Genomic DNA, 72,089 nt, shown 5'->3' with positions numbered 1-72,089 from the left:
GTACAATGGTAACGCCCCCAAGAGGGAAGCCTTAGGTCAAGAAGCCTTAGGGTTTAGGGCATCGCCGCCATTGGTTCAATCACAACCACAGCTAGCCTTAGGTCGAGAAGACGATGGAGAAGTACAATTGGTTCCCTGGACGCTGAAAAATAGACAGGGAACATTGTTGCTACATCACCCACAGCGAGATAATTATTGGTTCGACGATGGTGATGCCGATTACGGGCATGCATGCATCATTCAAAAACGACGGACGGCGATGGCCAACCACTAATACTGCTGCAACAACACTAGTAGATGTCGACCGTGGATGGTGAACATGCATGCACCACTCGCTGCTGCTCATCATTCGTTCACTACATATTTAGCATCAGCTACGTTGGCGGCAAGGTGCGGTGGCGGTCTCTGTTGCCGTGTGGTTTAGGTTCAAGCGAGTGGCAGGCTTCGTCAACCGGTTCAAGGAGAGGGTATGGCTGCTCGGGGTGAAAGCCTTGCTCCAGCTCTGCTAGAGTCAACAATGGCGACGCCGATGGGTCTTGCTTACCTTCTTGGAGGTGTCGTGGTTCGCGGTCCTCTGCCCTCCTATCTCGAGCTCCGGGAGAATAGCTTCTCCCAGGTCTTCTTGGAATAAGCAATAACGACGCTTTCTGTGCCGCGACTTTTTTCAAACATTGTTTCACATTTTTCATATATACCTGAAACATTTTTCAACTACATGCTTAACATTTTAAAAAACTATATGTTTTGATGTCTACTTTTTTCATACGCATTGTACATTTTTGTATACATAGAAAACATTTTGTATACAAGTCTAGCATTTTTTAAATGCATGATTAACATTTTGCCAAATATATGTATTTGAATTTCTTCCGAATATTTATAAATATTTTATCAAATAAAGGTGGACATCTTTTTGAATGATATAAAGCTTTTTCTTAAACTATTTAAATATATTTTTACATTTCTGAAACACATGAGCATTTTTTAATGTCACATACATTTTTTTGAATGTCAGGAATTTTTTTAGAATTATGCAGACATTTCTTTTCATCGTATGAACACTTTTTCTAAATGTCACGTACATCTTTTGGAAACACTGGAACATTTTTAAATGTCAATTTCTTTAAAAAAATTATCGACATTTTCTAAAAGTTCCATGCACGTATGGTTAAAGCTGCGTTAACATTTATTTTGAACGTGCGATTAATTGTATTTTAAATTTATTTAATATTTTTTTCCACTTCAGAAATATAAGTAATTTTTTTAATAAATTTTAAAATGTGTCCGGTGAGATTCAGTCATTTCCTAGAATGGAGTTATATCAATTGAAGTGTGGTTGTGTGAAATAATATCTTAACCTTGTAGTTTTGTGATAGTTTGCACATCCTTTTTTTTAGTGAAAGAGAGGCCGCTCCCTCCGATTTCATACAGAGGAATCAACTGGACTTGTTTTACAAACTACACACTACTACAGGTAAAAACTCCATAGAAAAATAACCAGGTTTACATAATTGGGATATGGAGACCCACAACGCAAACCATATCATATAGATTGCACTTCCTATGAAATTTATTCCACATTTATTTATTTATTTATTTATTTATCTCGTGGTCAACGTTGGATTGGATGCAATCTGAAATGAAGCAACACAACTCTGCTCTCATCAATCTAAGGGGGCTGTCCATACTGGGCATCTTTGTATGCACGTCGTTCCTTCTTGAGACAGCCCCCTCCGTTGAAATATTGCAAATTCAGTTGAGTCGTGTCGTGTCTGTCTCATAATGATTTGCCATGTCGAGTATGGGGAAAGTATCTAGTGCTCCCAGCCTTGGGTACTCCCGGTGCTCCAAATGTTAAAAAGGTAATTTTTATTAACGTTTCAAAAAATTCCAAAAAAAATGTGAATGTTCATAATGAATAATGTGACTATATGCCCTAAAAATTTCAGGTCCAAACTCGAAACACACATTGAGAAACAAAAATATGAAATCTAGCATGAATAGTGTAAAGAAGAGATAAAAGCAACATTGATACTATTCAGATCTGGATTTCTCCTTTTTTTTCTCAATGTACATTTCGATTTTGGACCTGAAATATTTAGGAGGAGTAGTGACATTCCTTGTTAACATTCTCATTTTTTCTGGAAATTTTTGAAACATTTAAAAAAAATTGACATTGGAGCACCAGGAGTACCCCAAGGCCGGGAGCACTGGACACTTTCCCGTTGAGTATGTTTTGCCGTTTCGAAATATTACTGCCATTGAGTTAGTAAAAACCTATGCTACTCCATGCGATCCATATTACTTGTCGTTGCTTTAGTAAAACTTTAATATTTTACTAAAGCAGCGACAAGTAATATGTATCAGAGGGAGTTTTTTTGTTTCCATTCTCTACATTAAACAAGGGAAATGTTGCTGAACCCGAAAAGTAAAACTACGTGTCAATATCTATAAAATTAATGCTCATGCAAATCTAGGTATGGGACCATACATGCAACATCGACGGCCAGGACATGCTCAGTGGGACACAAACTTCTACGGCTCCAAGAACCGGCTACCGAGAGAGCTCCAAATCATTTGCTTTAGGCTGGTAAAGCAGCAACTGGCATTGATAAGGGTCGTGCTGGTGCGAGCATTCAACTTGCACAAATGAGTTCTGAGAGATGAGACGTGTGAGGAGTGCGACGCCCTAGGGTTGCTGCCTTGTTGCTCTCTGGGGGCGCGTTTTCCCAGAGAGCAAGGTTGAGAAGGAACTAGTTAGATGAGTTGTAGATGGCATGGTCTTCTCAGGGCAAGTTGTTCTGATGATTGTAAGAAGCTGTAGTAGGAATTGTTTTAGATCATTGTATGAAGGAGTTATCTTTAGGGAATGAAGAGGAAACCGATGTGTGTGCAATGCTGCTCAATGATATCTGGCCCATTTCAATCTCCCAGTCTAGGGACGAAGAGTGGTTTGTGTGTCAAAAATATAGGCCCTTACAAATCCTTTGGTCTAGCCTAAGGCGATGGCCGAAGGGAGGGGATACGTCCTGCCAGGGCTATTTATCGTCCATACGGATTCCTATTATAAATCGCCCCAAGTTAATGTCCATAGGTATAGGCCGGCGCATTACACATTTTACTTGTTGGGTTTGTTCGCTCACTCGGTTTTTTTCAACTTTTAAATTCTTTCTCGGTTGTCTTGGTATTCACAATGTTCCACTCTTTTGCATCGGGTTCTTTGTTATTTTTTTCTTTTCTTTCCTGCTTCTGTTCCTCGGTATTCTTCGTTTATTTTTGGTTGTCTTTGAGTTTTTTTCTTAATATTTTTTAACACATGTCTACTTTTTTCATACACATTTTACGTGTTTTATACATTATATATTTTTTAAATACATGATTAATATTTTTTCAAATATATGTTTTAGTGTCTACTTTTTTTCATACACATTTTATATTTTCCGTATACACATGAACGTTCTTTATGCATGTTAAACATTTTCCAAATACATGATTAACTCCTTTTAAAATATATGTTTTGGTATATAGTTTTTCATGCACGTTTATATTTTTCATATACACCTGAAACATTTTTATGCATGTTAAACACTCTTTAAATATATGATTAACATTTTTCTCAAACACATAGTTTTAAGCTTTTATTTGGATATGTTTACAGGGTTTTCAAATACACATTCATTTTTTTGAATGATATCAACAATTTTCTTAAACTATGCTAGCGAATGTTTTATGCTGTGTTAACATTTATAAATACGTGGTTAACACTTTTTCAAATATATTTTTTGAAGTCTAGTTTTCTTTATACACATTGTAATCCCTCCATCCTAGGATATAAGCTGTTATTACAACCAATATGTTAGTATATCTGTTGTAATAACATCTTATATATGTGACGGAGAGAGAGTACATTTTTTGTATACATCCAAAACATATTTTATGCACATTTAATTTTTTTTCACATCCATGATTAATTTTTTATTAGAAATTTTTATTTATTTGAATATGTGTTAAATATTTTTCAGATTCACGGTTCTTGAGGAATTTTATGCTTTAAAAATATGAACAAAAAGAAACAAACTAACCTGCACGCTTTTTTTTGTTGGGTAAAACATGCACGCTTCTGAAATCAGCACTCTACTGGTACCGAGTGGCAGCCCATCTGGCCCATGTACGAGGGGATGCTGGCTAGGACGTATTCAAAAACGTGTTCAAAAATGTATTTTCGAAAAGTGCTCGTCATGTATTTGAAAAATGTTCAATGCGCAGAAACAAATTTCCACGTTTATATAAGAATGTACAGTGAGTATTAAAAAATTATACATGTATTTGAAAATTTAGAAAAGTATAAGAACAAAGGAATAGAAACAAGAAGCAAATAAACAATTTCAGAAAACCTGATGAAAATGTAAATAAAATGACATAAAACCAATAAAAATATAAAAACAACACGAAATAAAATAACCAGAGCCTTACAGAAAGTTCCCAAAGCCGAGACCCTCTCCCAGTATTTGGGCCACGACCTGCTAAAGAAACACCAGAGGCGAGAACTACGTGCAACTCGCATTATGCGAGATACATATGTAGAAATGGCTTTTTTTAGTGGTATAGACGTAGCGATGGCTGAAAGCTGCCATCCTCTCCCTCTTCCTCGATCTCATGGAAGGTCGGTCATCGGTCGCCAAGGCGTATCGTATTCCCGCGTAACGTTTGCCTGCTATATGGGCCAGTCCAGAGTTTCCTTCCCACCGGTTTGAGCAGATACTAGATGCTTTCCTGAAACAGCTTTTTAAGGATGTTTTTTCTCTTTCGACTTTTTTCTGTGTCCTTATTTTTCTTATTTATTTAAGTTTTCACTTATTACATTGTGATTTTTTTAAATTTGCAACATTTTTTGAAATGAGAATATTTATCATATCTGTGAACATTTTTTGAATTTCAGGGAAAAAATTCAGGTTCGCGATTTTTTTGTTTCAATTTTTCTATTTTGTGAATGGTTTTAAAATCAGCATGTTTTTTATTTTGCAAACATTTTTTGAATTCAAGGGAATTTTTGAAATTTGTGACCATTCTTTGATTCACGAACATTTTTTGAATTTTTTGAATGTTTTCATAGTTCATGAAGATTTCTCCAAATTCACAAACAATCTTTTTATAGATATTGAATTTCAAACTGAAAGGATGAGCCATCCGTGGGAGATGGACTTCCACGGCTCCGAGAACCGAGTTCTGAGAGAGCTCCAGGTCATTTGTTTTAGGCCGCTAAAGCAGCAACTGGCGTTCATAAGGGCCATGCTGGGACGAGCACCTAAACTTGTAGAAAATAGTTTTGATAGACGAGTAGTGCAAAGAGTTTGACGCCTTCATTACAGGCTTGTTCCTCTGCGGGTTGTGTTTTCCAAAGAGCAAGGCTGAGCAGGAAGCGGTGGTCAGGCGGAGTTACAGATGGTGTTGTCTTCTTAGGTGAAGTGGTTTTTGATGATTGTAAGAAGCTGTAGTAGGTACCTAGTTGTTGCAGATGGCTTGTTCTGGTCAGAGGCAATTTTTTTTTTGAAAAGGGGTTTTACCCAGCCTCTGGTATTCTGTTTTTATGAGACTGTAGGAACAAGAAAACAATATCTTTGAATCAATTTTTGACGTGTTTATAGAGCAGTTAAAACTGAAATATGCAGTTGATCTATTGGCATAATTACCTGTCCACTCATTGAACGAATAAAGTAAAGAAGAAGCACCGTTGGGCATGATTTGGACAATATCCACAACAAAACCTCAAATAATATTTATGCCGCCGCCGAACTTGTGCAATGACGTTGATTCAATACGTATATGTCCATATGTCTGCGAAATATTTGTTCTTTAGCCAATCTTTGATTAGGGAAGAAGGAGATATTCGCAACTACTGACGATTTCATTATGGGGCAGCTCATGGTCTTCCTGTCGATCTATTATTCAGTTTTGTATATATTCTTTCATAGCTAAACATGTGGAAGATCCATCCAATCTGGTTATGTCATGGACTCAAAAAATATCTGAATTTGACATCTTTGACTTATATACCACAGTTTCTAAAGCGCGCCATACTTTCTTGTCTCGGGGTAAATACCAGTCCAAAGCAACCGATATTACTGATCCATCAATGAATCAAAGTACGGTGTGAGCACATCATAGCTAGTAGCAAGAATGATAAATTAATCATGGTCACCTCGAGCAAGACTATGAGATTCCACGAACTAACACTAAACATTTTTTAGGATACACTAATACTAAAAACAATACTGATATACTTGAACATGATGGCGCGCGTCGCCGCGCTCGTCCCTAAACAGTCAATAATGGGTGGTTTGCTAGTAGAACTATGTTAAAACAATAGGCTGGTAGAACATGGCATTTGCCATGCCATGTCAAATTTACTTTTTCTGGACTCTATGAAAGACGAACATATATCTGAGTATACATTTAGAAAATAAAAGCGAAAATAGTGTATGAAAGAAAAGTAGGAAAGCTAACCTATATAAGGAAACTGAGATGGCATCCAAAAGAATATGAATTGCAATTTCTTGCTAATTACCTCATGTTTATCTTGTATATGTCATTCCTTTCTCTTACCAAAGATAGTTTGTCCCAGGCCACTTGTTTGCATGAAGTATGAAACAAGAACTACATATTGTAGTTATGCACCACTTTGACTATCTATTACCACAATACATGTCTACAATATATATATTAAAAAACAACATATATTTTTCAAGTAAATTCATATATGAAGCTCAATACAAATATTAACAGGTACACAATTCATATATGAAGCTGCCTGATCTCCCACATTGATTCTTCGTAACTGAAGTAGCACCAATGGGCAAGTTTTTCGAAAATGACCTTTAATCAAGTGTATCCTCGAAGCAGCTAATTAACATTTAATTATTTTTTGTCTTTCCTGTAGATATGCCATGTGCATAGAACAAATGAAGTGTGTACAAACAACAGCAACGACATGTGATGCCTTGTATCTGACTTCACACAGAAGGCCACTTCACCGTGCATAAACAATTTTCTTAGACAAAAACTTGATTAGTAAACTGAATTTGAAGGAAAAGAACAGTGCTTTTTTGGAATCGACTAAGCAATCCGATACTATGAAACACCATGTAATCGGAAGAATGAGCTGGGTACTGAGTCAGACCATACGACCAAAAGTAGATATCTATGGTTCACTTTTTTTAACAGCAAAGGAGTTCTAAAATTACCAAATCTTCACAAATACATGTCACTTAATCGTGTAACTACAGATGTACTATTACTACATATCCACCATCACTGGGAGTAAATGATTGGGATTTGGTTAATCATCAACTGACCATGAAGTGTCCTTAAAAAACGAGAAGATAACTAGCAATACAAGACATCAGATGATTGTGCAGGTAATACAGTAATGTAACTAATAAGATCATCTACCAACTGAAATTTTGCTTACCACTAAGATGTATATATCTGAATATTTATACTCTGTCAGATTCAACCCATGGTAAAATACTTTACTCTCCTACAAATAGGGCTGGTGCGTGCCAGGGGATTGACAAACATCATGAAGCCCGAATCACACAAAAAGTGGAGACATGGTTCCAAATACTGCTTTCACATTCATGAGCCAGGGCAGGAAGAGTTTATAAAGGCATTGCAAGGGAGATCACCGGCTTCAGTTCTCGGGCACCAATGATGCGGCTCTATTCCGGCTGCGAGTTGGGATCTGGTAGCTTGCTAATCAATTTCTAGGTGTCCTCCGCACCGCCACGGTCCAAGAGAGAATTCCTTATTTAATACTGTCTTAAAACATTTTGCCCTATTTAACACTGTAAAAAAATTTCTTCCCTATCTAACAATGTGTCTAAATTTTATGCCATTTATGACACTTTTGTCCATTTTAAGCCTTAACTGTGTTAAATGACATCTGAAAAGACGTTTTTGCCCCTCATATGATATGTGATAAAAATTGATAAATGTTAATATTGTATGTATGTATGTATCCAACCGGCTCGGTTTGGTAGTTGTGTCAGCCAACTTTCAAGAAAAATCAATCAACCGCTTATGCTAGCTCTGGTGTACGTGCATCTACAAGTGCTCTGAGTTGCATGGTGTAACTTTGCTTGTATTAATCACATCTGTGAAGTGACATATACATACCGGTACAACGAGTGGGGCAGCTCGCTACCGAATCTAAATAGAAAGGCTGTCGAGTAGGCGGAGGCATGCGGAGCGCGGCGCCATTGCACTTGCACCCTGCATGCGCGCGTGTTGACCGAGTCCACGAGCTGGTCCTTGTGTATGGAGTGGAATCCGCTTAAGTCCATTTTGGTCAGGCGTGTCTTGCTGTCTGGCAAAGACGTGCGCGACGCCTTGCCCAGGTTGCCTCTTGCCAGGACGTGCGGCCGAGGAGCTCGACCACAGGGACGGGGCGTGTACTATAGTCGACAGCTCATCGACGTATTCCAGATGACCGGTTCATATTATACGAGGGGCAAAAGTGTCTTTTTACATGCAATTTAACAATGTTAGATGAAAAAATAGACAAAAGTGTCATGAAAGGCATAAAATTTAGACCCCGTGTTAAATAGGGAAGAAAAAGTTTTCCAGTGTCAAATAGGAAAACACATTTCAAAGTAGTGTCAAATAAGGAATTTTCTCACGGTCCAAAGGAGATGCACGCTAGCAGCCGCCATTGTGGGAGAGAAAGTCGAGCTCCGTCGCCATCCGTCGCCGCCTGTGCGTAGGTTTTTCTTTTTGAGACAAGCATGTGCGTAGGTTTTTTGAGAAGTTGGTCCAACGCAGGCCCAGCCTAGTAAATAAATGTCGGGCCCTTCGGGGACGGCCCATAGTGCCTGTTAGCCCAATTCACGTGAAGTCGTCAATCGGCGGAGCAGCAGCCCTATGAATTGATCTGGTCCGTCGGTGAGCGTAATCAGACGGTTAATTGTGCCAAAACGCTGAGAGAGGGCATAGGTAGCTTCATTTTACTGTTTTACAATAGCTCATGACACGCTTTGTGCAGATACATAGTACTACTACGTACATGCAAAGTAACGGGGCAACTACTAAGTTGCATCATTTCTACACGGATGCACGCATTCTGAATATGAAAGTATTAGTTCCTCAGCAAGACTTGTACATCTGGAATATGAAAGTCGATGTGGAGTAGGAGAGCAGGTGTCTTTCTTCACCTAAGTCAAACATCATCTCTACGGGTTGTCTTTTTTTTGAGAGTAAGATGATGAAGGTTTCTTGCGGGCAAAGGGCACGACTATGTTAAATAATTGGCATCATAGTTTCTTGTGGGCAAAGCGCAAGACTATGTCTCTGCAAGACATTGGTCGGGATGATCACGGCTTTGCTCATTAAGATGACACATTTGTTGGGATGATTAAGGCTTTGCTCACTAAGACAATGCGTTGACGAAGGATTACTCTATGTGGTTTATGTAATACAAAATCACAATTCTTATCCGTAGGTGACTTTGAAAACAAATCTACACGCTAGCACCTATTAGTCATTTTAACCCTCCCCCCACCCCCACCTTGTGAGAAATTGGTGCCTTGGTGACATCACACACAGTTAGAATAACAAGCTGTTTCGAGCATGTGTGATGTCAAAGAATCACACATAGTTGGAAATTAGTGACTGTGTGCTATGTCACGCACACGATTTATTCGGAGAAACCTTATAGGAGGAGGGGTTTCATCATATAAGATCGGACAAGAAGACTTCTGTTCAATTTCTTTGCCACAATTATTTAGACTGAAAACATAAGTGATGGTTTGTAAAACCTTGTGTGATGCACGATTTTCAACCATGCGCAATGACCTGATCTGTACTAGTGAGTGGTGATATACCAGCTCCATGCACTCATATATAAACCAGATAACACTTTTATTCTTCATTGACCGTACTATTTTATAGCACCACCGTATGATTTACCATATGACCAGCCTAAACATACTAGAAAACATGCATGCACGAGATTAAACGAACAAAAAATTGAACATGGTACACGTAGTTGCTAGTTTGTCATCCGAACACTGACATTGGTACGCCGGCGGCGCCACTCGTCGGAGAGCTGCTGAGCGAACTCAGTTAGCTGCTCCACATTGGTGCCCCTGTCAGGGACCTCACATTCCGACCGGACTCCAGGTCCATCCGGGACACCTTCTTCCCGAGAAGCTCATTCACAATGTCCACCAGCTTATCCAAGTTAGCTTTGGAGCAGTCGTCGATCGAGCTCCAGCTCTGCTTAATTGATCATCCTGCACTTCCATGTACAACAATCATTCATTAATTACCATAGCAAATAATATGGCTGTGTATTCTCCATATAATTTACCACAATAGGGCACTCATTGTTACATTTTTGTTTTTTCGGTAGGTACCTGGATGCGCAGGTATTGGTGGAAGGAGCCAAGGGTGGCCGAGAGGACGGAGAGGTGGATGTCGACCATGTCCCAACTAGCTGCATTGAACATGTCTAGTATGGTTAGCCCTTGAGGATCCAATTTAGAATGCCCCACTTGGCGGTGTCCTGGGCACTGTACTTGCCTTTAGGGTTCGAAGACATCCTGCAGCCGATGGAGATGACCATGTACGACTTCCCAAGCAAGCCGTGGTTCTCAGCCACGATGATGTCCTCCACAACTAGGCTCATCATGCATAGTGTCTATAGCAGTCATGCATGTGAGATATCAAGTTATGTTATACAAATTAGGGTTTGGAACAATGCTCGATACCCTTGGTGGGTACGGCTGTCATATATTTATAAGAGGGAACCGTACAAGTACAGGTTATGTTACAACACGTATATCTAATATATACTTAGTCTAACACCCTCCCTCAATCTTAACTATGTCCTGAAACACTCAGGAGGCTAAGATTGCGACGACATCCTTCAAAAGAAGGCAAGGGCAGGGGTTTAGTGAAAATATCAGCAAGCTGATCCTTAGAAGAAACAAATTTAATCTGAAGGAGCTTCTGAGCAACACGTTCCCTCACAAAATGATAGTCAACTTCGATGTGCTTCGTTCGGGCATGAAATACTGGATTGGTTGACAGATACGTAGCACCGATGTTATCACACCAAAGAACAGGTGGCTGAGTTGGTGAGACCTTCAGCTCTCGAAGCAATGACTGTACCCAAATGATCTCAACTGTGGCATTAGCAACGACTTTGTACTCAGCTTCGGTACTACTCCGAGACACCGTAGCCTGCTTGCGGGCTTGCCAGGCGATCAAGTTGGGTCCAAAGAACACAGCATGTCCCCCCGTGGATCACCGATCATCCGGACTACCAGCCCAATCGGCATCAGAAAATGCTGAGATCAGTCCAGAATGTGCAGGCTGAAGATGGAGTCCATAGGAACCGGTGTGACGAATATAGCGCAAGATATGCTTAACAGCTGACCAGTGAGAATCACGAGGTGCATGAAGGTACCGGCACACACGGTTAACGGCAAATGATATGTCTGGCCTAGTAATGAGCAAGTACTGCAGTCCACCCACAACGCTGCGATACTCAGTGGCATCCTCAGGAGAGAGCAAGTCACCAGCAAGAGCTGTCAGTTTGTCTGTGGCAGACATGGGAGTCATAGCAGTCTTGCACTGCAACATACCTGCACGACGCAGGAGATCCTGAGAGTACTTCTTCTGAGTAAGAGTCAAGCCACCATCAGAATGAAGAACCTCCAGGACCAGAAAATAATGCAGTCTCCCAAGATCCTTAACAGCAAACTCAGCGCCAAGAGAGGACACAAGCCGATCTGTAGCAGTGGCAGACGAACTGACAAGAATAATGTCATCAACATAGACCAGAACGTACATAGTCACCTCAGGTCGCTGAAGAATAAACAGAGACGTGTCCGTTGTAGAAGGAACGAATCCATGTGCACGAAGAGCAGCACCAAGACGGGCATGACAGGCACGCGGGGCCTGCTTCAGACCATAGAGAGCCTTGACAAGGCGACACAAATGATGTGGCTGAGCAGGATCAACAAAACCTAGCGGCTGACACATGTAAACCTCTTCTTCCAGAACTCCATGAAGGAAGGCATTCTGAACATCAAGCTGTCGAAGTGGCCATCCATGAGTAACAGCCAAGGAGAGGAGAACACGAATAGTAGTTGGTTTAATAACATGACTGAACGTGTCTTCATAATCAATGCCATACCGTTGCTTGAATCCCTTGGCAACCAAGCGCGCCTTGTACCTCTCAATGGAGCCATCAGCATGCTGCTTCACCTTGAATACCCATTTAGAGTCAATGATATTGACACCAGATGGAGGTGGAACGAGACGCCAAGTGTTGTTTTTCCGAAGAGCACAGATCTCCTGCTCCATCGCAGCACGCCAATGCGGAATGCCAAGTGCTGCTCGAAAATGTCGTGGTTCAGTTGTAGGATCAGCCTCAGCATGCGCCACACAAGCCGCAAGCCACGCGACGGTGCCATCGGTGCGCTTCTTCGGCTGAAAGATGCCACTCTTTCTGCGAGTATGGGGACGCAGGACGACAGGTGGCGGTGGCGATGGAGCTGCCACGACAGAGGGCACGGTCAGGGTCGGCGAAGACAGGCTGGGTGGCGTCGATGAGCCAGACGACGAGGATGTAGTGGTTGACGAGTCCGCCGGTCCAGGGGACACCGATGGCGAGTCCGCCGGCCCAGGGGAATCAGGTGCCCTGTCCATCAGCGCCGCGGGCTCAGTCAACCCAGGCGACAGCGGGGCCGCCAGCCCAGGCGAAGGAGAGGCCGCCCGAGACAAGCGCGAGGCCGCCAGCCCAGGCGATGGAGAGGCCGCCCCAGGCATGTGCGAGGCCGCCAGCCCAGGCGACTCGGGCACCCCGTCGGTTCCACATGCATGGGACATGCACGCATGATCGACGTCGGGGACAGTGGGCGTAGCTGCGGGGGCAGTCAACGGAGCAGCAGCCGGCGCAGTAGTGTCCACATCATCATCAAGCAGCTCAAGTCGAGCGCCTCGTCCAGTTCCTGCACCATGGTTAGGCAACAACAAAGGAGAATATGCAGCATCCACAAATTGATCAGGCAAAACTGGAAAAGAGTGCAACTCGGTGACGGGAGTAGCGGTGCGTGACGTGAGTGTGGAAAACGGGAAGACAGTCTCGTCAAACACAACATCGCGAGAAATGTAAACACGATTCATTGGAATGTGAAGACACTTATAACCTTTGTGGAGAGGACTGTATCCAAGAAACACACATTGTTTGGACCGATACTCAAGTTTATGCTTATTATACGGACGAAGATGTGGCCAACACGCACAACCGAACACTTTGAGTAGGGAGTAATCAGGAGTTTCATTGAGCAACACTTCCAGCGAAGACTTCATGTGAAGAAGTCGTGTGGGAATCCTGTTAATCAAAAAACAGGCAGTAACAAAGGCATCGCTCCAGAACCGAAATGGGACAGAGGCATGCGCAAGAAGTGTTAGACCAGTTTCAACTATGTGACAGTGCTTGCGCTCAGTAGCACCATTCTACTGATGTGTATGAGGACAAGACACATGGTGTGAGATGCCAAGCTTCTGAAAGAAGGTGTTAAGATTACGATACTCACCACCCCAGTCTGACTGGACATGGATGATTTTGTGCTTAAGCAGTCGCTCAACATGTGCTTGAAATTGCATAAAGACATGAAACACATCAGATTTGTGCTTAATAAGATAAATCCAAGTAAAGCGACTGAAAGCATCGATGAAACTGACATAATAGTTGTGACCACTGACAGAAGTTTGGGCATAGCCCCATACATCAGAAAACACAAGTTCAAGAGGAGCCGTGACAACACGACTCGATATAGAAAAAGGCCACTGATGACTTTTGCCTTGTTGACAGGCATCACACACTAGAAACTCCTTATTACCCGACTCAACAGGAAGACGATGACGATGAAGCACATGGCGCACAATGGGAGTGGCAGGGTGGCCAAGGCGAGAATGCCACTGCGACGATGGCACCCGAACACCACTGAAAACTTGAGAGGCTCGTGGCACATCAAGCGCGTATAAGCCATCACGAGCTCGACCACTAAGAAGAACGTCCCTCGTGTCCCGGTTGAAAGGATCGATATGGTTGACTAGAGGGGAGGTGAATAGGCAACTACCAATTTTTAACTTTTCTTTAACAAATTAAACTTTGCATCAAAGTAGGTTGTCTAGATGCGCAACTAGGTGAGCAACTTATATGATGCAATAACAACAAGCAAACAAGCAAGCAAGAGAAGTAACACTAAAGAGTTTGTACAAGTAAAGGTAAAAGATAACCAAGAGTGGATCCGGTGAAGACGAGGATGTGTTACCGAAGTTCCTTCCCTTTGAAGGGAAGTACGTCTCCGTTGGAGCGGTGTGGAGGCACGATGCTCCCCAAGAAGCCACTAGGGCCACCGTATTCTCCTCACGCCCTCACACAATGCGAGATGCCGTGATTCCACTATTGGTGCCCTTGAAGGCGGCGATCGAACCTTTACAAACAAGGTTGGGGCAATCTCCACAACTTAATCGGAGGCTCCCAACAAAACCACGAAGCTTCACCAAAATGGACTATGGCTCCGTGGTGACCTCAACCGTCTAGGGTGCTCAAACACCCAAGAGTAACAAGATCCGCTAGGGATGAGTGGGGGAATCGAAAATCCCTTGGTGGAAGTGTAGATCGGGGCCTTCTCAACCACTCCCGAGCAAATCAACAAGTTTGATTGGCGAGAGAGATAGATCGGGCGAAAATGGAGCTTGGAGCATTTAATGGAGCTTGAGCAATAAATGGAGCTTGGGGGAGGAAGAGGTAGGTCAAAGAGAAGAAGGGGACTTCCTTTTATAGTGGGGGCAATAATCCAACCGTTGCCCCTCACCAACCAGCCCCGCACAGGGCGGTACTACCACTGAGAGGGGGCGGTACTACCGCCAGGTCAGCGGTACTGCCGCGCCAGCCAGCGGCACTGCCGCGCAGAGGAGACTAGTAGGGAATAGGACCCAACGCGGTACTACCGCGGTGGTAGGGGCGGTACTACCGCTCCTGGAATGGTACTACTGCCTCTACAACCGCAACTAGTGCCGCAAAACCCGACACGAGAAAAAGACCCCTCGAGTCGAGGCGCTAGGAGCCACACAGCCCAGCGGTACTACGGCAGCGGGATCACGGGCGGTACTACCGCCGTGGAGCGGTACTGCCGCTTGTGACCCTTTGGCCGTACTACCGCTGGTAGTGCGGTACTACCGCTGGGGCACAGAAGAGAGAGAGAATCTCTCCAAAGAGGCTGAGGACGAGGCGGAGGTGCCAGGCACCCCAGCGGTACTACTGCTGTGGAGCCACGGGCGGTACTGCCGCTTGTGGCTCCTCAGAGGTACTACCGCTGGGTTGCGCGGTACTACCTCTTGGACCCAGACAGGACAAGGAAGAGAGGAGAGATCTCTACAATGGAATGGAAAATCTCGGAGGGTGAGAAGCTGATGTGTACGTGTTGATTCCACCCATGCAATACCCCAACGGACCCCCTCTTGATAGTACGGTACCCTCTACGCAACTAGTCCATCGAGAAAGAAACGAAAGAGCTACACCGTCTTGAAATATACTCCGAGGGGAAGAAAAAGTCTCGTGCCAGGGGAGAATCTGTGAATTATTCAAAGCACAAGATTAGTCCGCAAACATGTTGTCATCAATCACCAAAACTACCTTGAGAGAGATATGCCGTAACAATCTCCCCCTTTTTGGTGGATTGATGACAACTAGGGATTTGCGCAAGGAAAAGAAATAAAAGAAGAAAACTCTGAACTACAAAATATAGACGGGCTCCCACAGAATGTGTGCACCTAGATAGTGGAGCATTCGGAGCAAGACACACACATTCGGATCAACACTCCCCCTATATTTTATAGTCCAACAATACTAAGCTCAAGATATATGAGAGAAGAGAATAAAACAGGACAAGCATGCATCTCATAATAAACTACAGTACTGAATAGACATAAGTAATAAGGTAGCGATAGGGAGCATATGTCTCACACCATATGTCTAGAACTTAGGTCTCACAGGCACCAAACCAAACCAAATAAAGACACCGAGAGAACACACAAGAAACCACAAGACGACTCAAAGCACGGCAATAACACAAATCCCTACACTCTCTCCCCCTTTGGCAGCGAGATACCAAAAAGGGCAAAGAGTGACGCTACGACTCCAGGTGATGGGAAGATGGAGATCTCGAACATTACATCTCTGCATCTTCGTCGTGGGTCGAAAACTGCTCGGCATCGGAGTCGGTCCAAGGGCAATGCTGATGAATCCATTCCTCCTCTTCAGTGATCTGACCCTCAGACCCACTGGCAACTGTCGCTCCCATCTGACGCATGAGCTCCTTGTGGCGCGTCCTGGCATGCTTCTCCGCCACATGAGTCATGTACTGACCATGAGACTCCATGCAGAAAAGCTTCTTCAATCTTGCGTTTAAGCTTTTGTGCCCACGACGGTTCTGTACTAGAGGGCCCAAAGTCCTCCTCATGATCATCAGTAGCAGCCCCACCCTCGGTCCCCATGGCAGCAGCAGCAGCAGACGGATCCCTCATGGCAGCAGCAGCAGACGGACCCCCCTGTGTGAGGCACTGGGGTGGCCCAATTGTCCTTCTTCCTCAGACGCTTGATCTCATGAGAAACCAAGTCTCTAGTTTCTAGCAACACTCTGGGATAAGTCTGTGCCCAGTCCCTCTCAATGAGCCTCATGATGAATGGACCATATATAGGGCACTTGCGCTCAGACACGGCATAGAGAAGTTCAGACCACATGACATGAGAAATATCCAGGCTCTCTCCAGTGCTTGCTTCCTTCTCATGCTGGCAGAAAAGGAGCATGTCCACGAGGTAAGAGTGGACCATATCCAGATTGCCAATCCGAGGGAAGAGAGTCTCACGGAAGATGCGATGAAGAATGTCCAGATACGGAGACAGCTCATAGGTCTTCTTCTCAGTTACTGGGTGAACTTTCACAGTGCAGTAGGGCCAGGGCTTGCTTGTGGGTGGACGTAGCATTGCGGTGAGGGCGGAAACCGACATGAGTCTCAAGCCCGTGATCCACCACATCAAGTAACTCCATGAAAGCCTTCCACTTGACGGAAAGCAGCTTGCCATTGGTCATCCATGTCAGAGTCCTGTCGACATCCGTCCCAAGATGGACGGTGGCATAGAATTGAGCCACCAAATCCGCATCGAAATCCTTGTTGAATTGCATGATCCTGAGAATGTTCAGCTGAGTGCACATCTGAAGGGCTTCACCAAAGTACTCCAGGTCCTTCTCCATAGCATCAGTGTCAATGGAGCGAACGTCAACAAAGAGATTCTTCTTGGCCTTGATCACATCAAAGTAGATGGCAAATTGAAAACGGTTCCAGAATGGGCGGTTGACCAAAGTGGGTTCTTGGTCCACCGCATAGGGGTTGCGGCGACGCTTCTCCCAAAACTCCTTGTTGGTCATCTCAGTCACAGTCTTCCCTTTTGGCTTGTTGGCGGATCTCTTTGATTGCTGCGGAGGTGGAGGAACACTTGCAGAAGCGCTTGCTGGAGGCGGTTGGGTGCTCGAGGAACCACCGGCTGGCTCAGAGGTGCGGTAGCGTTTGGATGTTGCACGCCCGGGGTTGATACGGCGAGCTTGATGCTCAGAAGGGTCATCACCTGGAGCCAAACACAAGAACACGCAAAACAACCAGAAAGAACGAGCATGAGCCAACTAACACAGCAAAAATAATCAAGGTAAGGTAGGAATTTCATGGAATTTGGCATGCAGCGGTAGTACCGTGACATGCACGCGGTAGTACCGCCCCAAAGAGAGCGGTAGTACCTCTCGAGGTCAAGCGGTAGTACCGCTCCAATGAGAGCGGTAGTACTGCTCGAGGCGGAGAAACATCAGTTTCCTACAGCACGAGGCGGAGAAACAGCGGTTTCCTACTACCGTGGTCAGATCCGGCACTACCGGCCTGCCAAATTCAAAAAAATTCCTACCAAACTCTAATCGAGATAGTCTAGTTGCCTTCTCCAACCAACTCAAGCCTAGATTTAGCCAAAAATCTAGAGATGCAACCACCATTGCCCCTAAGAAACAAGATCTGAAAACGAGACAAAAGGAAAGAAGGAACGGGGGCAATACCGACATCCATGGCAAGAGAACGGGGTGGGGATCGACTCCACCAAAGGAAATGGAGAGGGACGCCCCGGAGACGGAGATCCGCCGGAGCCCTCCCGCGGCGAGTGGAGGCTGGAGAGAGGAAGAAGAAAGAGGGGGGCGAATGGGTATGGGGGAGAAGAAACCTCCCCCTGCCCCGATATAACCCCCTAGTCCCGTCCCTCAGCGGTAGTACCGTGCTGGGGACGGTAGTACCGCTTATGAGCGGTAGTACCACGCACCACCAGCGGTAGTACCGCCCAGCACGCCACGGCAACCAAACAAACAAGGCTTTTGCTCGAAGGAAAGACACTTACGGCAAGAAAAGAGAGCACACGAGCAAACGACCAAGACACACCTCTTCAAAAGAGGGCGGTGGCCGAGGCCACCTATGTTTGAGTCAAGAGGTATGGCGCCGCGAAGATTTTAACCTTGGGCCCATGACCAAAACTCATCTTAGAAACACAAGTACCATCAACAATGGCTAAAGTGAAAGACTTGATCAATTTATGCATAATGGGGGAGGGAGAGTTCATTGAGAGAATAACACTCCCCCTATGTCCATGCCTACACCTAAACTAGACAACAAATTGAGCGAGGTGGGGTTTGCAAGGGTTCAAGCCACATTGCTTGAATCAATGATATTTAGCTCATGCCTTAACTCGCGAAATCTTGCTTCATCCAAGGGCTTCGTGAAAATATCTGCAAGGTTGTCATGAGTGTTGACATAGTTGAGCTCGATCTCTCCTCGCCTAATGTGACCCCGGATGAAGTGATACCGAATCTCAATATGCTTCGTCTTGAAGTGTTGCACCGGGTTGAGAGAGATCTTGATGGAACTTTCATTGTCACACCAAAGAGGCACTTTGTCACAAGTGACACCGTAATCCTTTAAAGTTTGCCTCATCCATAGGAGTTGTGCACACCAACTACCGGCGGCAACATACTCCACCTCAGTGGACGAGAGAGACACACAACTTTGCTTTTTGGAAGACCAACTTACCAAAGAGAAACCAAGGAATTGGCACCCTCCGGAAGTGGACTTCCTATGCACTTTGTCTCCCGCCCAATCGGAATCCGAGTACCCTACAAGCTTGAAGTTTGATCCTCTTGGGTACCATAAGCCAAAGTTTGGGGTATGAGCCAAATATCGAAAGATTCATTTGACCGCCACATAGTGACTTTCCTTAAGTGCGGCTTGAAACCGTGAACAAATTCCCACACTCAACATGATGTCTGGTCTAGATGCACAAAGGTAAAGCAAGGATCCAATCATGGAACGATATAACTTTTGATCCACCACTTTACCATTGGGATCTAAGTCAAGTTGGCACTTGGTGGGCATTGGAGTGGAAGCCGGCTTGACGTCACTTAGCTTGAATCTCTTGAGCATGTCTTGAGTGTATTTGGATTAATTGATGAAGGTTCCTTCTCGTCTTTGCTTCACTTTGAACCCTAGAAAGAACTTCAACTCTCCCATGGAGGACATCTCGAACTTTGAGGTCATGAGAGCGGCAAATTCCTCATTGAAAGCTTTGTTAGGAGAACCAAAGATAATATCATCAACATATAATCGGCACACAAACAACTCCCCTTTGACCTTCTTAGTAAAAAGAGTGGGGTTGATTAGCCCAACTTCAAAACCACGGTCTTGTAACAACTCGGTAAGGTGGTCATACCACACACGTGGGGCTTGTTTAAGGCCATAGAGTGCCTTATCGAGTTGATACACATGATCGGGAAAGTAGGGATCCTCGAACCCGGGGGGTTGCTTGACGTAAACCAATTCATTAATAGGACCATTAAGAAAAGCACTCTTCACATCCATTTGTTGTAACTTAAAGTTATGATGAGAAGCATATGCAATCAACATGCGAATGGATTCAAGACGAGCAACGGGAGCAAAGGTTTCACCGTAGTCGATACCCTCGACTTGGGAGTAGCCTTGTGCTACCAAACGAGCCTTGTTGCGAATGATAATCCCATGGGCATCTTGCTTGTTCTTAAATATCCACTTGGTTCCTATGACACTGTGATTCCCGGTTGGTCTTGGCACCAATATCCACACTTTGTTGCGCTCGAAGTTGTTGAGTTCTTCATGCATGGCATTGAGCCAATCCGGATCTTCTAGCGCTTCATAGACCTTTTGGGGTTCCACACAAGAGACAAACGTGTGATGCTCACAATAATTTGCTAATTGTCTACGAGTGCTTACCCCCTTTCTTAAGCTTCCAAGCACATTCGTCATGAGATGATTCTTGGTGGAGAGCTTGGAAGCAACCTTGGCGGCACGACGCTCTAATTCCTCCTCGGGGGTGAGACGAGGAGTGGTCACTTGATCATCTTGAGTGTCGTCTTGGGCTTGTTTTTGTTCTTGAACTTGCTCGGAGGAGAGAACTTGACCTTGGGCATCACTTGATGTGTCAACACCATCTTGAGCGTGATCTTTCCCTTGGTCATGTTCTTGAAGATGAGGGCCTTCATGTTGTTCTTCGGAAGCGTGTGGGCCTTGGGTTGGTGATGGCTCCACTTGAGTGGAGCTTTGTCCTTCTCCTTCGGCCACAAGGGGTTCCTCAATGGGTAGGATAAAGCCAACACCCATTCTTCTTATGGCTTGGGGAGGAATTTCATCACCTACATCACAAGTGCCACTTTGCTCCACTTGGGAGCCGTTATTCTCATCAAACTCCACGTTACACGTCTCCTCAATAAGTCCCGTGGATTTATTGAGGACACGGTAAGCATGAGAGTTTGTAGCATAGCCAACAAATATGCCCTCATAAGCTCTAGCCTCAAATTTAGACAACCGAACACCTTTATTGAGAATGAAACACTTACACCCGAATACCCGGAAGTACTTGAGGTTGGGCTTGTTACCGGTGAGTATCTCGTATGGAGTCTTGTTCAAGCCCTTGCGGAGGTAGAGCCGATTGGATGCATGACACGCGGTGTTGATGGCTTCGGCCCAAAAGTTGTACGGAGACTTGAACTCCGCCATCATGGTCCGTGCCGCATCCATCAACGTCCGGTTCTTCCTCTCTGCAACACCGTTTTGTTGAGGGGTGTAGGGTGCGGAATATTGATGCTTGATTCCCTCATCACTAAGAAACTCATCCAAGGTGTAGTTCTTGAACTTGGTGCCGTTGTCACTTCTTATTGTCAAGATCTTTGCATTGTGTTGACGTTGTGCTTCATTTGCAAAGTCAATGACGGTTTGTTGGGTCTCGCTCTTCCTCTTGAAGAAATACACCCACGTGTACCTTGAGTAGTCATCCACAATCACCAAGCAATACTTCCTACCTCCAAGACTATCGAAGGATGGAGGCCCAAAGAGATCCATGTGAAGGAGCTCCAAAGGACTCTTTGAATAAATGATAGTCGTGGGAGAGTGAGCCTTCTCATGTAGCTTTCCTTCGATACAGGCACTGCAAGCACGATCTTTAGCCAAACTAACATTCATTAGTCCACGGACATGGTCCCCCTTGAGGAGACTTTGCAAAGATCTCATATTGACATGGGCTAAACGGCGATGCCAAAGCCATCCCACATCAACTTTAGCCATTAGGCATGTTGCGGTCTTAGTGGGTCGTTCCGAAAAGTTAATCACATATAGATCGTTCTCGACATGCCCAACAAAAGCTACTTTAAGAGTCTTGCTCCACAAGAGGGCCACGGTATCGATATCAAAGAAAGTGGCAAAGCCCATGATTGCAAGTTGACGAACAGAAAGTAAATTGTATGCAAGGGACTCAACAAGCATGACCTTATCGATCGTGAGATCATGAGAGATGGCCACATTACCAAGTCCCAATACCTTAGAAGATGAGGCGTCACCCCACTCGACATTGGTGGGCATAGATGGAACTTTGTGCACGTCCACCACCAAGTCCTTGCTTCCGGTCATATGATTTGTAGCTCCGCTATCGAGCAACCATGATCCCCCACCGGAAGCAAACACCTACAAGATATCAATGCTTGGTTTTAGGTACCCATTTTGTAATGGGTCCTTTGATGTTAGTAACAAGGGTTTTTGGAACCCAAATAGACCATTCAATGTATTCATGAGGAGAACCAACAAATTTGGCATAAACATGCCCATCACTAGCACGGCATAACACATAAGAAGGATTAAAATCGCCGGCTTTGTTGGGAGGGGTGACATTGCCCTTCTTGACATTGTTCTTCTTCTTCTCCTCGGAGGCACTCTCTCCCTCCTTCACAAAGGTTTGCATGAGAGGAGGAGGTCGTTTGGTCTTGTCATTCTTCTTCTTGTTCTTGGAGTCGGGCACGTACCCAACCCCTTCCTTGGCCACAACTCCCTTTTGGTTGATCAAGAGATCGTTGAGGTTCTTCTTGCCTTGTATGCAAGTCGCAAGACCTCTCTCAAGTTGCCCCTTTAGCTTAGCATTCTCCTCAACGAGATGCACATGCTCACAACACGGGTTAGTAGCATTTGCATTATCAATTAACATCATACGAGGGAAAGTGGCTTTTTCCTTGGTTAGCTTTACTTGAAGTTGATCATGACACTCTTTGAGGCTAGCATGAGCACCCTTCAAGACCTTGTGAGCCTTGTCAAGTAGATCAAACTCCTCTTTGAGTCTAGCAAGATCAACCTCAAGTTCGGTCTTCTCGGAGTTTAGCACATGAGAAACTATGAGGATATGATCATAATCTTTCTTTAACTTAGCATGATCAATGTTGTGTGACTCCTCAAGAGCCAAACGAAGACCACACTCTTCCTCAAGAGCATTGGAAAGATCCGAAATCTCATCGGCATAGTCACGACTATGCCCTTCCATCTTAGTGATGGTGTCTTCGTGAGCCTCGATCATGTCATTGGCTTCACCAAGTTGTTCCAAGAGAGCAACAAAGTGCTTCTTGGATTTTCCCTTGAGTTTGCCCATAAAGGCCTCAAACTCGTTAGCCTCCACATTAGCTCCCTCAAGTTCATTAATGCTATTCGTCGGAGAAGGATGATTAATGATGGTAGTTTTGATATTGGGGGTTACCTTGTTGGTGGCTTTAGCCATGAGGCACTTGGCGGTGATGCTCTCATTGGGTGAGTCGAAGAGAGACACCCGTGAAGTCGTCGCAATGGCAACGGAGGCCATGGCAACCGACTCATCATCTTCATCATCGTCATCATCCTCATTGTACTCTTCTTGTACAACCAATGCCTTGGGAGGAGTCTTCTTGGTGAAGTTGTTCTTGTTGGGGAACGACTTGGCCTTGTCCTTTCGGATGAGCTTGCCACCATTGTCTTCCCTCTTCTCATACGGGCATTCCGCAACAAAATGACTCATGTTGCCGCAATTGTAGCAAGTCCTTACAGGTTGCTTGCCCCTCGTGCCACTCGAGTTGTTTTTGCTAAAGTTTGGCCTCGAGTTTTTCTTGCTCCAAAATTGCCTTAAAGCAAGTGCCATGTGTTCATGATATGCATACTTCGTATCTTCGGGGTTGCTCTCCTCTTCTTCGTCTTCTTCTTCTTCAACGGTGAGCTTGGCCTTCAATGCAAGGTTAGGCTTCTTTGCCCGTTGAGAACGGAGCACCGCATTGTCGGCGGTCTTGTCCAAAATGTTCATGACCACAAACTCATCCAACACTTCGCTTGAGGTCAAAGTGTGGAAGTCCGGTCTTTGACGAATGACGGAGGACATGGCCTTGTGGTAGGGCATCATTGCCTTGAGGAATTTGCGCTTGATCCAATTGTCATCCGTGTCCTTGCTCCCGTGATCTCGTAGTGAGACCGCGAGTTTGGTTACTCTCCGATAAAGCTCACGAGGTTCTTCATCTTCTTTCATTGCAAACTCATCGGCCTCATCTTGTACCACTTCATAGTTGGGGCGTTGAATGCTTGCGCTTCCCCGGTAGAGAGAGACAACACAATGCCATGCATCTTTGGCCAAGGCGAAGGGACGAAGATGAGGTAGGTCTTCGGGTGGAATTGCATCTTGAATGATGAAGAGAGCATTCTCGTTGAATTGATTGTCCGCGGCTTCTCGAGGAGTGAAGTTGCTTGGATCATGTGGATAGAAACCTTCTTCAATGATTCTCCAAAGGTTAGTGTTCACATGATTTAAATGATGTTTAAAGCGGTAAACCCAAGAATCGAAGTCCTCATTTTTCACAATCTTAGGGGGAGGACCGGCATGATTCAAATGAGTGGAAGGAACCGGTCCACCATAAACAAGTGGTGGTTCCACATGGGCAAAGATGCCGGTGCCATTCTTACCACTAGAAGAAGGAGCATTTTCACTACTAGCTTCCCCCTTGTCGGGGATAGCATCCGTCACCTTGTTGGCGGGGTCACCCACTTTCAACGGTGCGGTGGATAGTTTAAGCCCCTCAAGAAATTTAGTAAACATGCTTTCAACTTCGGTCGTCATGGAGGTTTTCAATGTCTCCAAGGCCACATTGAACTCCTCCCGAGAGACTGAGGTTCCCCCATCGCCCGTAGATGAGATCGGATTCACACCGGAGTGTTCCTCCACACCATCTACGGTATCAACCATACTCTTTGGACGGTAAAGTCCTTAATAAAGAGACGCGGCTCTGATACCAATTGAAAGGATCGATATGGTTGACTAGAGGGGGGGGGGGTGAATAGGAAACTACCAATTTTTAACTTTTCTTTATCAAATTAAACTTTGCATCAAAGTAGGTTGTCTAGATGTGCAACTAGGTGAGCAACCTATATGATGCAATACCAACAAGCAAACAAGCAAACAAGAGAAGTAACACTAAAGAGCTTGCACAAGTAAAGGTAAGAGATAACCAAGAGTGGATCCGGTGAAGACGAGGATGTGTTACCGAAGTTCCTTCCCTTTGAAGGGAAGTACGTCTCCGTTGGAGCGGTGTGGAGGCACGATGCTCCCCAAGAAGCCACTAGGGCCACCGTATTCTCCTCACGCCCTCACACAATGCGAGATGCCGTGATTCCACTATTGGTGCCCTTGAAGGCGGCGACCGAACCTTTACAAACAAGGTTGGGGCAATCTCCACAACTTAATCGGAGGCTCCCAACAAAACCACGAAGCTTCACCACAATGGACTATGGCTCCGTGGTGACCTCAATTGTAACGCCCCGGACACAACCGCGGGTGGTCGTTACTCCTGGCGGGATCTAGACTGGCCTCACAGATCAATACTAGTCTTTTCTGCGCACTTTGTCCTCACTCATGCGCACCCGGGAGTAACTTCCCGGTCGGTCACCCATCCTGACACTACTCCAAGCTGAGCATGCTTAACTTTGGAGTTCTGTCCGAATGGGCTCCCAGAAAAGAAGGAATTCCTTATTGATATGAGTAGTCTATCATCCCTAATAAGCCAGGCCATCACATACACCCCCACTCAGAGGAACCGACGTCCTCATCGGGCCACAGGAACGTTCCCTCTTGGCACATACGTCTGTGCTTCTAGTCCAGTACATGTGCCATGCCGTGTGCCATGACGGGTCACAAACGTCATGAACAACATGACCACACACCTGTCCGCAACCATCCGTGTAACCGCGAGGGTCGGCTCTGATACCAACTTGTAACGCCCCGGACACACCCACCGGTGGTCGTTACTCCTGGCGGGATCTAGACTGGCCTCACAGATCAATACTAGTCTTTTCTGCGCACTTTGTCCTCACTCATGCGCACCCGGGAGTAACTTCCCGGTCGGTCACCCATCCTGACACTACTCCAAGCTGAGCATGCTTAACTTTGGAGTTCTGTCCGAATGGGCTCCCAGAAAAGAAGGAATTCCTTATTGATATGAGTAGTCTATCATCCCTAATAAGCCAGGCCATCACATACACCCCCACTCAGAGGAACCGACGTCCTCATCGGGCCACAGGAACGTTCCCTCTTGGCACATACGTCTGTGCTTCTAGTCCAGTACATGTGCCATGCCGTGTGCCATGACGGGTCACAAACGTCATGAACAACATGACCACACACCTGTCCGCAACCATCCGTGTAACCGCGAGGGTCGGCTCTGATACCAACTTGTAACGCCCCGGACACACCCACCGGTGGTCGTTACTCCTGGCGGGATCTAGACTGGCCTCACAGATCAATACTAGTCTTTTCTGCGCACTTTGTCCTCACTCATGCGCACCCGGGAGCAACTTCCCGGTCGGTCACCCATCCTGACACTACTCCAAGCTGATCACGCTTAACTTTGGAGTTCTGTCTGAATGGGCTCCCGGAAAAGAAGGAATTCCTTATTAATATGAGTAGTCTATCATCCCTAATAAGCCAGGCCATCACATCAACCGTCTAGGGTGCTCAAACACCCAAGAGTAACAAGATCCGCTAGGGATGAGTGGGGGAATCGAAAATCCCTTGGTGGAAGTGTAGATCGGGGCCTTCTCAACCACTCCCGAGCAAATCAACAAGTTTGATTGGCTAGAGAGATAGATCGGGCAAAAATGGAGCTTGGAGCATTTAATGGAGCTTGAGCAATAAATGGAGCTTGGGGGAGGAAGAGGTAGGTCAAAGAGAAGAAGGGGACTCCCTTTTATAGTGGGGGCAACAATCCAACCGTTGCCCCTCACCAACCAGCCCCGCACAGGGCGGTACTACCGCTGAGAGGGGGCGGTACTACCGCCAGGTCAGCGGTACTGCCGCGCCAGCCAGCGGCACTGCCGCGTAGAGGAGACTAGTAGGGAATAGGACCCAACGCGGTACTACCGCGGTGGTAGGGACGGTACTACCGCTCCTGGAACGGTACTACCGCATCTACAACCGCAACTAGTGCCGCAAAACCCGACACGAGAAAAAGACCCCTCGAGTCGAGGCGGTAGGAGCCACACAGCCCAGCGGTACTACGGCAGCGGGATCACGGGCGGTACTACCGCCGTGGAGCGGTACTACCGCTTGTGACCCTTCAGCCGTACTACCGCTGGTAGTGCGGTACTACCGCTGGGGCACAGAAGAGAGAGAGAGAATCTCTCCAAAGAGGCTGAGGACGAGGCGGAGGTGCCAGGCACCCCAGCGGTACTACTGCTGTGGAGCCACGGGCAGTACTACCGCTATGGAGCGGTACTGCTGCTTGTGGCTCCTCAGCGGTACTACCGCTGGGTTGTGCGGTACTACCGCTTGGACCCAGACAGGACAAGGAAGAGAGGAGAGATCTCTACAATGGAATGGAAAAGCTCGGAGGGTGAGAAGTTGATGTGTACGTGTTGATTCCAGCCATGCAATACCCCAGCGGACCCCCTCTTGATAGTACGGTGCCCTCTACGCAACTAGTCCACCGAGAAAGAAACGAAAGAGCTACACCGTCTTGAAATATACTCCGAGGGGAAGAAAACGTCTCGTGCCAGGGGAGAATCTTTGAATTATTCAAAGCACAAGATTAGTCCGCAAACATGTTGTCATCAATCACCAAAACTACCTTGAGAGAGATATGCCGTAACACCAGTCCTTAATAAAAAATAAAAAGGGTGAAACTCAACGAACACATTGTTGTCACGAGTTAATTTAGGAACCGAGAGTAAACTACGTGTGACTGAGGGAACACGAAGGACATCAAGCAGACACAAGGTTTTAGTGGTACGTGAAAGGAGAGATGCCTGACCAACATGTGAGATGGGCATACCTGATCCATTTGCAGTGCGAACTTGATCATGGTCGGTGTAGGGCCGGCGAGTGGCCAGTTTGTCAAGCTGGCTCGTCAAGTGGTCTATGGCGCCCGTGTCCATGTACCAGGCAGGATCCACAGAGTATGATGGAGTGAAGCCAGGATCCTATGTAGCGAGAGCAGCTTGCTTCTCATTGCCCTTCCCATTGTTCCCAATGCCAAGAAAATCTCGTTTGAAGCGACGATGGCAGCGAGACGCCAAGTGTCCCTCAATACCGCAGAGTTGACACTCAACCCCACCACCACACGCCTCACAGTGGAGCCGCTTGCGGCCAGACGTCGGTGGAGGTGGAGCGGGCAGACGGGGCTGGCTGCCCGAAGATGACGGCGCCTTCTGCTTGGCACCGCGAGCACCTCCGCGAAGAGCAGCGTTCGCAGATGGACCCTCCGAGTAGACGCCAACGGAGTGGCGAGCAGCGAGTCGTTGTTCGGTGTTGAGGAGGCGTGCATAGAGATCGCGAGGCGGCATCGGCGTGTCACGTCCGTTGATGTTTTCAACAAGGGAATCATAGTCCTCGTCAAGCCCATTGAGAAGGAATGAAGTGAACTCCTCGTCACGAAGAGGCTTCCCAATGGATGATAGTGTATCAGCCAGGGTCTTGACCTTATTGAAGAAGGCCGTGACGGAGAGATCATTTTTCTTGACCTCACCCAGCTGATTACGGATGGCAGAAGACCGAGCCAGCGACTGTGAAGAGAAGCTGGAGTCGAGCGTGGCCCATGCATCCCTCGACGTCGCGGCAAAGACCACCATGCCGGACACGGAGGGAGTGAGCGAGGACTGAATAGCACCCAGAATAGCCTGATCCTGAGCGGTCCACCGACGATGAGCAGGGTTGGACACCATGACAGAACCACCTGCAGCTGAGGGCACCGGAACCATGGCCGGCGGACAGGGCAGCGTACCATCGACATACCCCTCAAGGTAGTGACTACGCATCAGCGGTAACACCTGAGCGCGCCACAGGAGGTAATTATCAGCAGAGAGCTTCACCGTCGCCAGATGAGCAAAGTGGAACGGTCCTGTCATGGTGTCCGAGCCGATGCAGATGGATCGAGTGCGGGAGATCGGGACGGCGCCATCGGGCGCGAGTCCGAGGCCGCCTGCCGAGCCCAGGCGAGCGGTGTGGACGCCATGAAGGGCGAGTCCGTTGCCAGGGTCGAGGGAGGCGGACGGCAGAGGAGGCCGACGCGGCGGCGGCGGCAGCAGCAGAGGAGGCGGAAGCGCGGCGCGAATCGAACGCGTCGTCTGATACCATGTTATACAAATTAGGGTTTGGAACAATGCTCAATACCCTTGGTGGGTACGGCTGTCATATATTTATAAGAGGGAACCGTACAAGTACAGGTTATGTTACAACACGTATATCTAATATATACTTAGTCTAACAAGTTAGGTGGGCCCAATGGAGTTATGTACCAGTGAGCTTAAGTAGGTAGTTACAAGCAATGTTGTTGGCGGCAATGCCACCTTCCATGAGGTTGAAGGCCCTTGTGTCACCATAGGCATGCATGCATGTTGAGTTAGTTAGTTGCTTACTTTTGTCGGAATATTTTGGGCGGCTCGTCGATAGAACTTCGCCAGGTCCTTCTTGCGTGCTATAAGCACACGTTGACTCCCAGAGGCGAGGCGAGACCATCCGTCACCGCAGCTCATTGCACAAGAAAGATTTGAAGAATCACTTGGGTATGTTGAAGGAGATGTATGACTACATCAAGGACCATGCTCGACTCACCTGAGATGGTACCACCTATCCGATCCTTCTACGACAGCAGCACTTTGCGCCCACAATCCCAAGTACCAACACCGCAGCCCCTAGCACTGACAACACAACCTGAAGAAGCAGCATTGAAGGACCAAGGAAAGGCGTTGAAATCTTAAGGTGTCGCCTTGTAGAAACTTGATATGTAATTGACCATATGGTTCAACCTGAACCTACGTACCATCCATTTATGTTTTCTTCCACTTGTGTTTTCTGCCGTGGATGGTTATAACTTGTGTTTTTCTATGTTATCATTGGATGACTATCAAATTAACTTAGAGGAAATGTCTATGAAATCTACAGACTGTGGCTTCCTGGTGATTCTAACTTGTAAAGGTTGCGAGTGTTCAGCGGCGGCAAGGTAAATAACTAAATATGCATCTACATTATATATCACCCATAAATGTTTAGAAAATGTGACAATGTGTACGAAATGAGGTTCTTCAATAGGTATGCTGTTTACTCTTAGAATATCTATGACTTCTCTAGTACCATAATTCCCAAGCCATGCCATCTTATATTGACTCCGGGTATATATATACCAGTTCGACGCAAACCATATAGAGTTCATAAGTAGCTTTCCATGATTCCATCAGCGAATCAAAGTATGATGTGAGCGTATCATGGTTAGTAACAAGAGTGATTAATTAGTTATGGTCACCTTCAGCAAGACAACTAGATTCCACGGGATAATAGTAAACATATTATTGGTAGCTCATGACGGGCTTTGTGCAGAGACATAACGTGCCAGGCAACTACTAACTGACATCATATGTGTATGGAAGCACGTACTGATGATTCCTCCGACGCGGCCTGTACAGCTGGAATATGAAAATTGATTCGGATTAGGATAGCAGGTGTCCTTAGCTCTGCATGCAAGTCAAACCAATACAAGAGACAAACCTGATCTCTGCTCGTTGTATTTATTTATTTTAAAAAGGATGATGGAGCCATGGAGGTTTCTTGTGGGCAAAGGACGTGACAATGAGAAGTTCCTTGTGCTCAAACCATCATGTTTTTTTGTGGGCAAAGTGCACGACTATGCCTCTGCAAGACATTTGTCAGGATTTTTCTTCTTCTTTTTATTTTTTTCAAAAAAGAGGTTGGAACATCCGGCCTCTGCATTATTGTGATGCACACATCCATCTATATTGAAGTTGATCTAAAGCAATGAAACATTTGTCAGGATGATCAAGGCTTTTCTCATTCAAAAAACATCTATATCAGTAAGTCACGGAGAATTTGGATAGATCGACCTAATACCTGATTTGTTGCATTTACCTGTCATATAAAATTACAATTACTGACTTTGAAAGGAAACACAGTAGCAATAATAATTCCATGCATTCATATGAACCAGATTACAACGCCTTCAACAAATCTTCTGTAATATGCACAAAACTATATTATAGCACCACCGTACAGTAGGATTTACTATATGAACATATAAAACATAATGGAAAAAACATGCATGCATATACATGCACCAAATTAGATGAAAAAAATGAAACACACTAGGTCTGTGTAGTTGCTAGTTCGTTGTGACGGCGACGCCTCTCATGGGAGAGCTGCTTTGCAAACTTAGCTAGTTGCTTCGCGTTGGTACCCTCGTCAGGTACCTCCACATTCTGGCCTGTCTCTAGGTCCACCTGAGATACCTTCTTCCCGAGAAGCTCATTCCCAATCTCCACCAGCTTATCCAAGTTAGCTTTGGAGCAGTCGTCGATTGAGCCTGCGCTTCCGCTTAGTTGATCATACTGCATTTGCATGTACATCAACCATTCATTAATTACCGTAGCAGATAATTGTTGTGTACATCAATTGATGCAGAGGCCGGGCAGTACTCTCTTTAAATTACCACAATAGGCCACTCATTGTTATGTTTTCTTTTTTGGGTATAATAGGTAGGTGGGTAGGTACCTGGATACACAAGTATTGATGGGAGGAGCCGAGGGCGGCGGAGAGGATGGAGAGGTGGATGTCGACCATGTCGCCGCTAGCCGCGTTGAACATGTCGAGGATCGGGGCGGTGCCGCCCTTGAGGATCCAGTCCAGGATGCCCCACTGGGCGGTGTCCTTAGCACTATACTTGCCTTTCGGATTTGAAGACGTCCCGCAGCCGATGGAGATGACCATGTATGACTTCCCGAGCAAGTCACCGTTCCCAGCCACGATGATGTCCTCTGCCACATGGCTCATCGCATAGTGTCTACAGTAGCCATGCACGTGAGATATCGAGTCAGTTGGGCCTGCCTGACGACCGAGTTGTGTGTACTGGTGAACTTAAGTAGTTACAGGGTTGTTGGCGGCGATGCCGCCGTCAATGAGGTTGAAGGCCCTTGTGCCGCCCTTGCCGTCTTCGGTCTCAAAGTAATGCGCCGGGAAGAAGGTGGGTGCGGCGGAGGTGCCGATGGCGATGTCTGACAGGAGCGCGTTCTTCGCTGGCTGGTTCTTCAGCTGGTCAATCATGCATGCACATATGATTAGTTGATTGTTCGTTACTAGGTACTCCCTTGGTCCTAAAATATAAAAACGTTTTTAACACTAGCATAGTACCAAAAACGTTTTTATATTCTAGGACAGAGGGAGTACATAGGTAGCATCATACCATGCATATGCGTGCATCACATGGGTACCTGGTAGCTGGAGAAGATGGTGGGTTGCAGGTGGGTGATATCGAAGGCCGGGATCACCACGCTGGTGAGAGCCCCGTCCAGCATGGTGGCGCCGAGGTGCCGACGGAGCAACGATTGGAGGTACTTGCCATTGTACTTGGGCCCGGTCACCATCCCCAGAGCTGTGCCGATCTTGGAGAAGATTGAGTCCCTGCACCTTGGCAATTAACTCTCCAAGAATCGATGAAATTACGATGTCGTAAACTAAGGAACTGATGATCCATATACTGGTATGTGTATAGTGATATACATATGAATGCATGCTTAGTTAGTTAGTTGCATGCGTACTTCTGTGGGAAGATTTTGGGCGACTCGTCGATGTAGAACTTTGCCAGATCCTTGGCATCGAACAGCGGCCGTCCATCCTTGTCCGGCGCCGTGAGCATCACCGTCAAAAGGCCACCGGTGCTGGTGCCGGCGACCACGTCGAAGTAATCCGCGATCCGAGCATCCGGCCCGTCCAGTTTCTACAGGCAACACATTACACATGCAGTGATATATGACAAGATCGATTGATGAACATACGTAAAAGTATCTTACCTGGAGCTCCTTCTCAAGGAAGGCGAGGACGGTGGCTGGGATGATCCCTCTCACACCGCCGCCATCGATGCTCAGGATGGTCACCAGCTTATTCACCTTGTCACCTCCTGCAGAAGAACTACTACTTGCCATTGATTTGGAGTTTGGTAACACGTACAGCCCAAGCTAGCTACGAAAACTCAAGAAGAGAATGTGGCAAACTAAGGATTTAGCTAGAAAGAACAAACTTGTTATATATATAGACAGGTCTGGAGCAACCAAATAAATTAACTACTACCTCCGTCCTGGTTTATTAGTCCTCTATGTAATCTGTGCTAAATTTTGATCAAAAATTTAACTAACAAAATGTTAGTGCATGTCAACAAAATTATATTGTTGGATTCGTATCATAGTTTTAAATAGCCGGCTATAGCCCCGCTATAGCTGTTTGAGGGTGTTGCCGCTAAATGATTTCATGTACAATTTGCCGCTATAGCTTCCCTATAGCCCGCTATAGCCCAGCTATAGCTGTTTTTAAGGGTCGCCGCTAAATACCATAGCCCGCTATTTAAAACATTGATTTGTATTTGAACATAGTTTTTAATGATATAATTTTTGATGACATGCATGAACATTTTGTTAGTTAAATTTATGGTCAAAATTTGGCACAGATTACTATAAGGACCAATAAACCAGAAGAGAGGTAGTAAGAAGCAAGAAACGTTAACTCGTTCCCTCAAATACAGGGTGTAATTGCAAAGTCAGATGTCAAAAAGGACAGAACACAACTAATGCTAATATTATATAGTATGACCCCACTGGTTCATTGTGCCCAAAAACAATCACAAAGTCAGATCCTCTCTCTCTCTCCAATCCTTTTTAATGTAATCAATTCTTATAGTTGTGTGTTTTGTATCAACTAGGTACTAGATACCAAGAACAAATAAAATATTTCTTTTCCCAAAAAAGAGTCACATAGTAATTATTTTCTTTGTATGTACTTGTGCGCCCACGAGCCTCGTTTAGAACAGGAGGAGATTATGTTGATGGTTGCTCAATGGATTTTTTCAAACTATTTACTTTCTGTGAGAAAGATTTTTTTTCTAACTATTAACACTGGTACATGCACAAGTATTTCAATTTGTTGTATGAAAAATGCTACAATATATAATTTGATTGCATTTGCATGTCATCTTTTGAGAAACATGGGCGCTTCACAGTTCGTAGTCCAAGGCTGCATGCAACTGCAAGCACCCCTTTCAAATTCATGGCACGAGGCCATAATTGGCTGGATAAGATGCCTCAACAAATGAAGGTAGTTTTTCGGAAGTTGTCAGGTGGTTCCTTTCAACTGCTGGTAGCTGGATAATAAACTAACAATTTGTCTAATTCACATCTAGATGTTTTTAAAAAATGTCACATTTAAGCTCCCACATATATATAATGCAACAACAAAAAAAAATTAGGACAAAAAAATAAACCACAAACAGAATGGACATCAGCTTAGATGTGACATAACTATGTCATCTAGATGTGTTCTAAAGAGACCCATAAACCAACGCCGAGTCAAGCCCCGAATACATGTGTATGTATCTTAGTATCAGAGGGATGTGCAGACGACGTTAAGAATAGAATACGAGTCTTCCACTATTAAGAGTTTTCAGCCTGATTAGTACTCAGGGGGTGTTTGTTTCCAGGGACTTTTTTGTGTAGGGACTAGAAAAAGTCCCTCTTAGAGACTTTTTCACCAAACGGGAGGGACTTTTTAGGGACTAAACTAGGCATTTGGGACTAAATGAAGAAGACTCTCAAGGAGAGTCTTTTTTGGGACTTTTTGGGACTTTTCCAACAATGCCCCTCCATGCATTTAATGGCCCGCCACCCCATGGTGTTGTTTGATTGTTATTTTTTTATATACTAGGGGCAATATGGTCATTTAATAACCTCTAGGAAGGGACTAGGGACTTTTTAGTCTCTGCAAACAAACAGGGAGGGATTTTTTAGGGACTAGAGACTTTTTAGTTGAGACTAGAAAAAGTCTTAGGACTTATGAACCAAACAGGGCCTCAGGCTCGTGTGTGCATGTTGCATGATAGAAATTCTAAATGTTTAAAAAAGGCGTAGCAATGTTTAATCTCACCTTGTTGAGCCAAGGAGGTGGCTAGCAACTTAACAACAACTCTAGTAGAGTGGCTATATCTTTTTTTAGGAAACAACAGTACTCTGCTGCGTATTTTTATTCATTTTCAAATAAATAGTACAGCAAAATGTTCATAAAAGAGCAAAAGGAAACTATACAGAAGAAAAGAAAACTAGCAAAGCTAGCACTAGCAGAAGAATTGAAAAACAACAAAAACAAGTGGACAGTTCATACAAGGTAGGAGCAACAGCTGTTGGGTTCAAATAAAAGCTTTCACCCAGTCTTCTAGTCCATGGTATACTTTCCTCCTTGCTCTGAAAGTGAGCCACTTGATTTCTTCCTTGAATCTCTTTCTGCATGCAAATTCTTTACCCATATGACATTTTTACTAGAACATTCAGTCTAGCAAATTCGTTACCCAACACCCCATCGCTCTAATATTTTAAGCACGCTGCGAAAACTTCCTTGTAGCCTCCATATAGTGCTCCCTTCATCCACCATTTTTTTACGGCACATACCTTTCAGGATGCCCACACCCTTCCGCCGCCACCCAAATCACCTCATAGCTATGGTTTGTTGTAATCTCTAGTCCCTGAACTGCCGCCATTTTGCACCACTCGCCGCCACTGACCGATTCAAGGCCCTAGCACACCTTGTCACAGCCACATGCCTGCTTCCCGTCGTTCGGCTGACCATTGCCATGGCTGCACCATGAGAGTTTGGACGCGGGCAAGTCTATGCCGATGTTCCTCCCTTCCCTGGCTTGCTGAGAAAGTCGGCGTCATGAGCTGACCGTTCACAACTCCATCTTCCACATCGGCCGTGCCACATTTCGCCTGCCAGATCTCACCGTGTTCGATGACTTGCCCCAATGTATGGTTGCCCCTAATCTGTCCATGTTTACCCGGCAAAACATGAAAAACCACCGGGCCATGCATGCATACCAGTTACTCCATGCACCGGTGGATACACTTCAAATCCAGAAATCACGCATGTTGGTTACTAGCCAATCTGACGATCGGCTTGTTATCTGATCGGATGGCCATGGACTAGTCTGATAGGAGGCGATGCATCAGTAGTCTGATGCTTAGTGTTTTCCTTTTTTTTATTCTTGGTATTGTACCTATCCAGTTGATACAAACACAAAGGAGTACTATTATAAAAAAAATCTGTCAAGGACGTAGATTTCTCATAAAATTAGAAAATCATCTACATTGGTGATCACAACTACTACCTCCATCTGGGTTTATTAGTAGTCTTCATCATAGTTTAGGTCAAAGTTTGACCATATATTTGACTAGCAAAATGTTAATGCACGTCGCTAAACATTATATTGTTGAGTTCGTATTTAATTTTAAGTTAAAATGATATTATTTTTGTTACATCTAATTATATTTTATTAGTTAAAATCATGATTAAAATATGACATAAAATACGAGGGAACTAGCAAATCATGAGGAAGTAAATATAAGATAAGAATAACGACACATCTTCAATTACATTATATTAAAAATGATAGGAGAGAGAGAAAGGATCTGAATTTGTAATATTCTTTCGTGCACAAGGAACTAGCTAGTGGGGTCATACTATACTATTAGGAATTTGGGATTAGCTGGTTTTGTCCTTTTTGACATCTGACTTTGTGATTAAGACCTGCAGTTGAGGGAGCCAACTAATGGTGTTGCTTCTTGATAATTAGTTTATGTGAACGTTGTCTATATACATAACAAGTTTGTCCTTTGTAATAAATCCTTGATCTCCCACCTTCTGTTCAAAACGTTTGTCATTTGAGCCTGGCCTCGTGTTAGCAAACTCCAAATTGATGGCAGGAGGTAGTTCTGCTACAGCAGGTGACGAAGCGAAGGTGATAACCATCTTGAGCATCGACGGCGGCGGCGTGAGAGGGATCATCCCGGCCATCGTCCTCGCCTTCCTTGAAAAAGAGCTCCAGGTAAGTTACTCCACTTTGATATGTTCATCGATGATGCTCTTCGTGTGTAGTATATCATGCTTGTTAACGGAGTATATCACTGCATGTGTTGTGTGTAGAAACTGGACGGGCCGGATGCTAGGATCGCGGACTACTTCGATGTCGTCGCCGGCACGAGCACGGGTGGCCTCTTGACGGTGACGCTTGCGGCGCCGGACAAGGATGGGCGGCCGCTGTTCGACGCCAAGGATCTAGCGAAGTTCTACATCGACGAGTCGCCCAAGATCTTCCCACAGAAGTAAGTCACCAACTGAGATGCATGCATACTTTGTGTATGTCGTCCATTTCTGTACTACACGCAAGTTCAACGTCGATCGTCATCTGGATTATTGCGTGGGAAGCTGCAGGGGCTCCATCTTCTCCAAGATCGGCTCGGCTCTGGCTCTGGCGACAGGGCCCAAGTACGACGGCAAGTACCTCCATTCGCTGCTCCATCGGCACCTCGGTGACACTAAGCTGGACGGGGCTCTGACCCATGTGGTCATCCCGGCATTCGATATCGCGTACCTGCACTGCAACCCACCATCTTCTCCAGCTTCCAGGTATCCATGCATGTGGTGCATGCACATGGTGAACTACCTAGTAGTAGTTGTTAAGTAATTGACTAAGCTTGTGTGCATGATTGATCAGTTGGAGAACCAGCCCGCCAAGAACGCGCTCCTGTCGGACATCGCCATCGGCACCTCCGCCGCACCTACCTTCTTCCCGGCGCACTACTTCGAGACCAACGATGGCAAGGGCGGCACGAGGGCCTTCAACCTCATCGACGGCGCCGTGGCCGCCAACAACCCTGTATGTTACCAACTAATTGACCTCGCCGCCGCATTCACAATACGTATAAACAATAATCTCACTCATGGACTGCGTACGTATGCTGCAGACTCTATTAGCGATGAACCAGGTGGCGGAGCACATGGTCCTCGCCGGGCAGCAGCCGGCGGGAAAATCATACATAGTCATCTCCATCGGCTGTGGGACATCATCGCTCCCAAAACTCAAGTACAGCGCCAAGGATGCCGCCAAGTGGGGCATCTTGAGCTGGCTCATCAAGGACGGCTCCGTACCCATCCTCGACATGTTCAACGCCGGCAGCGCCGACATGGTCGACTTCCACCTCTCCGTCCTCTCGGCCGTCCTCGGCACCTCCCACCAATACCTGCGCATCCAGGTTCGTACCCGCCTACCTATTACAATTAGTAATTTATACTCCAAAAACATAAAAAAGAGGATAGTCTTTATTTTTGGCATCGATTGATACATGTAGCCATCCATCATCTGTTGTAGTAATGACTCAATGATCCGTTGTAAACGCAAGTGCAGTATGATAAACTGAGCGGGAGTGCGGGTTCGATCGACGACTCCTCCAAAGGCAACTTGGATAGGTTGGTGAAGATTGGTGAAGAGCTGCTCAGCGAGAAGGTGTCCGGGGTGGACCTGGAGACCGGCCGGAATGTGGAGGTGCCCGGCGGGGGCACCAACGCGGAGGAGCTAGCTAAGTATGCAAAGCAGCTCTCCGACGAGCGGCGCAGACGCCGCAACAATTAATATGTGCCTGCTCGAACCAAACTAGCAATTGCATGCTAGTTAATGTGTGTGTTTAAGTTCACTTTTACGTTTAGTTTGGGAGTTCAATCTGTTTGATTTATGTCGTTCGTAAATTCTATGGTGCTGTTGTAATAGTCCTGTGCAAAAATCATTGGCACAAATAATATTATGATATTAATATGTGGTTTATGTGACGTGGAAATGATATCACTAGATTTGTTTTCAAAAGTCACCTAATGATAATTGTGATTTTGCGTTACATATATAAACCATGTTAACTGAAGTTTCATGGCCATTGTTAGAGTTAACAAAATCTGATGAGTCGTATATCATGAACAAGAAATGCTATTTCTACCTAATATTTTTACGAAATTTCTACGCACAAATAAGGTGGAGCTCTGGGCTGCAACCACCTCAGCACAGAGTGAGTCTGGTGCTGCTCTAATACACTGCATGGTTTTTCCTATCTTGGACACGGTGTGAGGTGTCAACCCTCAACACCGATGCGCCCTGTGCACATAATTCACGCTCTATATAGGTTCTAAACCTCTTAATATAGTTGCCTTTTATGCACTACTTTGCTCAAGAATCCTTGATCATTCACTTTTGAGTCGTATGTATCGGTGTATGTAACCTCTCCGTTCTGGTTTGTATGGTTGCGACTTGCAAGTATCCATAAATTGTCAATTTAATCAACATGTTACAAGTTATACTCCCCCTGTTCCGTTATATAAGGTGTATTTGTTTTTTCAAAAAAAACGAGTGCATGTTTGACCAAGTTTTTTACAAAAATACATCAATACCCACAATACAAAATTTATATAATTTGATTCATCATAAAAACTAGTTTCATATTTTATCTATTAGATATTGCAGATGTTGTTAGTTTATTCTATAATCTTGGTCAAACATTCAAATGGTTGACTTGTACGAAAATCAATACACCTTTTATTCTGGAACGAAGGGAGTATGTTATAACAACATACCATTAGAAACTTTTCTGTATATGAATTCAATAGTGTGATTTTTAGGACATATATTTCATATTGGGTTAGCAAAACAATCCCTTCGGAAGTATTATAAAAAGGTAGAGAAAGAGCAACTTGTAAGCCGAGGAGGCTTCCCAATGACATAAGCAAGGATAATGTTTGACTTGCATGCAGAGGGACACCTGCTATCCTTATCCACATCGATCTTCATACTATTCCAGCTATACATGTCCTGCAGAGAAATCAATACGGGCATCCATATGCAATAGTGTCAGTCAGTAGTAGTTGACCCGTTACTTTTCCATACACTATATATTTGGACACACACACGCACACGCACGCACGCAGCACGCACACACACGCGCGCGCGCACGTCAATACTCAACAGGTGAAATATTACCGTCTTACTCAACGAGCATATTTACTATCAACACGTGAAATATTATTGTCTTACTCAACATGACCATAGAACAGGTATCCCTAGATTTGTTTCCAAAAGTCACTTATTAAATGATAATTGTGATTCTACATTGCATATAAAAATCATGTTAATCAAAGTAATTCATGGTCAAAGTGTGTACCCATTTGACCTCCTCACGCGACGGCTCAGACTATTAGAGTTTCTTCGCCTGCCATTTGTGCCGCTGGCGATCCGCCTCATCTCTGGTGGCCTTAGGGCCATGGAGGCGTGGTGGACCTTGGACCTTACCAGTAGGAGGGTTCCTGTTCCTTTTTTTGGTATTTTTTTGAGATCGATAAGGATTTGTGTTGCGGCTGCTTGAAGATGGTATAAGGTCCTCCCCACCTAGCCCGCATTACCGACGGTGCGTCTAGCATCGTCGTAGGGCATGCGAAGGTATGCCTCTTAAGGATGACATGGAATTGAGTCGGTGTTGTAGTCAGTGAATCTCCGTGCATCCAGACTTCGTTCGTGTGTCTATAGGTTGGATCCTTCTGATCTACACTTCTCTTCATCAATGGCGATTGGTGTTCTGGTGCGCTGGTCCTGTGGGGCCTTACTATGACAACTTCTCGACTATCTACTACAATATTGCCTGGTTTCAGTGAGAAAGGGGCGATGACGGCAGCGTGCCTTTAGCTCGCTCCAATGGTTGTATACGTCCGTAGGGGTCTATGGACCTAGATGTAGTTTTGTTGTTTCTGTTGTTCGTTATACCGCCATGAAAGATGATGGATAAATTGAAAGCTTTCCAGCAAAACAAGTGTTGTCAAGTTAACAAAATCTGGTACACCCAGAGAATATGAACAATTAAATTATTATTTCTTTGGCTAAGCACAAACATAAATTTCTGGTCTTTGGGGAGATATTGTGAATTGTTTATTAGCAAGTGAGACCCCATCTGATTTTAAGAAAGGTACTGCTGCAAGATTCTTACTACCCTAGAAACGGTATGAGGTGTCAATCCTTGACATCACTATCAGTACCACTGCCACACATAGTTGATGCTCTAAGCCGGATATAAATCTCTTATCACTTTTGACGCATTAGCTCCGCTCAAGAATCCTTGAAGACCCGATTTGAGCTGTATGTATTGTTGTATACTCCCTCCCTTACAGCAACTCCCATATCTCCACATCATCAATTTGACTAACGTAATGAAGAATATATAATAGAAGTCATATATTAGAAACTTCTTTTGAATACAAATTCAACGATATACTTTTGAAGCATATAGCACATATTTTGTTTATGATTGCCTAAAGTAGAAATGCGTGCATACCTTATTATAAACCAAAAGAGAAAGAGTAACTTGCAGGTCGAGGAGACGTCCTAATCACATAAGCAGGGATAATGTTTGACCTGTTGTATTTGTTCGGCATGCGTGTAGAGGACACCTGCTATGTTAAATCCACATCGATGCTCCTTCCAGCTATATGCCATGCTGTGGAAATAAAGACGTGCACGTAAGTTAGTTGGCCAGTTACTTTTGCATGCGCTGTATATCTGGACAAAGAACAGCTACATTAGTGTCTTGCTCAACCTGACAATCATAGTTAACCTTTCTTGCTACAAATAGCGTCATTGATATTGACTGCTCTAGCACGTAGAAAGCTACTTAGGAATTCTATATCGGTTGCTTTGAACTGGTATACACCAGGAGATAAGATGGTGTGGCTCAGATATTTTAGTAGAGAAGTCACAGATGTTCTAAGAGGAGTAAATTGCAGACACATCGCATGCACATATGGACTTATACACATTTGAATATTTCCATAGACAATCATGTACTCAAATCCGTAAATATGTACAACTGCATCAAGGACCGGCAAATCTCGTGACCCAAATCCATAAGGGCATCTCCAGCCGTTGGCACCCCCAGGAGGCGTTTTTTCGCCGCTTGGGGGCTGCCGGCGAGATTTTAAGCCTGGGGCTGAAATTTCTTTCAGTCGTTTGGCCCCCCAGGCAGCAACGAGCCGTCAGAGCAGCGCCAAGCGCGGGAACTGCGCGAGATGCGATCACCGGCCGGCCGTTTCCGGCCACGGCTGGTCGCGGGGGTTTGTTCGCTGGAACGCCCGCAGTGCGGCGCGTCCAGCAGTGGTCGTTGCAGCCGCCGACGTGGGGTGTAGCGACGGCAGCGACGGGCAGAGCGGCGGCCGTGTTGCGGGTAGCTAGCGACCCAACGGAGCAACGAGGCAGCGTTAGTAGAGCACCCGGAGCACGACGGGCAGCTGTGCATGGCGGGATGAGCTCGGCATCAAGCAGAGCATCGGCCATGGCGGACGGCAGCGCTCGGTGCTCGCGGGGACGACGGTTACGGCACAAAATCAAGCGAGAGGGGTGGTCAGCGAGCTCGGGAAGGCGGCCATGAGGAAGAGCACCGACGCCCAGTGCCCCCGCCGCGGCCAGCGACGCTAGGAGGAGCGGCCGACTCACCGGAACGTGCGCCCAAGCCGGACGGGGCGAGCAGGCAGGGAGCAAGGCGGGCGCGGAGGAAGCCGCGGGAGGCGGAGCCGGCGCGAGCCGACCAGCCGGCGTGCGGGAGGCTGGCCGGGCGAGGCGGCGAGCGGACGGGGCCGGACTCGGCGCCACTGCTGGAGCCGGACAGGGCGATGGTGAGGTACAGCGCCGGCGCGCGCACCACGGTGTCCCGCGAGGTCTCAGACGAGCGGAGACGTGGCGTCCTCCCCGCGAGCTCCGTCGCGCGCCCCGTCCTTCCTCCTCCGCCATGGCTGTCGGGGGCACGAAGACGTCGACGCCACCCTCCTCCTCGTCCGGCTCTTCCTCGTCGGCGGGTGCTTCTTGGGCGGGGGCAGGAACTCCCGTGGCCGTGCGCGCCCGTGGCCGCCCCGGCCTTGCCTGCTCCGGCCTCGCCCGTCCCGGCCTTGCCTGCTCCGGCCACGGCCCCGCCTCGCCTGCTCCGGCCAGCGCCTGCCCCGGCCAGTGCCCGCCCCGGCCGCGCACGGCGAGCTCCTGCCTCACCCGCCCGTAGTACATGGAGAGTAGAACCGGGGAGAGAGGGAGTGTGGGCGTGGAGAGGAGAGAGGGAGTGTGCTGCATGTGGGTGGGCCTGGAGAAGAGAAAGGGGGAGAGAGAGAGGCTGGCAAGTGGGGCAGCGCCTGCAAAAAGCTAATGCCGGCGTCCCCGGCTGCCCCCCGGTGGGCTGGGTGCGGGGTGAGCGTGCCGGCGCTAACTTTTGCTAAATCCGGCGCAAAACGACGTCTTGGGGCCCTGACTGGGGCGTTTTTTACTCGTCGGCATCCAAAAAAGCGCCTGGGGGGGGGGGGCTTCTTGGGGGCCTTAGTGGAGATGCCCTAAGGAGCATAACGCCGCCTCCTGGCCCATCATTTCCGACGGAGGGCCCGCCGCCGCTATGAGTGGAACCACTGTTCCGGGGCCCTTGCGTCGTACTCCCCCCGTTTCTTTATATAAGATGTATTTGTTTTTTTAAGTCAAATGAGTGCATGTTTGACTGAGTTTCTAGAAAAATATATCGATATTCATAATACAAAATTTATATAATTTGAACTATCATTAAAAGTAGTTTCTCTTTTATTCTATAATCTTGGTCAAACTTTCAAATGGTTGACTTGCACGAAAATTAATACACCTTATATTCTGGAATGGAGGGAGTAGATCACACCACATCCATGCCTGGCGTCCCCATGTTGTCACCGCAGCGCCGCCAGGTACAGCCCCTCCAGGAAGCCACGTCACGCCCATAGGACGCGAGATTCCCGCCACCCCTTTCACCGGTGGCACATGGGCTTACCTGACGGTCACCTCTAGGGACATCAAGCAAAGAGGAGATAATGGAGGAGGCGGGCTAGGGGCAGTGCCCACGGTCGTCCTAGAGGCAATGCTTATGTTGCATTATATTTTTGCATCTGTTATGTATGCTTATTTTTCTCAACTTGACAAAACAGTAAATGGATGCCCCATGTGAGACCAGTGGTTCAGTGAGATGCCAAGGGGATAAGAAGTTCTTCATAGATCTGTTGAATGACTTCCTCACTAGGACAATATATTTAAGTTGAACATGTTCTGATTAAGTTTCATATGCGATTTATACGGTTGTGCCCAAAATTGTCTAACTAGCTAGTTTTTTATTTCAATTTGCTCAGGTCATCCCTTGCCGGGCAAGGCGTGACTTCTTAGAGAAGTTTTGAGTTCCAGTAGATGCCACCATCACATTCCAGTGCACCCTCATAAAGATATTGACGACCCAACAATTCAATTGTCTTGTCATCAACGAGGCAAGTCGCACCTATTTTGGTTGCCCTGATTGGAAAGCCTTTGCAACTGCTTGCGAGCTGGAAGCTGAGGAGAGAGCCACGTTCTACCTCGACTACGATCGTGACAAGATAATGGTCTACTATAGGCCTGCTGGCAGCGACGATGGTTCACTTACTCCGTACTATGACCTTGACTTCGTTTGCCGAAAAGTCTAGTTAGCTAGTTGTCATGCATGGAAGATCTCATGTAATTATTACCTCTATTTATTTAAACTTGTACATTCATGTGTTACTTTGCCTACTTTGTTGAACTATATCAATAAGTGCATTGTTGAACTTAAATGTTGTTATTCGGTCTATTTAAAGTTGATTTATTTACTGTTCTTAAACAGGATTATACTGTCATTTTGGTTGCGATCGCCGTTGTACAGCCTTTATTTCAAATCTGAAAATCAAATTACTGGCATCACAACAACATGAAATGTCACTACTGATGAATATTACTGTTGGCGTTGGCCACGTGGCATGCCATTACCGTCCAATATAGTGCTGATGTAAGCTCCAACGCCACCACTATTTTTTAACAATGGCACTATTATTGGCGTCGGGTGCCCACGCCAGCAAGGCTGTTTTTGGCACGCCATAGATAGTCTTTTTTGCACTTCCATCAAGATGTGTCATCTCCCACTGTCATCCTTTAGTAATTTTTTTTAATAAAATAGAGTACTTGAACATTTTTTTAATAATCTATTTGAACAAGAATATATAATAGAGTTGTTGAAAAAAAATCACATTTTCCAAAACAAAAGTGTTCATGTATCGCATAAACAATAATGTATTTTTTCCACCAAAAAAGAAATAAATTTGAATTGATAAAGTAGTAATAAAAATAAGATGAAAAGAAATAAAAAACGAGATTTAAAATAAAAAATTCCCATCTGAAGCAAAAGAAATAGTGAGTAAAGTGAAATAAGAAATAAAAAATAAAAAATAAACCCATAATTATAATAAAAAGGAAGGTAAAATAATGTTTAAAAAGAAAAGGAAACAACAAAAAGAGCAAAGAAAGTGGACAGAGTTACCTGAGGCTTGTCATGTGGGTATTCTTACCCAAATCTCTAGATGGCCCAACTCGTCAAGAGGCTACTGCACTTCGACCTCTTATTTTACTTCTCCCCCAAAAAAAAAACTGAAGTGCACCTTTTACCACCAGAGCTTCAGTTCTGGCCCTCTCAAAAGAAAAAGTAAAAAAAAAAGGGTCTCAGTTCTTATGCATGATGTGCTCAACTACCAACACACATTTCCTTCCGTGAAGAGACAACCAATATAGCCTTAAGGCATTGGTAGTAAGTCGTAACTATGGAAAATAAAGAGGGCAAATATTTCTGAACGATTTTGATTGCATAATCAACTCATCCAAGCACTGTAACTGCACACGAGCTCCAAAGCAAGAAACTTTCAGAAGCCTCAAATCATCTATACACACCAACCATGAAAGCCTCCAAACCTCACATGCACCCTGGGGCAACTCTACTACTCCAGCGCTTGCACCCACACAAAGCTACAGCTTCCCTCCAGAGACCAGACCCCAAACAACGCGAAAAACACGGGGAGGGCAAGCGAAAACTAGGTGCGGAGCGCCATGAACAGGTTCTGCCTTCTCGCGTGCTCCGGAACCAGGCGCTCGACGACTTCTGGAGGTATACCGTTTAGCTCTGCAAATGGCACATAAAATGGGCTGATTCAGCTGGCAGCAGTTTACTAGATGCAGATAGGTGCATTTCTGAACTAGGAAGACTGAAGGTAAATGTAACTACCGACACACCAAAGGTGCTGGAGAAAGCATGACAAATGCAGCAATGAGGCAAAGCCTATAGCAACCAAGATTCGCAGGAAGCGAATCACTGAGTGTGAAGGTTTGACTGCTGCTACTGCTATTTAGATACAGTTACACTACCTTGAGATCTGAAGTTGAAGAGGGGAGGTAGAGGGCGGCCGTTAGGTAGACGGGTGTTTGGATCTCTCAACTCATCAAAGAACGGGTGCATGCAGGCTTCCATCTGAAGAACGGTTCCATGGTTAGAACATAAATGAGCTCATAGTCTATCAATCTGCAATTTGGAAGGCAACATAAGAAAATGATCGTGTGGCCTTACAGCAGTGCACCGAAGATCTGGCGAGTATTGGAGAAACCTGCTGACAAGGTCCATTGCTTCAGGTGGAAGCTTTTTCTGAAAAACCTGAATAAAAAGAAAATTTTGAGGTAACAGAGGAACCATGAGAAAATATGTTGATTTAATTTTGCGCCTGAGCATATAGATGACATGAAAATGACTTCTATGTTAATTATTATTTCTCACTATTTAACAGCACGACAGTCATTGTTTCCAAAAGTATGCACCAAATCGAACAGCTGCTGCACAACAAACAGCCACTAATCAAGCATGGCAGACATAATATGCAAATTACCTTGTGCCATGGGTGAGCCTTAATTTGTGGGAACTTGAACTCCGTGTAGTTTGGATTCATGCACTTGATCTCTTCCCTTGTTGGAGTACCCAAGACCTGCAAGGCACTATGACTGAACATGTCATTGTAAAGAATACAGGTCTCAGGACAGACCAGTTTAAGATGTCATATAAGTTTTCACCTTGATAATCTCAACCAGCTGATCAACTCCACTTTCCCCAGGAAAAAGAGGCTGCATGGATGAATATTATGAGAAGCAGCTACAGAGTAAAATGAAATGACTATATGCGTGAACAAAACCTGTCCAAGAAGCAGCTCTGCCATGACACAGCCTGTGGACCACAAATCAATGGCCGTAGTATATTCAGTTGCACCAAATATGAGTTCTGGTGCTCGGTAGTATCTTGAGCATATGTAGGAGATATTTGGCTCTCCCTTGACCTGCATATATTCAAAACATTACATCAAAAAAATTAGAAATCACCATGTCTTGGTAGGTTACTGGCATAACTGCACACCTTTTTTATTCTTATTATCAAGAAAGTTTAGCATGCTCTTTTCAAAATCAGCAGGACTCGTGCATTTAAATTTCAAAACCTAATATAGAAGATAACTTACCAAGACCTTTGCACTGCCAAAATCACATATTTTAAGCTGGTGTGTATGTGGGTTAACCTACAGTGGGAAGTTCACTGGGTTAGTAAAAATGTATTAGTGGTTCTTCAAATTTGTTTAGTAATTGTTCTTCCTGATGTAAAGAAAGCTCAACTGGCCAAACAATTCAGAGGGTGAGGAAAGATATGTATAGCACAACATATTAAGCAATAAGCATAGAAAGGGAGGTTAAAATCTCACGAGAACGTTCTGTGGTTTGATATCACGGTGGCAGATGCCAACACAGTTGTGTATATAAGCAAGTGCTCGACATATCTGCAAAGTTATGAGATTACAGGAACAATAATTAGACGACTTGTAAAGCTAATACTCAATATCAAAAGACAACTGAAGGAACAATTCTGTTGCATGGCCGGGACATTATATTCTGACTTGAGCAACTACAAAGAGCAAACAGATTACAGATTACAGATATATGACAGAACTCATTAACTAAACTTTTATCTGTAGTAAGAAGAAGCAAGTAAATAACAAGGATGCACTAATGTGTGATTCATCGGTTATACAGTAGATGGTCTATTGGAGTCCCTAGTAGAGATAACGTTCACACTACTACAAAAATGTGCACATAATTATCTCAGAAAAAAAACGTATGGCATCTACTCGCCTGTGTGATATACTGATATATACAAAGAAAATAGCGCCTTCTGATTAAGTAAACATACAAGAAGAAAGTTGTAGAACATAAATTCAAAGACTGTAGAACTGACAGGCTGGTTCGGTTGTACGTTTGGATGTCTCAGAATTTATTTTGGGTTGTTAGTCAAGCCATCAATGTGAATAACTAATCTGAAACTTGTAGATAGGTCCCAATACAGTACTCAAGTATTGGAACATAAGTTTCAAGCAGGCATGAGGAAAAAAATGTGCTGCAACTAATTAGGGAACATATCATATACCACGAGTTCCACATCACAGCATAACTAGTGCAACGATTAACTTTAAAATAATTTTTGTAAAAACAAATAAAGATGGAGGACAATTGTGCAAAGCATAACATCGTTCAGAAAATTAACTGCCAGGTCAGGTCAGACCTGATAAGTATATAGTTTGACATAAATGAGGGGCACTCTTTGATTCATTCTGTTGTACTGTCTTGCCATCCGGTTTACTGTCTCTGGAACGAACTCAAGGACAAGATTAAGATAAAGCTCATTCCTTTCAGTGGTTGAGAAGAAGTAATGCTTAAGACCAACAATGTTCGGATGGTCAAGCATATGCATAATTTGCAATTCCCTGTTTTTGTAACGCTTATCTTGAAGAACCTTTTTTATGGCAACGACTTCTCCTGTTTCTCGACATTTCGCCTGAAGAGTTGACAATAAGAGGTTATATGCCATTGGCAATCAGTTGAGCATAGACCAGTTTAGACAACGCAAAGGCCAGAAGTTTACCTGAAATACAACCCCAAAAGAACCAGTTCCAACCACATGTTCAGCAATGTAACTGACGGACTGTTTCATTAACCACCATATCAGCAAATTGTGCTTTGACAGCCAAACATTATAGATTGTCAAGATGAATGTAGCATCACCTTTACCTGTTTAGGCAGACCATTTCGACCACGGATTGTGGTTGCAATTATTTGACCAGCTTCAGAACCAGAATCTGCAACCACATCTGGCTCATTGTCCTGAAAATGTAGAATTGAGTCACTTTATCCAGTAAAACAAGTTGCAGAGTTGATCAACAATTATCCTTAGGCTTGCTGTGGATATACATGAGGCATAACAGAGCAAAGCCAGAGCATAAAACTGCATTCCCAGGTTCTAGAACACACCGCAAATCTGCGGCAGAGCAGAATCACGCAGTGCCATTTCATCGTAGACTAAATACAGTGATTACTGATAAATTGCTCATTCTACCTCAAACAGTACAATTAGTTGAGTAACGAGTCAATCAAACAGGAATAGTGACCAATCAACCTACCCTTTCATCATCAGCATCATCTGGCTTTGCATCTCTGAGCTGCATCCCCACCATCCCCCTTCCCAGGAACTCGACTGAGCTGGCCTGCCCCTTCAAGCCATTCCCCTGCCGCGACGAGCTCCCGGCGGCACCGGCATGCCTCTGCCCAGAATACGCCATCTCCCAGCTGATTGGTGAGGAATTAATGGAGATCACCAAGGTCAGCGTCTGCAAACAGCAGAGGGCTCATCTCCTTGCCAATGCAGCTCCCTCCACCACCTGCTTCAACAACAGCTGCCCACAACAAATTTCGGTCAAGATTAACTCGGAATGGATAAATCACCCAGAAAATAATCGTCAGGAAATAATAAATTGTTCTTCAGTCAGAGCACACATCTCCTGGAAAAAAAAACATCAGCCGAATTTGTACCCACCCAGAGACCTAGAAGATCCACTGAATAAAAAAACCAGCGACTCTCTCCAAATCGTGAGGGACAAATCCCTCAGGAAATTGGACCAAGATCCTCCGAGACAATTGGGTCGAACCAGCCGCAAACCGGGCCGGCGCGGGCAATAAAGATGAACTTTTTCTCCGGCGGGATCAGAGAATCCAAGAACCATTACCTGAAACCAAACCTGCCGGGGAGATCGAAGGCCGAAAATTCTGGAGCAGATCAAGCCGCAGCCCCTCAGCGGTTCCACGGTTCCCGCGATTCTTCTCCCTGCACGAACCGCTGGTTTCGGGGCGGCGGAGGGGGGCGACGGTCACCGGGCCGGCCGGCCAGTAGGTAATGGTGACTGACGAGTGAGGGAGGGAGAGTGGGAGTGAGTGGAGGGCAGGGGGCGGCTGCTCCTCCCCTTCTACCCTCCAAACTTTTCTTTTTCTGGCACTCAACATTATTGGCATGCAGTAGAAAAATAGTTGAGGAGGAGGAGGTGATGGCGAGCATGTGAACCGAAAGAAAGGAGGAAAGATACAAACTGAGGCTGAGACTGAAGAACTGTGAAGGTGACGCCTTTTATTCGCAGTCAATTTCGCAGCGAAATTTCTGTGGATTGACTGATGGATGGATGGATAATACTAGATGGGATTTTTATTTACTTGGGAGTGACCTCTGATGTGAAAGGATTATCTTATACTGTATTTAAACATTGGCAGTTGAAAAAAACTGTTAGTGAAATGCTTAATATTTTGGATATTACGTCCTCAGTGATGCAACTGCCGTTAATTTTGTACTGTAGTTATAACACAGGAAGATACAGAAGGTACATGGGCGTGGAAAGGGCATTTTCTGAAAGACAAAAAAGACAAGTATAGCTTTTTGTGCTCTGCAGGAGAGATGATGATGCTTCTGTGAAACAAGCTTTCAAAGTTGCACACGCACAAAGACAGAGCATCCAATTCTTTACTGTAATATTCAACACAAAATCCAACACATTGTGATCCGAAGTGGACACAAGGCTGCATGAGCCATGAGGTGTGGTGCCACAGAACTTTCGGCAGAAACAGGAGACCACTCTGTCAGAGGCTGCTTTATTCAGTGCTGGAACTCCGTACTCCCACCGTTCGTAAATATTTGTCTTTCTAGAGATTTCAACAAGTGACTACGTACAAAACAAAATGTGTGAATCTATACTTTAAAATATGTCTACATACATTTGTATGTTGTGGTCTATTTAAAATGTATAGAAAGACAAATATTTAGGAACGGAGGGAGTAAGTAGCACTATACTGTACCTGAACAATCAGTGATGTACAGGCAGCATGTAACACTTTATATACATTCTCAACCATGTTTTTTCTTTTTTTGCAAACTACCCCCTCTGTATACTGTATCAAAATATAAAACATTTTTTGGCACTGTCATAGTGTCAAAAAACATCTTATATTAAGTTACGGAGGGAGCACATAAGAAAACTCTGCCTGTCTCTTCTGCATGTGCTGATTAATAAATCTTCTCATGTGCAGTACCGAGCAATATGCTGCTTTCTTTTTCTCTGTATCTTTATACTCCACTGAACAAAATGTTGCATGGTTCTTCTCCACAGCTGCCTGCCTGCCTGCAATGCAGGGAGAGAAACTTTGATGTAATAAACTGGTGATACTTGAAACTTGATGCAAGCAAGCAAAGTCCTGGCAATGCATCTGCAGCCACACACACAACTTTGCCCAACAAGAATGGCAACAAGAAACAAGTGGCAGCAGCAACAGAGAGGAGCACTCCAAAAGGTTCATCCTCATCATGCTCATCGTGCTCGCTGTCGTTAGCTCGCTGACCGGTCAATCCATGCCATGCCAGCCCAGCTATACTACTAGTAATACAACTACAGTTCTTACATGCCACTGTAAAGTGCAAAGTGTGCGTGTGCTGTGAGAAGCTGATTCATCACAGCTGGACTCCAAGCAAAGGTGCTGGTAATCAAGCATGTGCTCAACTTACCACTTTACCAGAACGTGTCCTGCACTGGGCACAGTTACCGGTCAGATGCCGACGGCGTCGAGGAGCTCCGAGTGCTGCGCCACGGAGACGAGCGTGTTGGCGACGATGGCCCCGCTGGCGGCCACCGCGGGCACGCCGATCCCGGGGAAGGTGGAGTCGCCGCAGCAGAAGAGCTGCGGGACCGGCGTCGCCTGCCCCGGGAACGTCGCCTCCCCGGCCTTGATGGCGGGGCCGTAGGTGCCCCGGTTCCGCCGGAGGAACCGCTTGTGCGTCAGCGGCGTGCCGACCAGCTTCACGTCGCACTTTTCCCGGCTGAACTTCGGGCCCAGCGCCAGCTCCACCGCCTTCCACATCACCTGCAAGGAAAAGTTTGCATTTGCATTACAAAGTTGGTTAGGACAGACAGCAGGTTACAGCAGCTCATGGCCAGTAAAAAGGAAGGACTGTATAAACTAACTTTTGCTTCACTTTTGTGAAAGGAGTTTTTTGCTAAACTTTGGACGAAAGGAGCTCCAAAGGATGTTGAAAGAGGTAAAGTGCATCGATTTTCTATCTAGGTGCTGATTCCAAGAGACCATGGGACAAAGCTATTATGTGGATTACTGGAAGAGTAGCAATTCTACATTTCTACTAGCTAGTTTGCATATTACTATGTGGAGTACCTCGGAACGCTCCTCTTTTAGGCTCCGGTATGCCGCACTCTTCCGGTCGAGCCCGTCCCACAGGCCGAAAGGCTCCGTCCCCGGTGTGTACGCGTGAAGGATGTGCTTCCCTGGTGGCGCCAGGCCCTCGCTGAGAACGCTGGGGACCGATATCAGCACCACGTTCTGCTCGCCGTCGACCCCTTTGTCCCAGTCATTAACCACGATATGGTGGATCCCAAGGTCCTCCTCGACACACTGTCCAGTTACATACATAGATGGTTACAGCGAGAAAATGTACCGATTAAGCAAACATGGAAGTAGACATGACTATCAGGGATAATTTGTTAGGATGAAGCATATAGTACTATATGACAACCAAATTAACCAACCTCCGTGTCGAAACCCAGGTGGAGGTGCATGAACGAATCGCACTGGGGGGTCGCCTTCACTTGATCTTGGTATGATCTCGGGACGGCATCTGGTGGCAGAAGACCCAAGGTATCCCACATGGACGCGTTGCTAACGACCGCTTTCTTCGCACGTACAATCTGCAAAGAGGAAAACATTCATTCATGACAGGATTTCAGCAGCCGATTCAATGTTTCAAGCATGATGGAAGTCGATACGAAGGAAAAGGTAATCATGCATGGCACTCGAAAACAGATGCATGAGACAACGAGGAGGTCGCTCGTCTTGGCCTACAAGATTTCCATGGTCTGCCACTAGCTAGTGCAAAGGTGGCAAAGGCCTGAATCTTTAATGGGATGGATATCCAGTAGACAGTAGTACAGAAGATAGCACTTTGTTTACTTGGGAAGGATGATACTATATAGAATTGGCTATTGCGGATTTGTACTAAGGTTGTACTAAATCAGCAACACTTATTTTGGGACAGAGGGAGTGCTTCATAACTAAAGATATGCCACATGAATCTGAATTGGAGCCTTACTATCTGGCGAACGTTCGCCACAAGAGATGGCATTTACGAACGTTCGTCTGACAGTTTCAGTATATTTCGGGAAACTGGGTTGCTTTTTTTTTGCAAAACTCTCATGGCATTTCTTTTATTTTGAGTGTAGAAAAGTTATCCAGTCTGCACCGTAGGATCAAGATCGTGTGGCAATTTAGGAATTCGCTGGCAGTTGCTCCCTGGTGAACGTCCGCGAGTTACTATTTCCGTTATTGGATACTAAAATATTACTCCAGTACTCTTAGTAGTATTGATTTTACTGTGTCCCCTCTGATTTCCAACCATGTATTGACACCTCACCCGGTAACTGTAATCCCGTAAGAATTCGTCTCTCACCTCTGTTCTATTCGACTGCTTAATTAGGTTGAGCCGCCTCCGTCGTCTTTGGCCCTTCAGCGCCGCCACCCCCGGCTCACCGTCCTTGGATTCTCCCGTCCGATTCAGGTTCTCGGTTACTGTGCCACTGCCTTCTCTCTCCCCTCGCCCGCTCCTGTGAATTTCCAGTGCTGTACAAGCCTACAAGGTAGCCTGCTTTCTGAATCTCCAACGCCAACGCACACACATGCTTTTTGATCTTGTTATTACTTGAAACCTAGCTCGATCATCTCGCCTTCTTTAGGTCCCATGTTGCCACTGAGTTCCAACTACGTACTACATTAGATTTCATCTTACCAGGATCAACTGATGACTCAGTACCACGCTACCCAGTAACAGTAGCCAGATATCGCGGATAATCCAAGGCCTTGCGCATTGTTTGCTATTGGGTCAAGTTACAATGCCTTCTTTCTTATGTAATTTCAGTTCTAAGCAGGCTATTTTTATACAGTTTGCATTCACACACGCTGCTCTCGTTCCAGGAGGCATAAAGAGATCTTTTTATTTGATGTTGATGTACATATATACTCCTGGTAATGATGCGGGTCCTAGTTATCCTACAAACCTGCCAATTACGCACATTCTTGCTGAATTCCGTGACATCCCCTTCTACACAAATAAATGCAAGTATCCCTGGGAGGAAGATGAGGAGGAGATTAAGGCGAATGAATACGATGAAATAGATTATAATAAAGTGTCGGGCAAACCGTGGTCACCCGTGCCACATACTAGATCGAGAAAGGGAAAGGGGCGAAGAGGAAGCAATGTTGCTGATTGCTAACAAGGGGAATGGCGTGACAACATGGGATCAGCTTTGGACGTGAGTCTCGGGGAGAAGGTGGATTCACCACAGCCGCTCATCACTAGTGATGAAGTTCTTCGTGTTCGTTTGGACATGTACCATCTGAAAGAGTCTCAAAATTCAGAAGAGAGCCTCTTCAATTGCCAGGCAGCCAAGGAGGAGCTACGTGTCGACTTCACTCGCACCATGACATACTACTATCATGCCATACGTGATGGCATCAAAGCAAAGTCCTATCCGCACTTCTTCCACCAATTTACTGGGGAGGTAGGTACACATCTAGATCTTTCCTCCAACTATCACTTAATTTCATATATGCATTGATTATGTAATGTACCGCATTTGGAGTCTTAGCTTTGTATGTTTATTGTGTTGACAGTATTCCTCTCCATGTTGTAATTATATTGAACCTACCACCCTGGATGGTGATTTGCAATACATCGAGTTTTTTGACAAGCTAATGGAGTCAGCGAGGTATAGAGAGACCAGAGATGGGGTGCTTGCTAAGGCTATCGTCATGGAAAATAAACTTTTCAATAAAATGCTATTTTTCCAAATTAAGATTGCTGTCAATGAGTGCTTACAACTCATGGAGCATCTGGAGAAGATGGGGCAGAGGCATCAGTTGTATTACTATGTTGTGCATGAACTTCTCATTAAAAGAAAGGACCGTCAAGATATTATCGACCAAATCCGAGAAGGAAAAGTTCAATTGGTCTACGATCTTACTGAGTTTGCTGGTCTAGATTTGGAGGATTGTGAATCTTCTGTACAAGATACGGTACTGGTTCACATGTATTATTACCATCCATTTAATATTTGTTTACACACAATATTGCACATTATGGAGTTAATTGTTCTGCATATACTTTTGAGGTTGATCATCTTATTGATCTTACTGGTGCTAAGGTAGCATTCAAAGCTTATCATTTATTTATTTTCCAAGAAGAGCAAATGACCCTTTCCTCAATAGCGTTCTTCTGATGTTAGAATTTTGTGTTTCCTCCATAGCATACGACACTTTCCTCAAACAACTCTTTTGCCATGGTCTCATGTGTTTACCATGAATTTATCTTGTCAAGCGATTTGGGCTACTTATTCATGAAAATTAAAGCAAAACATGCATATGTTTGATTTGCTTGGTGTAGTGTCAACTTTTGCCTTGGCAAGCCAATAAAAATGGCTTCCACTTGGTTTGGCACTAACATTTGGAAATGCCCCAAAAGTTTGGTAAGGCTTCTCTCATGTTGGTAGCAAACGAAACGGGCCCTATGTTCCTGATGAAGCCTAATTCCTCCATAGAAACCAAACGGCCCTATCTTCTGATTAATATGACTCTTTCAATTCCTCTAATGCATCAGTGCTTAAGAGGTAAATACATGTTTGCTATCCTATCTTATAGGGAGTTTTCAGGAAAGGCATTTTGTACATATATCCTTAGATGAGATGTGAAAATACTTAAGAGTAGCACTTTGTGGCATTTCTATTTTTGAAGTGGCTTTTTGTCAGAGCTATCTTTCTTTGTCATTCAGTTCTTTGCAACTTATTTATCATTTAAACAGAAGCTAAATTTAAATTGGGATCTAGTTGTACACTTTCAAACTTTTGACGCGCGAGGATTGAAAATGTACTTAACATAACAAGATTTTCAGATTATTATTTGGTGGAAATTGAGATATCATATTAATCATTGACAAATTGGCTTTCAACAAATAATCTTAAATCCATGCATACCTACGCAATTCATCTATTTGCTCAAATTTCTCTGTATTTGCATTTTATTGTCTGTTTATGATTTGGAAATATTCTAATTCAATTTTTGTTGCGTATAACAAAACACAGTCACCTCCAAAGAAAAGCATCAAGGACGGTACCTACAAAAGGATTATCTGTAACGAGGTCGATAAGCTGGTAACTAAGTTCTGTTTTGTAAAATCTCTTGACCTTTTTTTTAGTGTTATAAGGGTTCATAAGCAGTGTTGTTAATATTTTCTTCCCTCATTTCCCCCTCACAGTTTCCAGGAGATATTGAGCTTTATACATATTTTCTGAAGAAGAAGATGGAAACTGCCGAAGAACACAACGTGATACCCAAGGCAAGCTTCTAATGTGGACATAAGAAAGACATTCTTGCTCTTGCTCCACATCTTTTTTCTAACAGTAATTTCTCTTTGCCCGTTTTGAAGGGAACTTGTGAACATCTTGGCGGTTTATGTTCCTTTCACTCGAGAGATAAGAAACTAGGGATAACCAGGTGTATCACCTGCTATTGCTCAGTAAAAGGCTTCGCTTATCCGACTGCTGAAGGGGCGCAAAGAAAGATACAGAGGTGATTAGCCGAGTTCTTGGACTTTGACGTTGGAGCAAACTGATGATTTGGTTGTTTGAGGCAAGGACATTTCAATCTATCAAGAATTGGGCCAGTGGCTTAGAAGATTTGGAGCATGTAGTTTCCTGCCACTAACAGGCTGTATTAATTATTGCATTTTGTACTGTACCATCTGACTCGAGGAATTTTGGCATCTTGAAGATATTATGAAATATATGTCGTCTGAATCAAAGACTTACTAATAATTGTCAAGCTGTTAATTCCCATGAACTAATATTATACTTCATATATTTGGCAATAAAACGGTATCCTCTGGAGCGGCTTACCTGTCCACCTCGTAGCTTGACGCCAACAGCCCGACCGTTCTCGATCAAAATCTTCTCCACATGAGAATTAAGAGCAAGTCTTCCACCGAACTTTTCGATACCCCGTACCAGGGCATCGATTATCGCTCCACTCCCACCCAGAGGGTACTCCAGCTTGCATCCTGGCTTGTACCATTCTGCAAACATATAAACCTGACATTGTAGTTAGACCAAATGACGAGCATAAATCTTCAGAATTGTATATACTTAACAAGAGGTAAAGATTGATTACAAGTTTTTACAAAAGCCCATGGCTCCAATGCCAAATATCCGGACATGAATTTGTTCATGGAGCAGGCGCCTCTGTCATGATTCATGGACCAGATGACTGCCATCCGTAACTGCAGTAATATGTACATAACTTACGGAAAATTGTCACAAGTTGTGGCTGTAGTTTAGTGGTGAGAATTCCACGTTGTGGCCGTGGAGACCTGGGCTCGAATCCCAGCAGCCACATCCATTCTTTTTTTCCTTTTTCTTTCTATAAAACACACAATCCTTTTTCTTTCTATTTTGTTTTTTGACATTATAAAATTACTATTACTACTAGTTTAAGGGCCAGGAACAAACAAATAGATATAGACTGTGCACCAATTTGTTTCATTTATAAAATTACTACTGGAGTCCAACAAGATATTGCCCAGTTCTCATGTAAATGAAATGCGGTTTTTTTCCTTTTTCTTTCTATAAAACACACAATCCTTTTTCTTTCTATTTTGTTTTTTGACATTATAAAATTACTATTACTACTAGTTTAAGGGCCAGGAACAAACAAATAGATATAGACTGTGCACCAATTTGTTTCATTTATAAAATTACTACTGGAGTCCAACAAGATATTGCCCAGTTCTCATGTAAATGAAATGCGGTTTTTTTCCTTTTTCTTTCTATAAAACACACAATCCTTTTTCTTTCTATTTTGTTTTTTGACATTATAAAATTACTATTACTACTAGTTTAAGGGCCAGGAACAAACAAATAGATATAGACTGTGCACCAATTTGTTTCATTTATAAAATTACTACTGGAGTCCAACAAGATATTGCCCAGTTCTCATGTAAATGAAATGCGGTTTTTTTTGGACAATCACTAAAGAGAACAGGATAAATTTTTGTTTTTGCGAACAAAGTAGGGTAATTAACCTGGTGGAAATTTATCAGCTTACCATTTCTGCAGAAAGCGCGCTGTCGGATTTGACGCCCGCAAGCAGAAAGCACAGGAGGTCGATCCAGTTACGGACAAAGGGGTTTTTCAGCTCCAGCGAGTCGACAATCTCCGAGAATGGGCGTAGCAGTTTCGTGGCGCCTAGGGCTCCCCGAGGCCCCATTTTAATCAAGGACTGCAACAGAGAAGGTGCGTATCTACCGGCTGCTGTCGAAAGGATGCCCAGATCGCCTCGGATGGAGAGGGGAGGCAGAGCCATCGCAGCTGCGGATATAGGAATAACTGCATCCTGAGATTGTTTTTGATACCGTATTAGCAGAGGTTTCAAGGGGCATAACAGTACCATATGGTAAACTAACGTTTGGTCTCACATTTGAATCATGAAACTTCTATAAATTTAAATGATACTTGTATATACTCCCTCCGTCCGGAAATACTTGTCGAAGAAATGCATAAAAATGGACGTATCTAAAACTAAAATATGTCTAGATACATCCATTCATCCGACAAGTATTTCTGGACGGAGGGAGTATATGCTATACACAAAAAAGAGACAATTCATTGCCCATTTGGCTTCATGTGTTTTTTCAGCATTTCAGTAGGTACAGCTAAACAGACTTGTACTAAGAAACTGAATATCGAATGCAGGGAACTCACTAGAAGCTTTTGCCACTCCCGGGTCGCGTCAAGACCGACATAAGTCTCAAGGTCCTGCAAGAATTATATGTAATCACTTATACTGCCAGAGCATTGGGATACAAAGAAAGGGTAACATACAACATCAAACAAAGTGCACTACTAAGTTTCATAGGTAGAAAGCAACCAATTGTAAGTCATGCTTATTAGCAAATTTCAGTCTCATCCTGCCGACCAAGCAGCGAACATCACATCTATGAATCCAGAACAATTCACTGCAAATTAACCAAGCAGAGTCTGGCATGTGCTACAAGTTAACTGAACCTTGAGGAAATCAGTCGGCCCTATCCGCGACTCGAACTGTCCTTCAGGGACATGAACCATCCAGGAGTCATAGGATGCACACGGAACCGATTCGCCTAGCGCGTCGAGGACCTGCAAGGCCAGTAGAACTCATCATTGCATCAGACCAGCCTCGAGCTCTCACCACAATTTCTGCATTTAGTACAGACAGTTTTGCTCTGTTGATTAGTTCAGTTAAGACTTCAGACAGTTATTAATTTCTCTGAAATGGTTTCCCAATTTTTGCTCTGTTGGTGTTTGCAGAGGAAGGAAGCAATCGATGGAGGGTGACCTGGGCGAGGGGGTTGGCCTGCGGCCCTCTGGACTGGAAGCCGGAGAAGAGCGAGGGGCCGGAGTCGAAGTGGAACCCCTTGACGTCGAACGAGTGGGCGGCGCCGCCGGGCCGGTCGTGGCTCTCCAGCACCACCACGTCCTGCCCGTACCTCGCCAGGAGCCCCGCGCAGCAGAGGCCCCCGAGCCCGCTCCCGATCACCACCACGTCCGCCTCCGGCCTCTCCGCCACCCTGAACCAAACGTAAAGACGACGACGATTGCCTGATGAGCTCTGAGCCTCTGGCACGGTTCGAACGGCGAAGAGCCGGTGCGAGTAGGGGTAATGATTAATACGTACCCGGGTGGCGAGGGGCCGGCGGGGGCGGCCACCGCCCGGCAGCGCGCGGCGGCGCCGAGACGGCGCGGCACTGGAGAGGCGGCGGCGGCGGCTGCCGGGCACGCGCGAGGGTGGCGGTTGGCGCGTGGCGCAGGGCGCGGCGCCGGGGAGGCCAGCGCGGAGGAAGCCATCTAGGCCGGCGGTCTCGTCGCCGGTGGCGCGCACGGCAATGTCACGGGTTTGGGTGGGGAAGAGGGAGCGGGAGTGGAGCTCGTGAGTGAGGCAGCGGCTGGGTACACGTGGCGCCTCAGTGGCCTCTCTCCACTTGCGGCTGAGCTCTCTCGCCTCTGCTGCTGCTAGTTGGCTTCGTAATCTTCCACGAGAATTGAAAAACGATTTTTATTTAAAAATGAAGCTGTTTAACAAGAATAAAGAATGAATTGTAATTTTTACAAGAAGCCAGTTAACAGGGCATCAGAAACAGAAACCAACACGTGGTTGGATGGTTAGAGGGATAGTGGTATACCAGCGCTCGCATTATTTCTAAATTTCTTTCAGTATTTCTGACGATACGCTTTTAGTGGGAGGAGACATTCCTTCTACGACGAGGCGCATAGGGACGAGTATATGTGCGTATGTATAAGCGCTTGCGTCTATACTGATGTTAAAAAAAAGGAACGGAGAATGAAGTCATGTTCGGCGGACCTTTTTTGAAAAGCGAAATATATTAATATCAAGTAGATACCAAGTACACCCAGACTCTGTACCAATAAGATGCTTAAAAGCATCCAGGATGCACACAGCCAAAAAAACAAAATAAAAAGAGAAAAAGAGAAAAAATGACCCTGCCATGATGATCAATCACCCGAAGTACTAGCACTCTAACCACCACTAAAGACAGCACCCGGACTACAAAGAAGGTTCTTCAAAAACAATGCCTCCACAAAGAAAACAATGCATAAGTGTTGCCGTTGCCCAATCAGAGATGGTTTTCACCCTGGAAACAATGCCTTCAACAAGGCCACTGCCAGACACAATCAATAAAGGCCAGACCTTGGGTTTTCAACTTGAAAAGCACGACTCGATACTCAAAGGAGCACCACCAACAATGAAATCCTCCAATGCTGCCGCCCCACTTGCCAAGGCTACTACTACAAGTCACGTACCGCCAGACTCACAGGAACTCGTGTCCGGTCTCGACGGAAACATATCCCGCAAGCCAGGTCTGAACAACTGCCTGTGAAGCAAAGTCTTCATCACCTGTGAGACCCAGACAATGCCGCTTGCAGGCCCTCCAATCATGCCATGGCATTCTCTGCATGTGTTGATCCTTTGGAAATCTTAATGCAAACATGTCCCAAGGTGTCAACAAAAACAGAGCTTCGTGATACCCCGCTGAAGCTGGTTATGCTGATATTGCGGGTGCACACGACCGGACCCAATCCAAACAAGGTGTCCAAAAAGTGCCATATACGTCAGTCATTGGTTTCCTTCGAAGGAGAAGTCCGGAACTCGCCGATGGCCAGATCAAAGAGGACTAATCAAAGGTACAATGGTGACTTCGCACGAAGACCACTAGGGCTACCCAGATCAGCTCTGTGTCACTGTACGTTCGGCGGACCTGTGTTAAGCCTAAAATAAAGGCCACAAACATGACAGAAAATATTGCGGCATAATGATGGTTCGTGTGATGGTGTACTGGCGTCTTAAATGCAACTAGGAGCTCTGTAAGGAAGCCAAGGCATGAGTCTATCGATGATCCTAACATATCGTAATATCATACAATATGAGAAGACACTTCTGGACGAGTTGTCATTTCTTTGGCCCACTTTCTCACCCTCCAACATATCATTTATCCTGACGCCTTTCATTCTCAGAGCTCTTCACCATGTTCTTGACCGGAACCGCTATTTTAAACATTAAATGTATATATAACATTGTTACACTCTTGTAGCTAATCATCTAATTTTGTGTTGTGTAAGAAAACATATTGTATTCATGCTAAGGTTAAGCGTTGAATGTAGAATATGAAATTCACAATCAAACAAGTGGAGGGTTTATATAGGGAAGTGGATGTTAATATGGGTGGGGAAGTGGGTGAAGAAATAATGTACCCCTTGTATCGTGAGAGCGGAGATGAGTTGGAAACAATTTATTGTGGAGGTTAGTGATCTGAAATTGATTTATTTCACACACCGCAGTTATAATAATATGTACGCATCATAGTTATAATACTGTTCACCGAGTGCAGATGGGTCCAAGCTAAAAAAATGAATATTCGGTTACTGAGGATACCTTTTATCTAAATTTCTTGAGAAAATATTTTCTTTCAAGATACTCGCAAGGAGGCCCGCGCAACAGAGCCCTCCAAACCAACTCCGGTTGACCACCATGTATGCCTCTGGCCTCTCGGCCACCGGGGATGAAACAACGATGACCATGACGGTCCAAGTGATTGTTTGTCGGTTGTCGCGCTCTTTCATGATTTGAGCGGTGAAAAGTTAGTGCAAGTGGTCAATGAAAATTACTCCATCTGTCCTATAATATAAGAATATTTTTGACATTAGTGTTAAAAACGTTCTTATATTATGAGACGAAGAGAATAATATGTATCCGAGTGCCTCATATGAAGATAATTACATCTACAGTCTCTGTATTCTCCGGCATGTAACATGATGGTCCTTAAATTCACGGAGTACTTCACTATGGTCTTCAAATACGAGAATATGCTCCAAGACGGTCCTAGCTACGTCTCCTACTACAACCTGCTGCCCAGCCCTGTGCCACATCAGCATTCGATACACGTGACCCATGTCAACATATCAAAGAGGAACATGAAAAAAATATTCTGCATGTCAGCACAACAAAGAGGAACTTGGAAAAAGAATCACCAATCCAAGATTCGATGCAGAGCCCACACGTCAACCTAACAGACGAGCTAACCAACAGACCGGACGATGATTCGTGTCTAACAATGATATAGAACTTTAGATAAATCAGTGTGTAACGTATCCGTTTCCTTTCTATTTTATTTATCATCTGCGTGTTTATTTTTCCTTTTAGTTGAAAATTTATTAAATAATATACATAAATTATGTATTAATAATTCTTGTAGTTTTTCTTACTTTTTTAAAAATGGGAAAGTTAAAAAGGAAAAAAAATGTACTTGAAAATAAAGAATAAAAAAACAGTAGATAGGCGTAGATTTGGATAAAAATATAACCACACTGAACATTATCCAAAATACATGTTGTCAATTTATGTTAAATAGTTTTGTATTTACAAACTACTCCCTCCACTGTTTAAAGGGCGTATCTCCAAAACCAGAATTTTTCATAATTAAAAGGAAATAAGGCGCATGTCATTAATTAGCCTATTAAATACATTGTTTTGGGAGGAATTAGCTCCTTCCGCTTGCCTTCCTGGTGCGCATGCATGGTGTGAACTGAAATTACTCCACCAATGCATGCGATGGTTTCCTTCTTTTACTGGACGGGAAGATTACTATGCGTTTGTTTGGCGATTAATTAGGCGCATATCCTTAACTACCGCAGCTCCAGCGCATCAGTTATTCCTGCCAATCGCTAGCAACCTTGGGCCCAGAGAGATGTGAGGTACGCCCTTTAAACTGTGATGGAGGGAGTATAGTGAAGATTCCCAATAAATGTCCGTGTTGTGGTCCTGAATGAAGATAGATAAATTTTCCCAATAAATGTGCGTGCTTTTGATCCAAACTACATTTTTTCTCTCTGATGTGCTGACATATGAGGTCCACATTTGTACTGTATTGCCGGGAGTAGCGTGAGATGTAGCCAGGACCATATTGGAGCGTATTCTCGTATTTGAGGACCATAATGGAGCACTCCACCAGTTCAAGGACCATCATGTTACATGTCGGAGAGTATAAGGACTTTAGGTGTAATTATCTCGCCTCATATGGAGGCGGTCACCGCCTGGCAAGCGAGCGACATCGACACGACTCGGCATTGGAGCGGCGGTGGCTGCTACTACTGGGCATCCGCGAGGATGGCAGTCGACGTGTGACGGAGGGGAGCCCAATGCAGAGGAAGCAATCTGGGCCGACGGTCTCGTCGCCGCTAGAGCGGAGGTGGCGCGCGCAGGCAAGGCCACGAGTTTGGGTTGGTAAGAGGGAGCACGAGTGGAGCACCTGACTGGCTTGGGACACGTGTCGCCTTGCCAACATCTCCGGCTTCACCTAATTGCGTAAGGCCAACTCCACCGCGCGACCCCAAATGGATGTCCGATTTGGCCGGATTTTGTCCCTTTGGGGCGACGATGCAGTCGCCCATGTCCGCGTTTGTCCGTTGGGTCGTGGGTGCGCCCAGCGTGCGGCCGCACCCCAAATCATGTCAGGGGTGGACGTGATTAAAAAAATAAAAAATTTAAATAAAATGCCTAAAAGTAAATAAACACACTTAAAAAAAATTAAAACATATATAAAGGTCATGGCCACAAAATGGCCTAGTTTCACGCCGCACTTAAACGGCCCAGTGTCATAATTAACATAAAAAATAAATAAATAAAGCCGCCTGCACGCTGCTACCGCGCCCGTCCATGCCCTGGCCGTCGCCGTCGCCGTCTTCAGTGGTCGCCGGTGTCGTCGTCGTCGCTGCAGAGGTCGACGTAGTCCGGCGGCGTCCAGAGATGAGCCGGCGGTCCGCGATGCACGGGGGCGGCGAGCTGGAAGGTGGCCGGTGCCTGCACCACCTCCTCCCAAGGCGAGGCGTCGCGCTGCGGCGACCGCGGCGGCGTGGGGCACCAGTTGCCCCCCACGGCGACCGCCATCTGCTCCGCCGTGCACGACCAGGTCCACCCCTGGCCCACCAGGCCCGGGTGGAAGGCGGCCATGATACGTCTCCAACGTATCTATAATTTTTGATTGCTCCATGCTATATTATCTACTATTTTGGACTATATTGGACTTTATTTTTCACTTTTATATTATTTTTGGGACTAACCTATTAACCGGAGGCCCAGCCCAGAATTGCTATTTTTTGCCTATTTCAGTGTTTCAGAGAAACAAAATATCAAACGGAGTCCAAACGGAATGAAACCTTCGGAAACGTGATTTTCTCATCAGATAAGATCCAGGAGACTTGGACCCTCCGTCAAGAAAACCACGAGGCGGTCACGAGGGTGGAGGGCGCCCCCTCCCCTAGGGCGCGCCCCCTGCCTCGTGGGCCCCTCGAAGCTCCACCGACGTACTCTTTCCTCCTATATATACTTACGTACCCCCAAACGATCGGGGACGGAGCCAAAAACCTAATTCCACCGTCGTAACTTTCTGTATCCACGAGATCCCATCTTGGAGCCTGTTCCAGAGCTCCGCCGGAGGGGGCATCGATCACGGAGAGCTTCTACATCATCATCCAAGCCCCTCCGATGAAGTGTGAGTAGTTTACTTCAGACCTACGGGTCCATAGTTAGTAGCTAGATGGCTTCTTCTCTCTTTTTGGATCTCAATACAATGTTCTCCCCCTCTCTTGTGGAGATCTATTCGATGTAATCTTCTTTTTGCGGTGTGTTTGTTGAGATCGATGAATTGTGGGTTTATGATCAAGTCTATCTATGAATAATATTTGAATCTTCTCTGAATTATTTTATGTATAATTGGTTATCTTTGCAAGTCTCTTTGAATTATCAGTTTAGTTTGGCCTACTAGATTGGTTTTTCTTGCCATTGGAGAAGTGCTTAATTAGCTTTGGGTTCGATCTTGCGGTGTCCTTTCCCAGTGACAGAAGGGGCAGCAAGGCACGTATTGTATTGTTGCCATCGAGGATAACAAGATGGAGTTTTTTTTATCATATTGCATGAAACTATCCCTCTGTGTCATATCATCTTGCTTAAGACGTTACTCTGTTTTTAACTTAATACTCTAGATGCATGCTGGATAGCAGTCGATGAGTGGAGTAATAGTAGTAGATGCAGGCAGGAGTCAGTCTACTTGTCTCGGACGAGATGCCTATATACATGATCATACCTAGATATTCTCATAACTATGCTCAACTCTGTCAATTGCTCAACAGTAATTTGTTCACCCACCGTAGAATACTTATGCTCTTAAGAGAAGCCACTAGTGAAACCTATGGCCCCCAGGTCTATTTCTCATCATATCAATCTCTATCACTTTATTATTGCTTTGCTTTTACTTTTTTACTTTGCATCTATATACCAAAAATACCCAAAATATTATTTATCATCTCTATCAGATCTCACTTTCGTAAGTGACCGTGAAGGGATTGATAACCCCTAAGTGCGTTGGTTGCGTTGAGCTATTGTTTTTGTGTAGGTATGAGGGACTCGCGCGCAGCCTCCTACTGGATTGATACATTGGTTCTCAAAAAGTGAGGGAAATACTTATGCTACTTTGCTGCATCATCCTCTCCTCTTCGGGGAAATCCAACGCAGTGCTCAAGAGGTAGCAGGCCACCGGCGGCTCCTCCGTCACCTCCTCCTTCGGCACCATCTGCAGCTCGGGGATGGCGACATCGCCGGCGAGAGGGCCATCGTCTTCTCGAGGCCCGGCCATTGGCGCTCATCGTGCGTGTACATGGAGTCGTCCATGACACGCGCCATGATCCGGGCCTCCTCCTCCGCTGTCATGCGAGGAGGTGGAGGTGGCGACGGGGAAGGCAACGGCGTGGGCGTCAGGCCGCGCACCTCCCGACGTGGCCGCCGCGGCCCCGACACCGTGCCGGCGAAGTACGACGCGCGTCGCACGTCGTGCTCGTCCTGGAGCCAAGTGTCCCACAGGACGGAGTCGGGGGCGTACCTCTCGTCGTCGAATAGGTCGTCGGGGAGGAGGCGGTGGCGGCGCTCGATCTCATCGCGCCTGGCACGGCCGCTCGCTGGCACCGGCGGGACGGGGAACCGGTCCACGGAGAGGTGCACGTCGGTCCACGGGACCGGCATCCTCGTCTCCCAGTACCGCCAGCACACATCGACGGCCAGGTACCGCCGGTCGCGCTCGCCGGCGGCCCCAGGCCTGATAGTGAAGGGGGCAGGCGTGGGGGCTCGAATGGAGGAGCGCGGTGGTGATGCGGGCTCCTCCTTCTTGACAGAGCCGTGGCCGCGTCCCGAGGAGGATTGGCCTCGCGGTCGTGCTTCCCCTTGCGGTCGTGCTTCCAAAAGCCCATGGCTGCGGCCGGCCGGTGAGGTCGACGACGGGGAGCGGCTAGGGTTTCGAGGGTGTAGGGTTTCGACGGGGCAGAGAGGGGCTGGAGTGGGAACTGTGGACGACGACCGGTCCACGGCTTCCCATTTAAGAAGGACGACAACCCTTCGCAGTGCGGATGACAGGTGGGGCCACCCGCCCGTGCGCATTTATGTTGGCGGGTGGGAGGTAGGTGGCCGCCTGCCACGCGGCCTCGACCCGGACGTTCGAAGCGTTCGTTCGCTGTCCGCCGCGACCCAAACCCGGCGCAAGTTTGCGGTCGAAATGGGTCGGCCCGGACACAAAACGAACAAGATGAGTCCGGGCCGTCACACGCTGGGCCGCCTCATTTGTCTGTTTTACCCCAAATGAACGAGGCCGGACAAAATGGGGTCGCGCGATGGAGTTGGCCTAATCTACCCTAAGAAGCGGCTAAATGAGAAGGCAAAACAAATAAAAACGAATTATTGTATGTTTACAAAAGTCTACTGAACAAGAAGACACAAAACACATAAGAGGACCGAAGTCGCGGTCGGTGGACCTATGAACTTCTAGAAACCTAGAAAAAGGCCAGAAATATGACTGAAAATATCGTCTGCAAGACAAGGATCTGTTTGTTGATGTACTCCCTCCGTTTTTTTACTATGCATATAAGACTTAGTCAAAGTCAAACTTTGTTGGAAAAAATATGAACATCTACAATACTAAAGCTATATGGTATGAAAATTAATTTCATGATGAGAAAATTCCTTATTTGATACGATCTTAAAATCTGCTTCCTTATTTGATACTAGAAAAAAATTTCTTCCCTATTTGACATAAATTCTAAATTTTATTCCCTACATGATATTTCCGTCCATTTTGAGCCTAAATGACACCTGAAAAGACTCTTTTGCCCCTCATGTGGTATGTGTGTGGGGCAATAGCGCGCACACACACAGTATCAATGCGAGGGCAGGAGCACACACGCAACAACACATGCACATGCACCAATACACATGCACGCAACAACACGCACGCGCACGTGCACACACACACACACACAAGCACGCACACACGCAGCAACACACATGCACACGCGCACACTCGCAGCAACACACACGCACGCAACACACACAGGCAGCACATAGGCACGCAACAGCACACACACACGTACACACGCAGTAGCAAACACACACGCAACAACACACATGCAGCAGCAGCACACATGTGCGCGTGCACCCACACACGCAACAGCACACACGCGTGTACACACATACCGCATGAGGGGGAAATCGTCTTTTCAAGTGTCATTTAGGTTTAAAATGGACGAAAGTGTCGTATAGGGAATAAAATTTAGCACTAGTGTTAAATAGGGAAGAAAAACTTTTCTAATATCAAATAAGGAACCGGATTTTAAGACAGTGTCAAATAAGGAATTTTCTCTTTCATGATGCATCTAACAATATTGATTTCATATTGTGAATCTTGATAATTTTTTTCTATAAACTTAGTCAAAGTTGATAAAGTTTGATTTTGACCAAATCTTATATGCAGACTAAAAAAAAGGAGGAAGTATAAGCGCCATCAGAGGAACAAGAGCATAGCCGGAAAGCCAAGGCATAAGACCGTAGATGTTCCTAATCTATTGTTACATTAGAGCATCTCCAGCCGTGCCCTAGGAAGGCCTCCTCAGACGATTTTTTCGCGCCGGCACCGAAAAAACGCCCAGTCGCGTCCCCAGGAGTCCGATTTTCGCCGGCCTGGGCCGAAATCAGCGCCGACGGACTCAGGCCGAACCCGGCGTGCTGGGGGCGCCCGGGGGCGCCGGGACGAGCGGTTTTGGCGCGAAAAAGCCGCGGGCCAGCCGCATCAGCGACACCGCGCCTCGTCTTCCCCAACGCCTCGGTTCCCGCGGGGAATCAATGGCAAGGCTGCCGCCGGTAAGCCTTGCCATTGATTCCTCACCGGCGGCGCGTCACGGGACGGCGCACCGACGCCTCCCCTTCCTCACACGCGTACACACGGGCGCGACACGGCTATATAAGCCGGTGGCCTCGCTCGCCTGTGGCCACACCAGCCCCGCCCTCGCGGCCGAGCTCTACCTCTCCCGAGCGCCGCCGCTGAGCCCTCCCTCTCGCTCTCCCTCTCCCGTAGAGCCGCCGCCCAGCCCTCTCTGTCCCTCCCCCTCTCCCGATGGCCGAGCGTTTCCCCGGAGACGAGGCGGTGGCCAACGGCTTTGGCCGCCGCACGCTCCGCGAATAGGAGTCCTGGCTCCTGTTCCAGGCGAACATCTCGGCGCCGCCGGACATGCGCGCCGGGCCGACGGGCTGGAGGCTCAGCAACGGGGAGTGCCCATTCCCCCGTTGTCCGACGCCGTGGCCAAACCCTCCTACTTCGCCGACGAGGTTGACGTCGTGCGCGCCTCCCTCACCGACGCCCAGCTCTCCCTTCCCCAGTACGCTGCCAACAACCACGCGGCTTAGGCGGCGTACTTCGAGCGCCGTCGGCAGCAGCGGATGGTGTCCACCAACGGCGCGGCGGTGGTCGGGGGCCTGAAGAACAGCGAGGGGCGCCGCCTGTGATGGGGCGTCCCCGGCCGCACAGTCGAGGGCGTGCTGACGCACCTCGAGGGCGGCAACGACCCACCGTTGGCGTACCCCCCGGCGAGGGTGGCCGCCCCAGCGCACCACCGACGTGACGGGTCATGGGCGCCAAGGAGGTTCGGCTCCTCCTCTTCTTCCTCATCCTCGCGCTCTTCCTCGCACTCCTCCGGCACTCCGGCGCTGCTCGGCGTCAAGGCCGAGCCCGCGGCGGAGACACCGCTCGGTCGGCGCACTCGCAGCGTCGGGATCGTCATCAACGAGGGCGGCCGGCGCACCTCCTCGTCAGCTCCTCCTCCGCGCTTCGTCAAGCCAAAGACGGCGCCGGGGCTCGCGCCAGTGAAGGCGGAGCCGGGGCTCGCGCCGGTGAAGACGGAGCCGGGTCTCCCCACCGTGAAGACGGAGCATGGCGAGGTCGAGCTCGACGACGACGCGTCCCTTGAATGGGCGCACCAGGATTCTCTAAAGATGGCGAGAGAGCGCCAGTGCGCCGCCCTGCGGCGCTGCGCGGAGCGCCGCCGGGGCCGCGACGAAGGAGGAGTCGTCGTCATCGACGACAGCGACAACAAGGACGCGCCGCCGCCGCCACCAGTCCGCCATGGCGACGCCGGGTCCAGCAAGGGCGCCCACGTCAAGGAGGAGAAGGCCGACGATGACGACGTCGGTGAGGATGGCGGCGACGACGGCGACTACTCGGCGTTCAGCCAGTTTCTTTTTTAGATTAGTTTATATATTTGCTATGTAATGAAAATCCGCGAACTTTGTCGAAATGTATGTCCAAGTTGGCCGAAATTTGTCGTGTTTAGCCAAACTTCGCCAAACTTTACCGAAGTTTACTATATACTTTTATTTTTTGAACGCGCCTGGGGCGACCCTGGGGCAGGCGGCTGGGAACTAACTCACCTCAGGCCTATTTTTTGCGCCGGCTCACTCCCAGACGGCGATTTTAAGCGTCCCCTGTAAGGCCAACGGTGGGAGATGCTCTTATACAGGGCAGACACATATCGCTGGCCGAGTCATCATTTCTTCGACCTACTCTCTCATCCTCACATGTATCATTTATCCTGACGCCTTTCACTCTCAAACTTTAGCATTAGATTACTATAAAGGAAAGCACTGACAGGCTCTTGTAACTATCGTTTTCCTTTATGTACAAGCAAACTTGTTATATTCATACTTAGATATGAGGCTGGGGTGTAGACCATGAAATTCACGAGCTAACAAGCGAACGATTTATAGACGAGTGGATGTTTTTTTTTTGCGAGGGTATAGACGAGTGGATGTTGCTATGGATGGGAAAGTAGTCGAAGAAGTAACGTACACCATGTACAGTATCGTAAGCAGCACAAATGAGTCGGGTAAGAGCAACTCCAGTACACCTGCGCATTCTGTCCATGTGTGTAAGTTTGGGTTGAGATGGACACAAATTATGGCCCAACACGCCGATGCAAACGGACAACTCAATTCAGGCTCAAATTTGGCCGGGTTTGCGTGGGTGTAGACACGGCGCGGACGCACACGGCTCCCGTCCTTGTCCTCACCCTGTCCCGCCACACAGTGGCACATCCAGTCAATCCCCCCCCCCCCCCCCCCCCCCCCCCCCCCCCCCCCCCCCCCCCCCAACCCTCCAGCTCGATCACCCACCCCCGCCAGTCACCATGGCCGAGACACCAAGCCCCGCCGCCCCCGCCACCACCGTCGACAAGGCTCGCGCCGTCCGCAAAAAGGCGACCAAGCCCAAGAAAGAGTAGACGCCGGCGCAGCGGACCGTGCACTCGACCACGAGGGTTGGCCGGAGGAAGCAGGTGCAGGTCAATAGGGAGGACACCGCCAACGCGGCCGCCCTCACTGCCACCACCCAATAGGAGGCCGCCATGGCGGGTAATCAGGACCTTGTCACCAAAGCCACGCAACAGGGCCTTTTACTGCTAGGGTTCAACAACAACCACAACCAGCCGCCCACTATGGGCGCTACTGCCATGGCCGCGGCCAATACGGGCTTGTCGGCAATGTGTCCGCCACAACAGAGTCGCCGCACACATAAATCACGCCACAGACGCCCAATCACCATCTCCAGCAGCGGGTGCTACTTCTTGAACTTGCGTTGGTTTTCCCTTTAAAGAGAAAAGGGTGATACAACAAAGTAAGATAAGTATATTCCTCAGTTGAGAATCAAGGTATCAACCCAGTAGACGAAACACACAAGTCACCAATGGTTGCTCCTACACGGTAACATGCAAGGAGGAGATCTGATAGATATAGGTATAGAAGATAAATAAAAGTACAAAATAAATAAAAGGTAAATAAATTACAATAATGTATTTTTGAGTTTTTGGTTTTGTAGATTTGAAAATAATATGATAAAAGATAGACTCGGGGGCCATAGTTTTCAGTAGAGGCTTCTTTCTTGAAAGAACGCATACGGTTGGTAAACAAATTATTGTTGAGCAATTGATAGAAAAG

General features: G+C 46.1%; 2 protein-coding genes, 1 non-coding gene and 2 pseudogenes across 8 annotated transcripts; 2 read left to right on the top strand and 3 right to left on the bottom strand.

Moving 5' to 3' along the window:
• Positions 1 to 30,912: 30,912 nt before the first annotated feature.
• On the bottom strand, positions 30,913 to 33,004 carry LOC125539360 (annotated as a pseudogene).
• Positions 33,005 to 36,671: 3,667 nt separating this feature from the next.
• On the top strand, positions 36,672 to 38,650 carry LOC125539357 (annotated as a pseudogene).
• A 6,870-nt stretch (positions 38,651 to 45,520) lies between these two features.
• Positions 45,521 to 50,122, bottom strand: LOC125529672 (shaggy-related protein kinase kappa-like). Of its 6 annotated transcripts, none has more exons than XM_048694102.1 (13): positions 49,817 to 50,122; positions 49,214 to 49,486; positions 48,819 to 48,917; positions 48,679 to 48,738; positions 48,319 to 48,591; positions 47,465 to 47,539; positions 47,228 to 47,284; positions 46,910 to 47,050; positions 46,791 to 46,841; positions 46,610 to 46,705; positions 46,297 to 46,380; positions 46,098 to 46,200; positions 45,521 to 45,855 (listed from the first exon to the last, which is right to left on the bottom strand). In XM_048694102.1, exons 2-13 carry the CDS (start codon positions 49,370 to 49,372, stop codon positions 45,767 to 45,769), a joined length of 1,287 nt encoding a protein of 428 aa, XP_048550059.1. In that variant the 5' UTR covers positions 49,373 to 49,486; positions 49,817 to 50,122; the 3' UTR covers positions 45,521 to 45,766. The 6 variants fall into 6 exon arrangements, with proteins under 6 accessions (XP_048550059.1, XP_048550066.1, XP_048550073.1 ...); XM_048694109.1 differs by having other exon boundaries at positions 48,825 to 48,917; XM_048694116.1 differs by lacking the exon at positions 47,228 to 47,284.
• A 680-nt stretch (positions 50,123 to 50,802) lies between these two features.
• LOC125529665 (prolycopene isomerase, chloroplastic-like) lies at positions 50,803 to 60,188 on the bottom strand. The gene is made up of 10 exons (XM_048694091.1): positions 59,892 to 60,188; positions 59,553 to 59,784; positions 59,243 to 59,353; positions 58,940 to 58,993; positions 58,284 to 58,571; positions 57,080 to 57,271; positions 52,667 to 52,825; positions 52,296 to 52,532; positions 51,634 to 51,989; positions 50,803 to 51,253 (listed from the first exon to the last, which is right to left on the bottom strand). Exons 1-9 carry the CDS (start codon positions 60,059 to 60,061, stop codon positions 51,675 to 51,677), a joined length of 1,758 nt encoding a protein of 585 aa, XP_048550048.1. The 5' UTR covers positions 60,062 to 60,188; the 3' UTR covers positions 50,803 to 51,253; positions 51,634 to 51,674.
• Positions 57,503 to 57,574, top strand: TRNAH-GUG. Its single transcript has one exon. It is a non-coding gene; the product is annotated as a tRNA-His (tRNA).
• Positions 60,189 to 72,089: the final 11,901 nt, after the last annotated feature.

This window comes from Triticum urartu, chromosome 1 (genome assembly GCF_003073215.2).
Source record: "Triticum urartu cultivar G1812 chromosome 1, Tu2.1, whole genome shotgun sequence".
Taxonomy (NCBI): domain Eukaryota; kingdom Viridiplantae; phylum Streptophyta; class Magnoliopsida; order Poales; family Poaceae; genus Triticum; species Triticum urartu.
This window is presented reverse-complemented; position numbering and strand designations above follow the sequence as displayed.

What these genes read in the sequence shown, in the direction of transcription:
- LOC125529665 (XM_048694091.1), bottom strand. Translation starts at nt 60,061, where the DNA reads ATGGCTTCCTCCGCGCTGGCCTCCCCGGCGCCGCGCCCTGCGCCACGC. An exon ending in GGCCGACTGATTTCCTCAAG is followed by an intron (nt 58,994 to 59,242) that starts GTTCAGTTAACT and finishes TAATTCTTGCAG; the next exon opens with GACCTTGAGACTTATGTCGG. An exon ending in TAAAAGAGGAGCGTTCCGAG is followed by an intron (nt 51,990 to 52,295) that starts GTACTCCACATA and finishes TTTTCCTTGCAG; the next exon opens with GTGATGTGGAAGGCGGTGGA.
- LOC125529672 (XM_048694102.1), bottom strand. Translation starts at nt 49,372, where the DNA reads ATGGCGTATTCTGGGCAGAGGCATGCCGGTGCCGCCGGGAGCTCGTCG. An exon ending in CTTTTGGGGTTGTATTTCAG is followed by an intron (nt 48,592 to 48,678) that starts GTAAACTTCTGG and finishes TCAACTCTTCAG; the next exon opens with GCGAAATGTCGAGAAACAGG. An exon ending in AGCTGGTTGAGATTATCAAG is followed by an intron (nt 46,706 to 46,790) that starts GTGAAAACTTAT and finishes AGTGCCTTGCAG; the next exon opens with GTCTTGGGTACTCCAACAAG.